The sequence below is a fragment of the Peromyscus maniculatus genome, chromosome 6 (genome assembly GCF_049852395.1).
Source record: "Peromyscus maniculatus bairdii isolate BWxNUB_F1_BW_parent chromosome 6, HU_Pman_BW_mat_3.1, whole genome shotgun sequence".
Lineage (NCBI taxonomy): Eukaryota > Metazoa > Chordata > Mammalia > Rodentia > Cricetidae > Peromyscus > Peromyscus maniculatus.
In genome coordinates this window covers 20,100,607-20,172,695 of record NC_134857.1, presented here as the reverse complement: position 1 = coordinate 20,172,695, position 72,089 = coordinate 20,100,607, and the positions used below count along the sequence as shown (strand labels likewise).

Below are 72,089 nucleotides of genomic sequence, written 5' to 3'. Positions count from 1 at the left end.
TCCAAAGCCAGCTTTAATTTTCAATTGAATTTGGAGTCCAAAAAAAAAAAACCCATTTGCATTATATGTCTGTAGAGAACAGCAGAAACAAACATTTGGAAAGATTTATAAAATTTTATCCTGTTGGAGATGTGATATACAAAAAGGCCAATTTACTCTTTTTCTTAGGACATTTTTTTTTTTTTGCATGATTTGTCCTTTTTCTTCATGTCTCATTTGTCAAGTGGTCTTCAGATTCCTTAGCTGTAAGTCTTCATTCTCTTGAAAAGAAAAAAATAAAACCCTTCCCCAACCCCAATTTTGAGGAGGTTCCCTTTTGGCAAGTTATATCTATTCAAATGAAAATTCCTTGAAAGTCTTATAAGTTAGTTTAGGCTGAATGGTAATGTTGTTTGATGAACTATAACTTCCTTTAATCAAGAGGTCTCTCTTATTCAAATCTAATCTTGATTAATTTTGTTTTATGATTTCTCCTAAAATTTTTGTTTTAGTTTAAAGCTGTTCTATTATCCAGAGCAGTATAGTTTTTTACAATATGCATTAGGTTCTTTAATTGCTTGGGGAAGGAGTTTCTTCCATGATGACAAGAAACAAGTGAACTGAATTTTACATGGGAGCTTGCAAAACGCCCCCCAAGGCATTTCCCAATGGCAAAGGGTACCTTGTCTGTCCCTTGTTGATCTACATTCATTAGTCCAATGCCTGCCTTTGCAACACCTTCTGCATAATACAGAAGGGAGGGGCGTTCTGTTGGGATTATTATTAGAAAAAAACATTGTTTCTAGGAATGCCCTGTTTACAATACCATTTTAGGTGATCTTGTTAATAGCAATTGAAACATTTGACATTTTGATTTTTCTTCAAATCTCTGGAAATTGCCTCTCCTATCCAAGCATCATCATGGTTATGAGATTCAATATTGATTCCATCTCAGATCCATTTTTCCAAGGTTGCTGATCTTGCCTTTAATGGCCTAATTACCCTTTTCCATTGTGGATTAGCATTTTCAAAAGCCAGAAATTCAATTATTATTTGTCTAGTTTCTGAATTTATTTATCATTCTATTTACTGCTCTAGTCAGTCTTTGTAAGAAATCAGTGAAGTTTTGTATTGGGCCCTGTATAACTTTTGTAAATAACTCAATTTTCTTTCCTTTTTCTTCAGTTCTGTCCCAAGCATTCAAGGCTGCTGTGTGGCATAAAGCTAGGGTGCGGTCATAATATAGAGATTACCATTCTACATTAGCATAACCTCCCTCTCTAACAACTTGATCTTGGAAGATTTCCATACCTCTAGGCCTACTTCATTGTTCAATGGTCTGAGCCTCATCTTTCCACCAGGTCCTCCATTGTAATTGAGGATCTGACTCCAAGACTGCTGTAACCAAGTCTCTCCAGTCTTGAGAGATAATTCTATTACAAGTTGACCATGAGTTTAACATCTGCTTCACAAAAGGTGAATGCATGCCATATTGCTTCCTTGAATCTCCTCAAATCTAACATTTGCAAAGGAGTTCATTCAGCTCTTACACAGCCGTGGGGATATATATCATTTGACAGTCAAGTTCCTATAAGATTACTGGATAAATTAAGCTTGGCTGTTTGAAAACCTTAAGCTGTTCCTCTCTAACCTTATAATGCAATGCTGAGATTGGTTCTCCTTTAAATTCTTCTCTCTAGGTCTGAATAGCTCTATATCTACTCTATATCTGTTTTAATAAGTTTTTCTAAAAAATTTATCTTTGCACTCATATTAACCAACTTTTGTAATGATAAAACAAAAATGATCAAACAGATAATATTTATAATTGACATTATGTAAATCTCATCTAAATTAATTATCATTTCAATTAATTGCTCCATTTTCAAACTGTCTGGTGTATTATCTGTTCGGACTGATTGTCATGTGCTGTTGTGGGTCATGACACAATTACAACTTTTAGCAATGGAGAATACAGATGCCAACCCAACAGATGAATGGTTCTCTGATGGAGTTACCTTGTCAGGCAGGGCCTGCAGGGCCTCAGGCTCTGAAAAACTGGTTGCTTTCATCTGTGATTTCACTTGTACAATAAGAGCTATGATGTCTCCCCATTATCATGCATTTTCATGTAATGTGTACATGTAATCCCATGATTACATCTCAGTCTTTTTTTTTTTTTTTTTTTTTTGATTTTTCGAGACAGGGTTTCTCTGTGTAGTTTTGCGCCTTTCCTGGGACTCACTTGGTAGCCCAGGCTGGCCTCGAACTCACAGAGATCCGCCTGCCTCTGCCTCCCGAGTGCTGGGATTAAAGGCGTGCACCACCACCGCCCGGCCACATCTCAGTCTTATAGGCACATGTATTTGTAGGTGGTCAGGAAGATCACTTCTCATTTGGCTATATAATTTTCATGTATGGACTATATGCCAGGATGTACTTCATAACTAGATCTATTGTCCCACATTGAAGCCTGCTTTGTTCCATTCCTCAGACTAACTGCACACATTTAGCTCATTTTCACCTCAGAGCAAGTTCAAACTAGACTAAAGGCCATTGTGAATGGATCATAAGTTTAAAACTACAATTATGCACAAGGTCAAAGTTGCAGGTATCCAACCAAGGATATCCACATAAAGCACTCTAAGAAAAGCATGCTAGTTCTTCACTTGCCAAGTCGGCTGATAAAGAGCTATGTCTCAAAGTTTGTCACACTGGGCACTGTGCCCCCTCCCTCTGGTCCTAAAACCTTGAAAACTTGTGTTGCCATGGTAAATGGCTGTGCTCTTTATGGCTTACCCTAGAAATGTGCTTTTGACCAATAAGAGGTAACTCTTGTAATTTTTTTATATTGCTTCAAGCCTCCCGTAAAAAGAGAATTTTTAGACTATATGAGGAAAAAACTGGAGAATGGCAATAGAGAATTAGAATTAAGAAATCATAGACAATTCAGACAGGAAAATTAGAAGAAAAGAAGAACAATAAAGAGACATGATTTGAAGAGCACATGTGTAAGCTAACTCATTCATCCTCAGACACCCTAAGTTCCTTTTGCTTCCTGTAGCCTTCGATCTGAATCCAGAAGGGCACTGGACCTCAAAGGCCCTCATTAATTATCATACAGAGACCTAACTCCCTCCATTGTAATAGTGCTTCTCATTTTTAAATGTGGGAAAAAAACTCTTTTTAACTAATTCCTCACTTTAAGAATTCCCAATTTTCTCACCAAATCTGCCAATAATGACTATTCAGATGATGGTAAAATATGGGGCTGACTGCTCTGCATAGAACAATAGAAGCCCAAGCAATTTTCAAAGCAGCCAAGTGTGGTAGCAGCCTGAGGAGGGGGATCCAGGGAAAGCCAACAACCCACTAGGAGAGAAGAAGCCAGCTGAATTCATGGGGGAATGTGCAAAAGTGGCTAACTCCTGTGGTTTTTGGAGCCCCAAAGCATATGGAGTTTGCTATAGATAGGCTGCAACAGAAAAATCTCAACTTACTCAGAGGCTTGAGGAAAAGAAAAAAACAAAACAAAACATTACCCAGTGGGGTAGTGACTCTGGCTGCATGCATCTCCAGCCTGCGCTGGTAGCTGCAAAGCCACAGGCAAGTGGTTTTTTTTTTTTTTTTTTTCATGAATTTGTGGCCCCAAAGTTGGACACCAGATGTAGCATGAATCCTAATTGTCTTAATAGTAAAAACCTGAAGCCAGATATCGGGCTAAATGCTAAAAGATCGAAGAGACAAAGGAACAAGCCACAGCCACCTCTTACCTTGCCAACTCCTCAGTCTGAAAGGGGGCCGAGCTCCTCTCTGAGTCAGCCTTATATTCCTCTTTCCACCCAGCCGTATCACTTTCTGTTTCCTTCTCTCAAGTACTGGGTGGGATCAAAGGCATGAGATCCCAAGTGATGGGATTAAAGGTGTGTGCCATCACTGCCTGGCCTCTATGGTTAACTAGTGTTTAGCTCTGCACTCTGGTCTCTAGGCAAGCTTTATTTGTTAGAGCACAAACAAAGTATCACCACATCAAGGCTGATTTTAGGTCAATTAATTTTGAGATGACCTTTATACTTCCAGATACCCAGCAGGAAGTAAGAAAATATGTTGAGATTTGAAAATATTGTTTAAATTTAACAAGGGGCTTGAAATATTAGAACCCATGAAAATGGATCCCAGAAATGTGTTAAATGAACTGTTCGTGCTCTCTTGGAATGTTTTTTTGTGTCCCCTCTAAGTTGTTTGACATATTGATAACTGTTCTTTTGAATTATAGTCTGAAATTTCTTAAAGGTCATTTTCATTGAGGGCCTTTAGTTAGGGATTGGACTGTCAGGGATAAGATAAACACTTTACTTCTTTAAAAATTATTTTATTATGTGTGTTTGTATGCATATAAATGCAGCTGACCCCAGATATCAAAGAGGTTGGAGTTATAGGAGGTTCTCTCCCTCCCTCTCTCTCTCACTCACACACACACACACACACACACACACACACACACACACACTAAATGAATAAATAAGTGTTTAAAAATTTTAAAGGAAAAAGCTAATTAAAGAACTGATATATGAGATGGAACCTAGCTCTGGTATGGTGTGCAATACTGGGGAGAAGTGTCCAGAAGGAAATAAAGCAGTTTTTGTATTAGGTGTTGTACGAACCTTACTGTAGAGTAGTGAACAAATGTGTGCTCACCCAGACAAGGCACCAATGACAAACGAAGCGACAATTTAATCCACATCTCGCTTGATGAACCACTGAGTTTATTTTGCTTAGGTGTAAGGACTGAAAAGTCTCCCCTATATAATGCATGAGAACTTTCCTATAGATGAATGGATGGAGTGCCCTCCCATTAAGCACCCATACTCCATCACCCACAAAGACCACATGGAGCTGAAGCAGAATTACATTCAGCTGGTGGCATGGAGATGCTGGAGACACAGGCTTCTCTTTCTATGAGGGAACTAATCTTGATGATAATAATAAGTACCATTATGGTCAGAGGACAGAATTTGATGAGAGTATTTCTCAAGTACAGTTTATGTTAATGTATGTGTCTCCTGTGTTTTTATGTTTCTCTTTGTTTCTCAATCTCCTCCTTTCCTCCCCCATCTCCTGATTAGAGCCTATATCAAGTAATGAAACAGCTTAGAGCCTGTTTGGAACATTACATAGATTGCTGAACTGAACTATGAGAGGTAGATGGTTAAGAACTAGAAGAAACCATGGAAACAAATATTTAGCCCTCAGCAGACATTTCTGGAGAGGTTGGACTTCCTCAGGGAGTCTGAAGCCACTTTTGTCTGAATCTCAAATAAACTCAGAGATTTAAATAACATCCCCATGTCATTATTACTCCTGTCAAAGGTTATTTTACTGACTCAGAAATCATCATGCTGGATAATTTTCCATCACTAACTTTCATTGAATTGGTGTCATGTTCTTGGCTTATATAGAACATTGTAAATAAAACCCACATCTGAATGAGGTCCAAGTGAACTGCTTTGAAAAGCATTTCGTGGTGTGACCTTCTCAGTACCAACATCCTCTGTGAATAATAGCCTTAGGAATTTAATGTCATGGAAATTGCTACATTTGGGGACCTTGTCTTCTCTTGATTTAATTAAAGAAAAAAACTAGAGATTTGCTGATTTTTTTCCCATTCCACAGGAAGCTCAGAATATATTTTTCTTACTCTTCACTGTTTTATCTATGATCAGTAGTTTTACTTCTGCCTTTGTGTGGTTCTTCTATGTAGTTTTTGCATTTATTTATTTATTTATTTATTTAGTGTGTGTGTGTGTGTGTGTGTGTGTGTGTGTGTGTGTGTGTGTGTGTATGAATATGCCAGCATGTGTGCCTCTTCATGGATGTGGAGATCAGAGCACAATATGTGGGAGATGGTTCTTTCTTTTTACATGTGGGTTTCAATAACTGAACTCAGGTTGTCAGGCACTGAGCCAGCTCATCAGGCCCAATTTTTTTTTTTTTTTTTTTTTTTTTTTTTTTTTTTTGGTTTTTCGAGACAGGGTTTCTGTGTGTAGCTTTGCGCCTTTCCTGGAACTCGCTTGGTAGCCCAGGCTGGCCTCGAACTCACAGAGATCCGCCTGCCTCTGCCTCCCGAGTGCTGGGATTAAAGGCGTGCGCCACCACCGCCCGGCTCAGGCCCAATTTTTAAAAATTACCTTGTAATTTTTTCAATGTAATGATTCAAATCCTCTATGGAAATATTTAGATATGTCTTTTACCTTGTTCATCAAAATCATGCTGAATGCTATGATGATATAGAATGTCCTAGAGAAGCTATCATCAGAACCACATGTTTATATTTCATTTCTGTGCATAGTGTCCTCTCTGGGGATTAGTGCTCAGTGGAAACCACACATTCTTTTTTTCTTTCAGGGAAGTATGGGTTTAATCATTTAGCCTGGAGTCATGCTACTAGCTGTCTTTGTTCCCAACATCTACCAGTGACTTCACAATGTATCATCTTTTGTAGGAATTTAATATATTTACTTACTTAACTCAAGAAGTAACAGTGCTCTTTTAACATAATTTTTCCATAGAACAGGTCTTTTGGATGAAATTTACATGCAATGTAAGGAGACTGTAAGTGAGAACACTGGAAAAAGAGAGAAAAGACACATTGTGGGTCATAAAAATATACTGTTACATCATCTCCCATAGTACATTGCATCTAATGCCCACAGCTTAGTGGCTACCCCTTCCACTTCTTCCCTAGCACTGTCAACACTGGCACTGTTGATATTTGTATTAGATGTTTCTCTTTGGTATAAGATAGATCTGTATACTGTATATTTAGCAATATCCCTGGCTTCTGTATCCTGCATGCAATATTCACCTCCAAGTTGTGACAAACTTGCTTCTAGATATATACATTTCTTCACTAAATCTGGTGATATTTTATTTGTGCTTAAATGTGGTGATGTTTTATTTGTATGTTACTAAATAAAGTTTGCCTGGAGGTCAGAGGACATAGATAGCCAGGCGGTAGTAGCACACACCCTTAATCCCGATCACATGGCGGGCAGAGTCTCTGTGTGTTCAAGGACACAGCCAAGTGTGGTGACACACACCTTTAATCCCAGTACCAACCATAGAGACCTCCAGGTCTGTATAGACAGGCAGTGATGAGGAAGTTAGGTGGGTGGGCTAAGAGCCAATAAGAAGGCAGAACAGCAAGGCAATAAAGACACAGGTTAGACAGGAAGAAGTTGGTTCTCTTGGGAAGCTATGGTGATGTGGTGAGCTAAGGTTAGTTGTTAGTTATCACTATTTCTCTGACCTCTATGGTTTTCACCCCTGCATTTGGCTCTGACTTTGCCTGGAGCTACCAAGCAGAATATTTACTCTTTCTCACTCTGATTAAATATATAGTTATTTGGCCACTTCAAATGGAGATCTGGAAATTTCTAAGAACTTTTCCAGCAAGAATGAGAATGCAATAATATATTGGAGAAGAATGGACAAAATCTTTGTACTCCAGGAACCAGTGCTTATCTAGACTTATTTGAGCCAAGCTTTCCCAAAAGCCAGTTGAAGATGGATTTCCTTTCAAATTATTTGCCATGTTGTATGAAACAGCCATAGCTTCCATGCATTAGATTCTTCTAGAGCACCAGCAAGAACTCTCTGCTTTCAGGAACTGTATTACTAGTCTTTACAACAACCAATCACTCAGTTCTGTTCTTATCCAATAGAAAAGCAGTTTGGAGATTTGCATATTAATTAGTCTAATGCAACTCAACTGTAGAGGATGAATTTAGAATCTGGATCTGTACCTTGTGACCTTGTGCTCCTTTTCACAAACTTGCCTCCCCGCTAAAAAATGGCTTCATAAATTCTGAACCTGAGGGCTATTCTCAAAAATGTTGTCTATATCTCATCATTCAGAGTTAACATATTTCTCTTTGTTCCACATTTACAGGATTTCAATTTATAATTTCAGTGATTTTTTTCCTTGAAAGTTGAACTCACTAAAATGTAAACTGCATTGATCTTGCACAGCATAGTGCTGGAAATTTGGATGAGGTTATAGAGAGTCTTGCAAACAAACAAACTGCAACTGTTAGCTGTGAGAAATTAGTAAAATGCTCTGGTCCCTTTTGTAGCCAACAATATTATAGTATTTGCTAAATGGGATGGGGAAGAAATTACTCAATTAATTTTCATGATGGTTTTACTTTCACATAGCTTAATAAAATTATATACTTTGGGTCATTTCTTCACTAAATCTGGTGATATTTTATTTGTGCTTAAATGTGGTGATGTTTTATTTGTATGTTACTAAATAAAGTTTGCCTGGAGGTCAGAGGACATAGATAGCCAGGCGGTAGTAGCACACACCCTTAATCCTGATCACGTGGCCGGCAGAGTCTCTGTGTGTTCAAGGACACAGCCAAGTGTGGTGTATGCCTTGTCATCATTCAGAAGTCACTTGGATTCAGGTAGCAATGTAATTGTTGAAGCAAAAAAACTTTTACTACTTTCAAAGTCTATGTTTTCCCATCAGATGCCTCATGTAATAATTTGGAAAATGTTTCTTCTGTTTTTATTTTGTGGACTGATTTGCAAAGCATTAACTTTAACTCTTTTTTTGAAGTATGGTAGAATTCTGTGTTAAAACTGCCAAGCCTGGGGCCGTTTTTTGTTAGGAGACTTTTAATGGAGGCTTCTGTATGAGGAGTTATATGTCTGTTTAAAATATTTATCTGATCTTGATTTAATTTTATTCAACAGTATGTATTGAGAAAAATATCTATTTCATTTAGATTTTCCAATTTAATGGAGTACAGGTTTTTAAAGTATGTCCTTATGATTCTCTTGGTTTTCTCAATATCTGTTGCTATGTCCCCCTTTTAATTTCTAATTTTGCTAATTGGATATTTTCCCTCTGCCTTTTAGATAACTTGCATAAGTATTTGTCAATCTGATTGTGTTTTTTTAATCAACTTTTTTTTCATTGATTCTTTGTATTATTTGTTGTTGTTTCTATTTTTTTCTATCATCTATCTATCTATCTATCTATCTATCTATCTATCTATCTATCTATCTATCTATCTATCTATCTATCATCTATCTAATCTATCTATCATCATCTATCTATGTTACATCCCAACTACAGTTTCCACTCCCTCCTATCCCCTTATTCCCTCTCCCCTCACCCTCCAATCCATTCCTCTTCTGTTTCTGTTCAGAAAGGGACAGGCCTCCAATGGGTATCAACAAAGCATGGACTAAGTACCTCCCCTTGTATTTAGGCTGGGCAAGGCAATCCAATATGAGGAATAGGATAGCAAGAGCCAGCCAGAGCATTAGGGACAGCTCCTGCTCCCATTGTTAGGAGTCCCACAAGTAGCCAGGCCCCAGGTGGAGCTCCAGGAGTCCAATTGGCGAGAAAGAGGAGGGTTTGTATGAGGGAGAATTGTTGAGACCAAGACTGGAAAAAGAACAAGGACAAATAGCCAAACGAATGAAAACACATGAACTATGAACCAATAGCTGAGGAGCCCCCAACTGGATCAGGCCCTCTGGATAAGTAAGACAGTTGAATGGCTTGAACTGTTTGGGAGGCATCCAATCAGTGGGACCAGGACCTGTCCTCAGTGCATGAGCTGGCTGTTTGGAACCTGGGGCTTATGCAAGGACACTTAGCTCAGCCTGGGAGGAGGGGACTAGACCTGCCTGAACTGAATCTACCAGGCTGAACTCAATCCCCAGGGGAGTCTTTGATCTGGAAGAGATGGGAATGGGGGATGGGGTGGTTGTTTCTATTTTATTTATATCAGCCCCGAGTTTTATTATTTCTTACTATCTACTCCTTTTGGGTATAATTTCTTCTTTTTGTTTTAGAGCTTTCAGATGCTAAATTGATAGTCTGAGATTGCTTCTTCTTCTTCTTCTTCTTCTTTTTTTTTTTCTTAATATGTAGGGCCACAGTGCCATGAACTAGCCTTCATTGTATACCATTAGTTTGAGTATGTTGTGTATTTATTTTCATTCTATTCCATAAAGACTTTTATTTCTTTCTTGACATAGTTTTCATTCAGTAGTTAGTTGTTCAGTTTCCACAAGTTTGTAGCTCTCCTTTTGTTCTGTTGTTGATGATATTTAGCTTTAATCTATGGTCATCAGATAGGATACAGGGTGTTATTTCAATTTTGTTGTATCTTGAGAGTTGCTTTGTGTCTGAGTATGTGGTCAGTTTTGGAGCAAGTTTCATGAGCTACTGAGAAGAAGCTACTGTATTCTTTTGTCTTTGGGTTAAATGTTCTGTAAATATATGTTAGGTCCATTTGGTTTATAATGTCAGCATTTCTCTATTTAGTTTTCATCTAGATGACTTGCCTATTGGTGAGAGTGGTATACTGAATTCTCCCACTATCAATGTGTGAGGGGAAATATGTGATTAAATCTGTAGTAGCATTTTTTTGTTTTATTTTTGTTTTTTTAAACTTTAGTGCCCTAGTGTTTGGCACATAGATGTTATAATTCTTACATTTTCTCAATGGATTTTTCTTTTAATGAGTATGTAGTGTCCTTTCCTATCTCTTCTGATTATTGTTGGAAGTCTATTTTGTCAGATATTGTAAAGGCTACACCAAGTTGCTTCTTAGATCCATTTTCTTGGAATATCTGTCTTATCCTTGATGATAAGGTGTGTTTTACATCCATTCTGTTAATTTGCATCTTTTTTATTGGGGGATTGAGACCACTGATGTTGACAGATATCAATGAGCATTGTTTATTGATTTCTAATATTTCTGCTGTTGTTATTGGTGGTGGTGATGTGTTAGTGTGCTTCTCCTCTTTTGATTTGCTGGTCTGGAATCATTTATTGCCTGTGATTTTTGGTTGTAGTTTACCTCTAGGTTGAATTTTTCCTTCTAGCACTTTCTGTAGGGGCTGGATTTGTAGATAAAAATTATTTAAATTTGGTTTTATCATGACATATCTTACTTTCTCCATCTATGTTGAATGTAAGTTTTGCTGGATATAGTAGTCTGGGCTGTCATACTTGTTTTCTTACAGTCTGTGGCACATCGGTTCAGGCCCTTTGGGAGTTTAGAGTCCCTATTGAGAAGTCAAGTATAATCTTAATAGGTTTACCTTTGTATGTTACTTGATCTTCTTCTCTTGTAGATTTTAATATTCTCCCTTCTGTACATTAAATGTTTTGATTATTATATGCTGAGGGGAACTTCTTTTCTAGTCCAGTCTATTTGGTGTTTTGTTTGCTTTTTATACCCTGATAGGCATCTTCTTCTTTAGGCTGGGGAATTTTTTTCCTAAGAGTCTGTTGAAAATATGTTCTGTGTTTTTGTCCTGTGTTTCTTCTCCTTCCTCTATTGCTATTATTCTTAGATTTTATTCTACTATTGGTCTTTTCATAGTGTCTCCTGGATCTCCAATTTCCTGGATCTCTTGTATTCTTGTTGGTAATGCTTGCCTCTGTTTAAGTTCCTGTATTTTCTGTTTCCAGATTTCCCTCAGTTTGAGGTTTTTTTAATTGGTTCTGTTTCCACTTTGATGTCTTTAACCATTTTATTAATTTCCTTCTACTGTTTGTTTGTGTTTTCATAGATGTATTTAAGGGATTTATCATTTGCTTTTTAAGTATCTCTATCACATTAATAAAAGGGCATTTAAGGATTTTATTTTATTTTTTGTGTCTCTATTGGAGAAATTATTTTGGCCACTCCACATAGTTAAAAGGACATTTATTTAATGGCATAACTCACAAATTGAGTGAAAGGTAGGTCGCAGGGTCTGGGGAAGGTATATTGCAGTCCAGCGGTGTTCTCCGGAGCTCTGCACAATTCAGCGTCCCAGCACAGAGAGAGCGCTGGCCCATCCAGCTTTCGGGTCTCCAGGCGCCACCCCTCGCCCCGCCTCGTAGGCGTGACAGTTGCCAGAGTCTCAATGGGGGTTGGAACTTCCAGATCCAAGCTGGAATGGCTACCCACTACATGTCTCAGCAGTGTTGGGTTACTCAGGGCCTCATGTGGCAGGGTTACTGGGCTTCAGTGGAGACATATTGTCCCAACAGTTATTGATTGTGCTTTAATGCTGTTGTCTGTTTATCTAGGATTGGGAAAATTGTAATTCTAGGTGAAGATAAGTGGTCTTGTCTTTGTTGGGTGGCTGTATTGTTTCTTTGTTTCTATTGCCCTCTGTGATTCTTAGAAAAGTGTGGTGGCTGTGTGTTTTCTGATAGGAAAATTTTTATGGAGTCCTGAGAGTTGTGGCCACTGGAGATTTCTGATAAAATGTGTTTCTGGGCCGGGCAGTGGTGGTGCACACCTTTAATCCTAGCACTCAGGGAGGCAGAGCCAGGTGGATCTCACAGAGTTCGATGCCAGCCTGGTCTACAAAGTGAGATCCAGGAAAGGCATCAAAACTACACAGAGAAACCCTGTCTCAAAACAACAACAACAACAAAAGAACAACAAAACTGTGTTTCTGGGTATTGGGTGCTAATATTTAGGAATGGGCATGGACTAGGAGTGGGGTGCTGAAGGGCTCCACAGAAGGGAGAAAGGAAGTGTGTTCCACCAAGGTCTGCTTAGTTCCCTAGGAATGAGGACAGAGAATGAGGAGAGGGCATAGCAGGTCTGCTATAGGGCTGAGAATGAGCCTGGCGATTGAACTTGGGGGGAATTGAGGGAGAGTGAAAATCTGCAGTCACCTTACTTGCTTGCTTTGTCAGACTGTCATGTTGTTCTCAGGGAGTGCTTACTGGAGTTGGGGACTTAGATAAAGTAATGTGTAGTGGCATTCCTGCTGAGCTCCTGGCTTGGCTCCAGAGAGCAGCACCTGGCCCTAATCCTTCCTTTGTTTAGCCACACCTTTTGTTTCTCTTACCTTTTGTCTCTTATCGCCCTATGTGAATCTTGTTTGAGAGTCAAGGATCAGAGAGTCCCCCAAGGATCAAAGGCCTATGCAAAACTTGGTCCAGGAAACCCAGAAAACCTAGGTACCTGAGAAATCAAGTAATTTGCACCTGGCATTTGTTCTCTGGGAGCTTCTTTTGGTTTGTTTTGAAGGTATGGAGATTAACTATCTAAACTGTAAAAAGGAGTAAATAAATATGCCCTAGGTGAAGGAAAGAGTGCTTCAGTCCTTTGAGGCTGGACCCCCCTGCAGCCATGATAGGCTAGATTCATTCTTAAGATGCCTCTGTGTCTTCATTTCATGGATCCTCATGAACCCACACACTCGTGTAGCGACCACACAGCTACATTAATGAGTGGGAAATGGAGTTTATGAGGTGGTGATCTGTTTGATCCACTAGAGATGGGTACAAGGGAAGGGGAGGCTGCAGTAAGTGTTCTGCTACAGAACTGGGGATGAGACTCAAGGATTGGATATGGAGAAGAGGAAGAGGTGAAGGTCTGAAATTAGCTTACCTTTTCCCCTGGGCAATTTGTTAAAAATGCTTGTTAATTCAGAAGATAAGAGATTATATAAATATAATTATCTTCCAGAAATTTTATCAAATATAATTATGCAGTGGGTTAGCAAGCATGAAATTGAGCTATAATAACAATCGAAAAAAGATAACATGGTATAAAACAGATCAGGAGGATATTTCAAATATAATTAGAGGGTGAGCAAGTATTTAAGTTTGGAGGTAATTCTTTGTGAAAATTAAAGAACATCAGTAGATGGCAGGCATTATATTAGCATAATTTAAAATAATTCAGAAAAGATAACAAGAGGTGTGTGTAACCACCCATTCAGAAAAGAACTCTTTATGTAATGAGAATGAATGCAAGAGGCTATTGGTAGACATTCTGCCTTGTGCACCAGAACCTCTCTAAAGGAATTCCTTCTTCACAGTCTTTATCAACTAGTTTATATCACTAAATCTTTTGGTGACAGTTTTTTTTGGGGGGTATGACAAGAGTTGGCATCTTAGCCTTCTGTGGTTGACCTCATGAGCAGTTGAAGTCTCTAGGTTGAAGAATGATACAATTGCCAGATAGGAACATTATGTTACAGCAGGTTCTTCAGATGTAGACAAGTTCTCACTCTTCCATGTAGCATGTGAATTTTTACAGTGTGGTGTATTGTGATCCCCAAAATAGTGTGTACCCTAATAAAATTATCTGGCATCAGAGAACAGAAAAGCCACTAGATACTTAGGATAGGCAGTGGTAGCACATGCCTTTAATCCTAGCATTCCAGAGGCAGAAATCCATCTGTTCAAGGATACAGCCAAGCATGGCGACTCACTCCTTTAATCCCAGAAAGCGAGCCTTTAATCCCAGGGAGTGATGGTAGAAAGCAGAAAGGTATATAAGGCATTAGGACCAGAAACTAGAAGCATTTGGCTGGTTAAGCTTTTAGGTTTTGAGCAGTACAGTTCAGCTGAGAGCCATTCAGATATGAGGACTCAGAGGCATCCAGTCTGAGGAAACAAGATCAGCTGAGAAGTTGGCCAGGTGAGGTTAGCTGTGGCTTGTTCTGTCTCTCTGATCTTCCAGTGTTCACCCCAATACTTGGCCTCAGGTTTGGTTTTATTAATAAGACTCTTTAAGATTCCTGCTACATTACAGTAAACTTTCTAATGAAATTTTGTAAATATCTCATGTTGCTGAGTCAAACAGTTGACAACATAACTTATTTTATATATTTTAGAAAACACTATGTAATGTTTACAACTGTATACTCTTTATGCTCATTTACACTACTTAGAGAATAAGACTTTTATTATTTTATCAGTTTTATGTATCTTATAATTTTTTACAGTGGTCACATAAATAATTAGACAAATCCCAATATTAAAAATTATGGATAAAATGTATTACTTTATGTTATAAAGAATGGATGTTTTTTGTTATACAGAATAACTTTGAAAATTTCAAAAGGATGTATTTATTCATTATAATGAAGTGTTTCCTTCTATATCTTTTCAAAAGTGAAATTTTAAAATGTATAGTGTCCATTGAAACGGCTCAGTGGTTAAAGGTTCTTGCCTCCAATTTTGATGACTTAAGTTGGATCCTGGGAACCTATATGGCAGACAGAGAGAACTGACTCCCACATGTGTGCTGTGGTGTGTGTATGCCCACAATAAATAAATGTAATAAAAAATGGGAAGTTTATAACTACCCATATTAAGTTATAGCTAAAACAAACAAAATTATCTTCATGTTTACTCTCAGTTTAATTAAAAAATAAATCAATGTATGTTTTAAGTAGTGAAGATTAAATACATTATGATAAATTTTATTTCAAGATAATATGTTTGCTAGATTTTAATCAAACAACAGCTTAGAGATATAGCTATACATATATACATAGAATATATATATATATATATATATATATATATATATATATATAACTGTAAGATATATTTTATGACAAATCTGCTTAACAAAGACTATATAATTCTCAGATAAGAAATAAAACTGGTTGGCCTAGGAAGACACAATTACTTGAGACAGAATCATAGCTTCACAAGTGGTTCAACTTTGGTGTGTGATTGTCTTAACACCATTATACAGGCAAGCTGTTTTGTGGGCACTGTTTTGGCAGTGTGGATTCTTAAGTTACTGGTAGAACTTCACAAATGTCTTGAAACTTGATGACTACTGTCTAGAAAACCATAGGGACAATGATACCATAGTCATTAGTAGCTAAACAGTTGGAAAAGCTTCTCTGCTCCTTGGAAACTGATGACCTCCCATCTCCTTATTGCTTGTCTACAGATTTAATATATTCTAAATACTTTCATTTGGAAATCAAAAGTAACAGAATGAAAAGGGACAGGAGACATTGTTTTTCTGCCAGTACATTTTTTCATAATCAATAGTCACTCAGTTTTTGACATTATCCTTAGAGCAGCTTTCCAGTCATTGAAAAAGGTGGTGAACAGTGTCTTTGCTCCTATTCATTCTAAAGAAAAAGAAAAGCTTTTGTTTATTGCTTTAGAAAGAATGCACAGTCCACCAAATCCATTCTCTGCTTCAACGCTGAAAGGGGTGGGGGTTGAACATTTCTTTAGTAGTGAGCTGTCTAGCCAAATGCTACTCTGGCTTCTTCTGTCAGGTGATCACTTCACCAGCAGGCTTTGAACCTCTCACTCCACCTCAAAACAAGACACAGGCTTCTTGGCCGATGAGCTCATGTCATCTGATGGGCGGTAGGAAAGAGTGCTCATCTTTGTTGACAGGCCTGAGTGGGACTTGGACTTTGGGGGAATATACTTCAGAAACTGGAGAAAATATTTTTTAAATTTTTTCCCCAGAAACCCGTAAAACAGAGGGTTCAGGCAATTATTAAAATAAGCTATGCAGATGGTGATAGGCATAGCAGTGTCCACGATGTCAGCGATTTTACAGTTTTGGATAATGCCCAGCTGAATGAGCACATCCAGAAAAGTGAATATTTGATGGGGAACCCAGGAAAAGAAAAAGAAAAGCACAATAGCCATAATTATCCTAAAGATATCATCATTTCTTGGCTTGTTCTTCTGAATGTCATAAGCTTTCTTCAGGGCTCTCCAAATTAGAGTATAGCTGGTGAGAATGATCAGAAAAGGGAATAGGAAGCCCAGAATGTTTTTGGTCAGGCCCAACCCAATGGGGAGTGTTGAGTTCTGAGATTCATAATGGAAAGCACAAACTGTGATATTGGTGTTCTCAATGAAAAATACATTTCGGTGGATGACGACTGGCAAACTGGCCAAGCCAGCCAGCAGCCAGATGATGATGCAAGTGACTTTGGCCACCAGCATTGTGCGGCGGAGGCGAGACTTCATTGGGTGGACAATGGCCAGGTAGCGATCGATGCTGAGACAGGTGAGCAGGAACACACTGGCATACAGGTTGAAACTGACACTGGCTGATGCGATCTTACAAAGGTGATTGCCAAAGGGCCATCGGTATTCCATAGCGGTATAGACAGCCCACAGTGGCAAAGTCAGCAAAAAGCATAAGTCAGCCAGGGCGAGATTCAGAAGGAAAACACTGGCCACAGTCTTCAGCTTCATGTAAAAGTAAATGACAATTACCACCAAGCTGTTTCCAAATATTCCCACCACAAAGATGATGCTGTAGAGTGTAGGGATCATGACAAAAATGTAATTGTGCCTGCCAGCCTTGGGGCAGTCATCTTGAATTCGTTTAATTCCATCTTCAATAGAGGAGTTAAGGATCATATTGCTCTTTTGGGGTGAGTTGTTCTCAGACACTATTCAAAACGCACCTGGAGAAAACAAAGATTTATTTTTAGAAAGTGTAAGTTCCTATTGTAAATGAGCAATTTTAATTCTCAATTACAACTCCAGTAATTCATCTTTAGTCTTTGGAAAAATATTAGATCATAAATTAGATCTCTGTAGTTGGTAAGTCCTAACTTCCAAGTTGATTGACAAAAATCTAAGCATTTAAAAATACTGCCAAACTAAATTAGCTATTGTGAATGACTTGAGAGCTATTCCTGGGCTGAGCAGGGCTGATTAACAGATTTTTAACCTTAAGAGTGTGGTGCATACATATCTTATTCTTTAACTTATTTAATCTCTCGATCTTTGCTTGGGTATTTAGCATTAATGTTTTCTCTTAAGCAGTCAGCTGCTATTGGTCACTGTGGGAATAGACTTAAGAGGGGTAGTATAAGGAGAGTTCAATGCTTTGGGGAATAAAATTCCTTCCATGGTTTTTCATGCTGCTTCAGGGTGAAACTTTTTGTTTTTTAAATTCCAAACTCAGTCTACCAAAATGCCTCTTTGAACTTGCATTCCTATTGGCTCTTTCTGGACTTAATGCTAAAGTTAACTATTTAATTTGCTGAGTAGCAAGGGTGTCAAATGAACAGATTAGGCTAGAATTATTTCCAAGACATATCTCTAGTAAGGACTGAAGTACAGGGACAGCTGTTTATGGTATTCAGATGTATATATGCTTAGAAAGGAGTTCCATAGAGACTTTTGTGGATATTTTCCCAACATTTCACATGATCAACACTTCAGCTGTTCACCTATGTTATTTTAAAATTCCATACATTCTGTCTTATGTAAATCCATCAGGAAGTCCTGGGAGGAAGTCCTGAGACTCTGTTAGAGTATTATGGTAGGGTGTTGAGCTGGAGTGCTCTGAGGTGAGGGTACCCTGGCAGGCCATGCTGTTCATTACACAGATTCTGTTATGATGTCATAATCAGATTGCTACAAGCATGTGGCAGAGCATTTTGCTTTGACAATGTGCCCTGGGGAAGAAAAGGAACAGGAATATAGTTCTATTGTTCTTCCCTGTGTGGCTGTGTTTGGCCTCTGTACTCTTGTCTATCAAAGTACAATGCAGGAGACTTCAGTTACTGGATTTGAGAGGATAACACTCTAGAAGAGAAGGGATCTTTTTATGTTTTCTGAGTAGTTAAAGCTATTGTCTCTCTTTAAGGGTCTAAGTTCCACCTTCATTATCTTTTCCTTTGCATACAGCTTTATATAATTTAAACCCCTTACTCCTTTCACTGATAGGAATATTAGCAACTACACATAGGCATTACTTACTCCATGTGCTGTATTTTTTGTGAAGTCTTCTCAACTTTTCCAAATAGTCTTGGAACTTTGGACATGTGTTTTGACCCTCTAAGGATTTTGACATATCCTCACCACTTGACTGATGAAGGTCCCGTGATTGGGAGTAGATAAGGCATCAGTGAATGGCAAGTGGTCTGATTGCTGTGAGTGTATAGGACTGAGATGACTTTCTATAGGATTTATTAGCCCCAATTTATGCTCTTGCTTGCTCATAGAGTCTCATATATATAGTCAACTTGACAATATTAATAAGAAAATGAAAACAATGGGCAGAAGAACCATACACATATGTGTGATACCTCAGTAAACCCCCCCACTCTATCCCCTACAGACAAAGAGAAGCTTAAACCAGGATTCGTAAGTGTAGATAAGAACTTAGACCCCCTTTTCCCCAGGTGGCTGTATCTGCTACAGGGACTTTGGAAAACACAGTCAGGATATTCGACCAAAAGACTAAAATGGGAGGCGGGTTAAAATAAATTATATGGTCTGTGCCTTTAAGAACTAGCCTCACAAAGAAAGGGGAGCGCTCCTTCCAACCTCCCTGCTGTGAGTGAGAGATTTGGAAGAGCCTCCCTGGAGGCTTGTAAACTTAGAAAACACCTTACTTTTGCATTCTGTACATAAAGTCTCCAGTGGCGGCTTTGGGGACATGATCTAGGCACAACAAGACTCTCACTCTATTGTCTCAAAAAGGGGGCCTTAGACAAAGATATCTCAATATAGATAGACCCAGGCCAGTTTCAAGTCCCCAGAAATGATGATGCCAGCCCCAGGAACAAAAGAACAGAGTCAGGATGTCTGATGGTAACCAATTAACCACGAGATGCAACTCTCTGGAGATAACATGACCAGACCCCGGAGAGGAGTTGTAAAACTCCTGACAGGGCAAACAGATAAGCTAGAATAAGATAAAGTCCAGGCCCGGGAAAAACTGGACCAATCAAGGATAGACCCATACTAACTCCCTCCCCTCTAAGAAATTTTATGGGTTTTGCCTATAAAAACTAACTTCCCCAAGAAAGAAGTGAGCCATCTGCCTCACTTGAGATGGCTTGAGTTGAGTTCCCTGTCATGACTTGAAACAGATAAACCTTGCTTTTGCATTCTGGTATGCTCGTCCTTGGTGGTCTCTCTGGGGGTTACGATCTGAGCACAACAATATGTGGTTTACAAAACAGTACAAATTGCAAGGAAAAAATAACTTGACAGAACCCACGGCTTTGAGAGAGATAAGCTTAGGTCTTTCTCAATCAGGAGGACTTCCCTTTGCTTTGGTTACCTTTTCATAGCTTTTGTTATAGTTATGGAACTTACACCAGTCTAACAATATAATTTCCTTAGATAAATATTGTTTATGAAAGTTGATTACTTCATAAAACTTTCATGAACTAGTAGTCATTCCTACCATAGTAAAGATTAATTTACCTCTTTGCTATTACTCTCATATGTAGTTGGAAGTAGCTAGATTTTGCTCAGGAAAATATTTAGAAATGTCAAGGTTAACAAATGTTTAAAAAAACGAAAGAGGCCAGATTGAACTCTGTACCAAGAGTAGGAATATTTGGCTTGGCTTAAGAATAAGGACAACAAAAAATAGAAAGAAATTCACTCTCATCTCTTGGGAGCCGTGAATTGCTAGAGCAAGGAAGAAACTCTCCCCTCCTCCCCTCCTCCCTCTTCCCCTCCTGACCCTACACAAATCAGTTGGTTCCATTAATTTTGTTTGGAGTCGGTAAAATTGTACTGACTAGTCTGAGACTACTCAGCTTAGAATAAACAGGGAAAAGATCTGCATTTGAAAGGACAAATTTGTAAATATGGATTTGGAATCCAATTTACAAGCTGAGGTCTGCTTCTGCATTTCAAATGATTTATATCAGCTAGTAGTTAAGGTGCCAAGGATTGTTTTGAATAGCTAGGGGAGTCTCCTGGATGATTTATTGTTGTTAATTCAACAAAAGCTTGGGTTATCTGAGAAGAGGGAAACATAACTGAGAAAGCCTTTTAGGGCATTTCTTAATTAGTGGTTGATTTGGCCCATTGTGGGTGGTACAGTCCCTGGGCAGGTGGCCTTGGGCTCTAAAAGAAAGCAGGATGAACAAGCTATGGGAGCAAGCCTGTAAGCATCACCCCTCTAATACCTCTGAATCAGTTCCTGCCTCCAGGTTCCCTGGAGGGGAACTCTTCTGCTCTGACTTCCCTTGGAGGATGGACTACAAACTGTAAGATGAAAGAAACTTTTTCTCCTCAAGTTGCTTTGACCAGGATGTTTCATCTCAGCATCCCTGACTAAGACAGGGAACATCCTTGGAAGTTTAAATGAGGTCTTGATTAATTAATGAGTGTATTACTTGAGAGACCTTTGACACAGGACTGAATATACTAATCAGAACAATTCCATGACTATTTGAATTAGGATCAAGACTTGTCACTGAAAGGGAAAAATCAGTAGCCATCTTGAGAGATGCTCTCCCCTCACCTCCTCTAAAGGTATTTGCTGACCAGTAGTTTTAGAACTGACAAGAAGTTGAACTCATGAGAAGATAAGGCTGGAACAATGAGTCTATATATCCTGGACTTGGTAAAACAGAATATGGGGAGTAATGGACTCAACTGACCAGAAATTGAACTTAAGGGAGAATAGGACTGGAACAATAAATCTGAATGTATGTATCCTGGGTTCAGCAAAAGCAGGACATAGGAAGTAAAAAATTTATGTCTCTGTAATACCCTGAATCCTGTTTGCCATCAGTAACCTCATGCTTATAGTTCAGCCAGTAACTTCAAAGAAGTGCCTCACCCCAGCCCCCTCGTCCAGTCCCAAGCTGCATGTAAACCTTTCCTATATAAACCCCTTCAAGTGAGTGCTGGGGTGTCCTACTCCTGCTGTGCTGTGTCGGATGTTGAATGTGGACCAAGCCCAGGGCTTGCTTGTTTTGTTATTAAAAAAAACTTCTGTGTGCTTGCATCGGATATTGGCTGTGTGGTGGTCTTGCTTGGGGGTCTTATGACCTGGGCACAACAGTCACCTAACAAGGAAATACATTTCTCATACTTGAGACTAGAATATAAGGAGGGGCTGTGCGGGTGGTGGTGGCACATGCCTTTAATCCCAGCACTCAGGAGGCAGAAGCAGGCAGATCTCTGTGAGTTCAAGGCCAGCCTGGTCTACAAAGTGTGATCCAGGACAGGCACCAAAGCTACACAGAGAAATCCTGTCTCAAAACACAAAAACAACAACAAAAAAAACCCCAAAAAACAAACAAACAAACAAACAAAAACAAACAAACAAACAACAAAAAAAGAGCATAAGGAGGGAAGAGGAATTTTCGGGGACAAGAACAAAGGAAAATAAATATGGATAGAATATGGATAGATATATTCTGTAGGCTCTCACTTATCTATCACAGTCCCCAACACCTGCTATGTTCATATCTTGTCAAATATGTAAATGAGCACAGGCCGAGTATTCTTCCTTTACATTATCACTTCTAGCAGGGGGACAGGAGCCTTAGAGATCCAGTCATCTCCACTATGTTCCAGAGCATGTGGGATGTTCTCTGTTTATAGTTTTCCCAGCTTGGTGATAAGTATAGGGCATGAAAAGGGGAGCAAAACTTAGAGAAAGCATTTAGATTATGGAAGGTGAGGGGGAAAGAGAACAGTAAGAACGTAAAGGCAGCAAACTGGCCAGCCAAGAAGTAGTCGAGATGAAGCTCTACTGTAGTGGGTAGCCATTCCAGCTTTGATCTGGAAGTTCCAACCCCCATTGAGGCTTCGGTAACTGTCACACCTACAAGGCAGGGCCAAGGGAGGGCCCTGAAGACCCGAGATCCGGATGTGCCACCTTCTCTTGGTTCCTGGAGCCTGGACGCTGTAGGTAGACCGAGCAGAGTTCTCTAGAGAACACCACCCTACATCTTTCCCAGACCCTGAAACCTACCTATCCCTTCATTTGTAAGTTATGCCACTAAATAAACTTCCTTTTTAACTACGTGGAGTGACCTTAATAATTTCACCAATACTCTACAGCTTGCATGTTTCGCTCTTTACATGTGCCTACAAGACATCTCTGGGATTTAGCTGTTATGAATTTACAGATGCTCAATAACCTCTTCAAAATGTTGGTCCAAATGTTCACTGCACCTTTCTGAATGGGAGAGTGCCACAACACTCTCCATTCTGTATTCACACTACTTTGTTTTTTTCCTTTTTTTTTTTAATTTAAGAATTTTTTTTAATTCATTTTACATACCAACCACAGATCCCCCTCAAATCCCTCCTCTCTCTGCCCCACCCAGTCTCCCCCCCCCAGCCTGTCCCCCACTCCCTCATTCAAAAAGGTAGGCCTCTCATGGGAAGTCAGCAAAGCCTGGTACATTCAGTTAAGGCAGGTCCAAGGCCCCAACCGTCACCCCCCAACCCCCAAATCAAGGCTGAGCAAGGGGTCCTACCATAGGTAATGGACTCCAAAAAGCCCGCTCATGCACCAGGGTTAGATCCTCATCCCACTGCTAAAGGTCCCTCAGATAGACCAAGCTTCACACTGTCTCCCATCATACTACTTTGATAAGCCTTCCTGAAACATGGGGCTTATAGAAGAATGAAAAGTTGAACTGTCAGGTCCAAAGGAAATTCTATTTCCCAAATTCCAAAAGACAGAAGAGACAAATGGCTATCTGTCATACCTATTAGCATAGCAAAGTGCATGCTGCTCTCCAGGCTCCTTTAGTAGCTCAAGTGCCTATTACACATTTCAAAGTCCATGCTGGGCTCCTAGCCCTTCTCTCCTACTTTAAACTCCTTCCACCTCACACATTTCCCTCCCCTCAGCTACTCATAACCCTTATAACACTGTTATTTTAGATAAGCTCTCTGTCTCTCTTCTCCTCTCTCTTCTTTGTCTACCCCTTCTCTTTCTTCCTTTCTCTACCTCTCCCCCCTTCTCTCACTCTTTCTGCTCTGCTCCTGCTTCTCTTATGGCCAGGTTAACCAGGTTAATCTACTTCTTTCTTCCTCTCTGCTTTGGACTCTCCTTGATGCCTATGGCTGTTATCTCTCTCCTGTCTGCAATAAAAACCTTCCCCTTAACCATATCATAGAACAATCATGTCATCAGTTTATACAGGAACTCCTGTAATTGGCACCTGCCTTTATTGAGGATAAAAGAAGAGTGTTAGTGGGGCTCTTTTTTTTTTTTAAGCTAAAAGGGAGCTATTTGGGTAAGAATCTTAAGGAGGATTATTAGAAAAATGAAAATTGTAAGACACAGAAAGTAGCTGCATTTCTACTTGCACCCTTTGAGCTGGATTCTGAAAAAAAAAAAGAATGCTGACAATAGTAACATCAAATAGGTATTAAGGAACAGTCAGGTAGCAGTAAGCAATTCTATTGTTCTATAACATAGTAGGGTGACGTAGATGATGATTGAGTACTGTACATCTCAAGAAGCTGAAAGAAAGCATTCTGAATGTTTTTCTCATACAGAAATGAGAATGAAAAATATTTGAGGAGATAGAAACATTTGGCCCCATCTAGTCATCACACAATGGGTATACATATTGGAATATCATCTATAGCCATATGGATGTGTTTGGATTTATGTAGCAGTTAAATTTTTCAATAAGGATTAAAGAGCCAAAGGGAAAGCCTTTCTAACTTTAGGTCTTGTTATTGTTTTTGTTCACGCTCTGTGGTATGCAGGAATTCTATGCGCCATTTTTCTGTAGGCTGGGGAGGAAGGGTTTGGAGCAGAAATACTTCACACTTTGTCATTTCTAGAACAGTGTAACTCTGGTTATGTCATACCATTTCTCTGGATGTTAGCCCTGGACTCATCATCTGTAAGATGGGGAGTGATTCTCTTTGAACATGAAACATACAATTACATGAGATTATGTGAAAGTACCAGTATTAATTTCAAATCATGTTTAACAAATATTCTTATTTGAAACTTTACTTTTTTTTTTTTAATGCAAGGCAAGCATTGACTCAGAACACCGATCGGTAAGGAAATCATGAGAGAATACAAAACAGGTTTATCAGTTGTAAATTTCTCATGTTGCCATTAAAAGGCTTAAAAACTCCGAACTGTTTTTCAAGGAGTATGGGTAAAATGTAATTAGAAGCAGCTGAACAAATTTGCCATGAGTCAGGTGAGACCTTCAGTCTGCTTGTTCTTGTAGGTATTTGTGTTTCTTCACATTTTCCTTGGTTCCCTGAAGAAAGCAGAAGACAAAAGATTGTTCTTCTTTCTTCCTTCATATAAAAGAGTCTCCAATACTTCTGATTGTGTGTTGCTTTATTTTTATTTATTTATTTATTTATTTATTTTGGTTTTTCGAGACAGGGTTTCTCTGTGTAGCTTTGCGCCTTTCCTGGAACTCACTTTGGAGACCAGGCTGGCCTCGAACTCACAGAGATCCGCCTGCCTCTGCCTCCCAAGTGCTGGGATTAAAGGCGTGCGCCACCATCGCCCGGCTAAGTGTGTTGCTTTATTTTTAATGAGTTTGCATTTTAAAGAAAACATACTCCATAGTTTCCTAAGCTAAGGATGATAGAGCTCCAAGGTCAAGCAGTAGTATTTCAATTCTTTTTCTTTGCAAGTAGCTCATATATAAAAGAAATAGACAGGTTTACAGTTTTGGACAGGTCAATAAACCCACTTTCTATCTTGTGTATGTTTTACAAATCAGACATTAGAAAACAGCCCCCCCCCCTTTTTTTTTTTTTTTTTGTATGTCCATCTTCCCCAGCAACATTTCAGGGAACAACTGACAGTAATTATTCACTGTGAATTCATTAACTCACAGAAGTTGGCTAAAATTTTAGTCTACTAGTTTCTTTAAAATATAAAACAAAACAAAACTATGTGCTCTTATTTCTTAACAATTTGTACCTATTTTATGGATGCTGTGTGTTCCTTTATTCCTCAAGCATTTTGGTTGCCTGTGTATTAAGAATTCCTGCTTGACTGTTTCAAGTCTTGCATTTGTGTGTGTGTGTGTGTGTGTGTGTGTGTGTGTGTGTGTGTGTGTGTACATGCCACAGCACACAAACGAAGGTCTGAGAACAACTTAAGAAAGTCCATTATCTTTTTCTACTGTGTAGATCCTGGTGATTTAACTTGGGTCATTGAGTTTGGTGCCCACATCCTTTACCCACTAAGCCATCTCACTAGCCCAGACTCTAGCTTTATGAAAAGAAATGCAGAAGTTCCTTTCAAACTAGGATATGCATGTTGATAAAAGTAAAATATTAATTCCATATCTCAGTTTCCAAGAAATAAGATAAATCCCTTTATCTAAAAAAACCTACTTACTCTGAATTACATTCAAAATAACACATGTCCCAGGTACCTCCTCCTAATTATCCCGAACTCTTGGTTGCATTTTGTTTGTTTTTTATTTCAAAAAGAAAAAAGAAATCAATAGAGATCAAAGATATATGAACAAGTCTAATTATTGTGCTTAAAAATATTCTCCCTTTGCCACTCTGGTGTCAGCCGAAAATATTCTCTGTTTGTTAAGGAGTAAGAAGAGGTGAGAGTTCCGGATGTTAGAAAAGGAAGAAAAAAAAAGAAAAAAAAAAAACTAGATGAAAGCCTGTCAGTAAGCTGATTCCTATCTTTTTCACAGTTGAATTCTTCAGGCTTATGAGTTCACAGAGTTTTTCCACTATGATCACCACACTTCATTAGATAAGCAGCCTTGCTGTGGGGAACGAAATAGTTCTGATGTGGTCCTGAAACCTGATTAGGGCAGTCCTAGTCAATGGATGGATGACAAGGCAATAACCACCATCGGCCTCTCAGTAATATCTTTGTCCTTCGATGTGTGAATGCAGTTTCATTTTATTTTTAATCATTTGTGCATCTCTGTGGGTACATGCATGTGAATACAGGAGGTGTTCAAGGGTCGGAAGCAGGGTGATCTGCTCTTCTGGACCCTGATCAAGGGCAGTTGTCTGATGTATGTGCTGGGAATGGAATCTTTCCTCTGCAAGAACCTTTGATGCTCTCTAGCCCCAATGCCCCAGATTTTTTTGTGAAACCTGATTCAATTAATGAAACTGTTTTATTTCATTTTAAAACCTCACTTTAAAGGGAAGAGGAAGTGACTAGTCAGGCAAGACAGTGCTAATTTAGACCCTTCTGAAACTGTAGAATGTATACATATCACAAGTTTTCTTCTAGGCATTATTGTCTGCATGACATAATTTTAGATTAAGGTTTCAAATACATAAACTTCATAGCTACAACATTTAAATATAAAAGCAGAAAATATACAAAATACTGCATACATTTGTCCAAATGTTTTATTATTATTGTTATTATTATTATTATTATTATTATTATTATTATTATTACAGTAGGAATACTCTTGAAACTACAGTCTGCAATCCAGCCATGGACAAAGAGGAAGAGGAAGTTCTGATTGTGGCTTTTCCTTTTGCTTGCTGGGTGAACTTGATCCAAGCCCTCAACTTCTTTAGGCTTTAGACTTCTGCAACCTCAAGGGAGATCATATACTTAAGAGAATTCTCAGATTTTTTTTGAAAGGATATGCATCTTTTGAAGATAAAGGCAACTTGGCATTGCAAGCAGAATATGTTATTAAGTCAGCTCATTATTTTGGCAAGCAAAATATGTTTTAAGTCAGCTCATTATTTATAAATTTAGATTATAGCCTATATTAATAAAATCCTGTATTAAAGGATTAGTTATAATTAAGTCTTTTATACTAAATTTTAATTAAGAACAACAAAATCAAAAGACTTTCAGGATAAATTAAGAAATTCCACATACAATCTATATAGTAACAATTTCATTCTTTCTTTATAAAGTTACCACTCAATGAAATGCTCTTTCCATGTTGAAGCCTTAGGATAATAAAGTAGAGGTGACAAGTCTAGATCCTACCTGGATTCACATCATGTAGCATTTGAAGGATTCAATCAATAGCATTTTGAGAACTTCAGGACCTGCTGTCCTAAAAGAATGGATGTCATAAAGGACATTCAGGTTATCTGATTTTTGTCCTAGATACAGTTTTTGGGACCATGTTCTTTTATACATTATTCTTTTCATAAGCTTTTAAAATTTTGAGATTTCCTTTATTTCATTGTATAAGTGTTTTACCTACATTACTATATTTGCATTGCATGTGTGCAGTGCCTTTGTAGTCAGATGAGGATGTTAGATCTCCTGGGACTGGAGTTATAGATGTTTGTGAGCTGCTATATGGGTGCTGGAAACTGGATCAGGTCCTCTGCAAGAGCAACAAGTACTCTTAACTACTGAGCCTTCTCTCTAGTTCAAAGTTTTGTTTTTGCTTTTAAATATTAAAACGCTACAGAAGTTGTAGGACCCAAGTAAAGTTGGATAAGACTGGAGTTCCAGAAAAGTCTGTTCTTTTACTCATCAATCACCTCTAAGCAGCAATTCAATCTCGTGTTTTGTCATTCCTTAAACATTACAAGGTGCTAAAACTGGGAATGTCACCACCTGTTCTTACTTCTTTTTCATATTTGCTACAGGTGAAAAGTGAGAGGGTTGGAAGACAAATACACATTGAAAATATAACCTTTTATAAGGTTATTCAAGGGCAAGTCATGTCAATCGAAGAAAAGACAGCTTTGAGCTTTAAAGATTGGGGAAAATTTTTAATTTTTAAACTCAGTAGAAACATTTGCTATTTAATCTTAAGTCTATTTTTAAGAATTACTATATCTTATTATTAATTGATTGATTTAGTGTTTATGTTGTGCATATATGGGTTTTTGCACATGTGTGTAAAGCTCAGAGGACAACTTTCAGGAGTCAGTGTCAGTTCTCTCCTTCCACCATGTGGTCTCTGAGGACTGAGCTCAATTCACAGTAGGACAAGGGCCTTTACTAGCTAAGCCATCTCACCAGGCTGGTTTTAAGAATTAAAGATGAGCCAGGCGGCGGTGGCGCACGCCTTTAATCCCAGCACTTGGGAGGCAGAGCCAGGCGGATCTCTGTGAGTTCGAGGCCAGCCTGGGCTACCAAGTGAGTTCCAGGAAAGGCGCAAAGCTACACAGAGAAACCCTGTCTCGAAAAACCAAAAAAAAAAAAAAAAAAAAAAAAAAAAGAATTAAAGATGAATGACATACATGTGGCTGGTAGATGTTGTGTAATTTGTATATTAAAACTAGTGACAAGTGCTGAGGTGCAAACTGGGACCTTCAGGTAGAATCTTAACCCACAGACAGCATTTCTTTGCTTTTCTGACCCCACTGCAAAGTGTTTCTTTTGTGGGGGCGGGGTGAATCTTCTGTTGTTAACTAATCTCTATTTTATTTTTAGTCTTTTATATTGAAGTGAAATACGAACCACATATGTAAGCACAACCTTTGTAGTAGCCACATTAAGAAATAAATTAAAGCCGGGCGGTGGTGGCGCACGCCTTTAATCCCAGCACTCGGGAGGCAGAGCCAGGTGGATCTCTGTGAGTTCGAGGCCAGCCTGGACTACCAAGTGAGTCCCAGGAAAGGCGCAAAGCTACACAGAGAAACCCTGTCTCGAAAAACCAAAAAAAAAAAAAAAAAAAAAAAAGAAATAAATTAAAATCAAATCAAACTGATAATGAGTGAAATTAATTTTAATAATATAATTAATTAACTCTAAGCTATGAACTTTTCTAGTTCCATCCATTTGCCTGCAAATTTCTTGATGTCCCTGTTTTTAACAGCTGAGTAATACTCCATTGTGTAAATGTATCACATGTTCTTTATTCATTCTTCAGTTGAGTGACATCTAGATTGTTTCCAGTTTCTGGCTATTATGAATAAAGCTTCTATGAATATAGTTGTGCAAGTGTCCTTGTGATATGGTGGGGTGTCCTCTGGGTATATGCTCAGAAATGGTATATATGGGTCTTGAGGTCATCCTCAGTGAGGTAACTCAAATCCAGAAGACAAACATGGTGTGTACTCAGTTATAATTGAATATTAGATATAAAGTAAAGGAAAATAATGCAGGCCCAGAGAAGCTAAGTAACAAAGAGGGCTCAAGGCGGGAGGTGTGTATGTGTGTGGGGGGGAAATGAGGGAAGTGATGTATGAATTGCACTGTGAAGGGGAAATAGAATGGACCTTGCTAGTGGATGGGGGTAGGAACCTGGAAGGGGGAATAGGGATGGGAACAGGAAGGATCAGGTAGGGGGAAGGGGAGGAGGGAGGGAGAGATGTAAGAGAGAAAGCTGGGATCTAGGGGCATCTCTGGGATGAGCTAGAAACCTAGAGCAATGGAAACTCCCAGGAATCTATGAGGGTGACTCCTAGCAATAGGAGGTAGGGAGCCTGAATCAGCCATCTCCTGTAACCAGGCAAAACTTCCAGTGGAGGGACTGGGACACCAACTCAGCCACAAACCCATAGACCTATAATTTGTCCTGCCTACATGATGTGCTGGGGTACAGATGGTGCAGAAATGGTGAGAGTGACCAACCGATGACTGGCATAGTGTGAGACCTCTACAGTGAGAGGGAGTCTCCCCCTGAGGGCCAAGACATGGAGGATGGATAGCCTAGAGACCTAGGACAGAACCAAACACAAATGGTTAAAAAAAAGTTAATGAAATGTTTCCTAATGATATTCTGTCATCAGAGAGGCTTCACCCAGCTACTGATGGAAACAGCTAACCATTTGGCAGAACTCTGGGAATCCTGTGGAAGAAGAGTGGAAAGGTTGTAGGGTTAAGTGGTAGAAGGACACCATAAGAAAAACACAAAACAAAACTTGAGTTCATAGGGGCTCACAGAGACTGAACCAACAACCAAGGAGTCTGCATGAGACTGACCTAGGCTCTTTGCATATGTGTTGCAGTGTGTAACTTGGTCTAACTTGTAACTTGCTCCTAACAATGAGAGCAGGGGATGTCTCTGACTCTGTTGTTGGCTTTTGGGACCCATTCTTCCTACTGGATTGCCTCATTCAGCCTTAATAGAAGAGGAGGTGCCTAGTCTCACTGTAACTTGATATACCATGGCTGGCGGATATCCATGGGATGTTCACCTCTATCTGAAGAGAAGCAGAGAAGGAGGAATGGATGAGGTGGAGGAGAGGTGGGGAGCAGAGGAGAGGGACATGAACTGGCAAGAGGGGAGGGAGGGGAAACTGGTTGGGATGTAAAAATAAATAAATAAACAAAACAATCTACTCTCAATACAAAGGAAAAAAAAAACCAAAAAATCTAAGCTATTACTAGATAGTTTGCATCTAATTGCATCATTTTGTGATATATAACTTATATTTCCAGCACATCTCACTTGAGTCTAGCCATGATCAAATGCTCCCCATACTTGAGATAGCTGCTGCTGTAAACAACAGCAGAGCTTGGCTCACAGACATCCATGCAGGCTCCATGACTGCTTGAGCAAAGTCCCTGCTTCAGTATCATTCAGGGCTTATTCACAATGCAAGCAAGACTCAGGCACCACCTAGACCCACTGAATCAGAAACAGTGGGTGGGGCAAAAAGGTGATTTTGATGCACACTAATAATTGAAAAACACTATAGTATAGACATCTAAGTTTCCAAATATGGCATAGCTGCCAATAATAATGATTAATAGGCAAACTCAAGTCCAATGAGTAACAAAATTACCACAGGTAGAATGTTTTCATCTGACCTCTGGATGGGTTAAAAAATGACAGCAGGAGAAGCTGCTATGTACAGCTTAAGAATTACTCATTACATTCTGTATATCTTTCATACATTCAGGAATTGTGGAATCCACGTATGCCCAGCAGAATGTTATCTGATAAAGTATCTTTTTCACGTATTCCCATCTACAATGCCGTTACCTTGAGCGAGATTGTGTACCACTTCCACAACACACTTAGAACTGCCCTAAAACTCCTCAATCTACCTGAGGACACAATGACTCCAATGAGCCCAAGTTGGTAAGGCCACAGGGGTGCACAGAGATGGCATCCACAACATCTAGATACAGGTTATGTTTATTTCTTATGGCATGGAGCTGGGATTTCAGTCACCTGTGACTCATTGTCTTTATCTGGAAAGTAATGGATGAGGATGAAGCTGTAAGTATATGTTTGCTCTGGCTTGGAAGACTGGTGGAAACACTAAATATGACGGCATGTGGGGAGATCCTATGAGATCATAGAGCTTTTGGACTTTGGTTGATGCTGTTAGATTCACGCTAATGTAAATGATTAATTGCCTCTACTGCAAGCAAATTTGGTAAAGACAGATTAGGATACATCATGCACTAGAAGTGAAAGAAACTAAAGTATAAACAAGGGGTAAAACAGTGGGTGGGGAACTGAAAGGCATCAATAAAACACTGCCTAATTGGACAGATTTTCCAGCTTCACTAAGTCCTTTTGAATTCTATGTAAATTAAAATGAAACAATGCCACTAACTGTAATAAACCTTATTCCTTACTGTGATGTGTCCTTCCTTCTCTTTTCTATGTTCGGCTTCTTTCACTTTCTAACTAAACAGCCTGTGATAAGAGCTAAGAATGCTGAGCTGATAAAAAGTAAAGAACCCATTGCCAACAGAAAAATAAGAATTACTGGTAAGTGCTGCTTCCTACGAAAATTTCACTAGTAATAAACAATTTACAACATGTCACTCATCAGGTCTGAAATTAAAATATATTTCCAGGATTTGCATATAGTCCCATATTTGCATATATTCCCAGGATTTGCATATAGAGTTAAAATTGTGTTTATCAAAAGAGATTTGCAATAATGTACCATTTTTGTCTTCTGGATAGTTTTTCTTCTACACAATGTAAAATAAGATAAAAATAAAATGCATTGCTTGGTTTATCAATTGGAAAGAGCATTTCTGCCTAAAAGAACTTCATAGTGTGGTGGTATATAGTTCATAAAGCACTAAATACTTAAGGATCAAGAGAAGATGTTTTATGTCCTATGTACACCAAGACTACCATCTCCTCTTGTTTTAAACTTTGTCATAGAAAATTCTCATTTTATAACTGCTAATTCACCAATGGGTTTCTACTTTTATTGCCAGCAACAAACCTGCTCAGATCAGTTCCTGAACTTGACTCTGACAGTAAGCTTATTTGTGCTTTCCTTTATTCCTGAAATATTAACACTCTCTTGTTTTTCCAACTAGCTCAACCAACACTCCTCAAAGATACAGCTTTCAATAAAAAGCAATTATGCTTGGTTAGGGGCCCTCCAATAGGAAATAGAATACCATTTTCCTTGAGTCAATAGACATTTCAAACAATAAAGTGGTAGGCTAGAAATATCTAACACTCTAGTTTTTACAAACATTTATTCAGCTCAGTTTCTTTGCAATCTGCAATTGCTCACTTACAGCTAAATACCATGGCAGTTTAAAATCATCTATTTGTTTTTCTCCCCAGTTAATTTTGATTTTTATTGCCTGTAAGATGGGTAAAATTACAAATCAAATTAAGAGGGTGAGAGGAAATGATCATTTCAGACCTTCCTTTAGGGAAATGTTTACAAAGATTTATCTATATGTAGAAAGCTTCCAAAGCACTTAGAAGTTTATATCCAGATCATTAGCTATTCTTCAGACTTCCTAGTGGAAGAGCTCCTAATCTTTGACCTTCACATAAAAGAAGACAGATCATCCTTGAGATGACTAGCTATGGTATTTGTGGAATGGTCAATTTTATTCTGCCAGCTACATGACTTCAGCATAAAGTGATGTACAGGGCTCCAATCAAGCTTATTTACCGTGTAATACTTTATTCTTCTGTGAACTTCTGCAAGAATCAGATTCAGATAAAAATCTCCAAGGAATAGTTAATAGGAATAGTGGACTCCTATTAGTAGTAACATATATTATTTATTATTGAATGAAATGAGTATTTACTATATCCCAAGTACTGTGAGCCCTATGAGGAAGACATGGTAACCTCCATACTTCAGGTGAATAAATAAGCTCTTGAGCAGGTGTTTTATTTTGCTATTTTAGGGCATTTGGTAACATTGACACATATTACATTTTTACAACAGAATAAGTTGAAGGAGGAAGGGTGTTAACATTTAGTACTTAGAGGCTAGTAGTAATGTCAATTATTTTATGATAAAGGGGACACCCATGATAAATATGTGTCAAATTGAGAAGCATTGCTCTGGTCCTTATTCTTTCTTTTTCTTTTATTGAATAAGTTATCTACTAAGTATTTTATTAGAATCTTTTACTTCAGTATTGTATCTTCCCAGGAATATTACAAATTCCCCCAAGGGATCAGATCCTTTGGGATAACTCCTCAAAAGTCCAAGATAAAGTTAGGTACTTACAGTAGGAGCTCTGACTCCAGGAACTGACTAAACATCTTTTTATGAAATAATACTAGAAACTACACTCTCAGGGATTCTCTATTCAAACACAGGCAGAGGGACTTGAGTGACTTGTTTGCAGGTGCTTCAAGGAGCTTGATTACTCTTGTCCTAGCCCAAGTTCTCTACAAGAATGGAGTGATACAAGGTCAAATCCTGCCCTCTGCTGGCATCATGTCCACAGACACCTGATGATGTCAGACTCAGGGTCACAGAGTATTGTTCTAATTGTAATGAAACTAATTAGAGAAAAATGAGGATGAGAAAAGTTAAGCATAACAAGGAACAAATTGCCTAACAATTGGTCAAGCAGAGTTTAATGGGTTGGCTTGATTTTCCTTACTTGCCTCTACTACAGAAAGCTGCTTTTTGAATGTGGTAATGATTTTTTTCCCAAAGAACATTACTGAAGAAAACCTTCCAAATAGCAGTATCATTAGATAGACATGTATAGTCGTAGTTATAATGGTTTATTCCTTTTAAATCAGCTGAATTTGGAGGGAATTATACACTCCCATCTTTAGTATTAAGAGTTCTGTTCTCGCCGGGTGGTGGTGGCACATGCCTTTAATTCCAGCACTCAGGAGGCAGAGGCAGGTGGATCTCTGTGATTTTGAGGCCATCCTGATCTACAGAGCAAGTTCCAGGACAGGCTCCAAAGCTACACAGAAAACCTTGTCTTGAAAAAACAAAAAAGAGTTTTGTTTTCTCAGGGTTGGGCCTGTAGCTCAGTGATAAAGCAGTTGCCCAGCATGACTGAAGCCTGGGTAGTGGTGAGGAAACCTCCATTCTCTTACTATGGAAAATTCACTGAATTCTTACTAGAAGGCAGCTTCTTGTGTATGCTAGAGGCAAATGGGTAACATTTTGGTGAGGTTGAAATCAGTCAGTACAACATTTTGTCAAGCATTTCAGGCAAGAACAGTTTCTTGCCCAAATGGCTATTTTTGCCAAGAAGAAGAAAAAGTCCATATAGAGTGTCTTTGATGCCCATCTTTCTCTTTGAAGTAAATCAGTGCTGCCAGGAGTAGATGTGTCTCATTGCCCAGAAAGTCTAAGTTTTTAAAACATTTAAAATGCCATATTTTGTAGGTCTTTGAAGTATTTGAAGATTATCTACCTAGTTAAATTATGTCTATGTATACCTAGAAAACTTAACATGACTATTAAGTTTGGCTATCATAGAAGACTAATTATTAATCTGTATTTTTAAATTATTCATTTTAATTTAAATGAGCTGCACAAATATAATACCTTAAACAAGTGTAGAAATATACATATAGCATAACAAAATTAACTTTAAATTTATATCAATAAACTAAAATCTATTCCAATGTAAAAAACATTTTAAACAAGTTGCTCTTTAAAAGTAGGTTCAACAATCTACCCTTTTAACCTATCATATTTATAGCCTATATTTCCATATCATATCCCCTTTCTTCTTTTAGAAAGACATTGACTATGACCAATAATAATTTGTAACCAACAACCTAAACAAAGACAAATATCCATAATCCATTTTTTGGGAATGTAGGCATAGTTTTATAGGCTACTTCCTTCTGATAAAGGGTGTTGTATTCTTATGGGGATCCTGATAAATTTAAGAATTATGGTCAAGTTCTGACTGAAATAGTCTGCAAAGCTGCAATGTCTGAGCCAGTTGCCTTGAAACCATTCTGGATGTTGGATTATTTAGGCCATGGTGTCATCAGAGACCTTTCAGGAGGTCTTGGCTGGTCAAACCTGATGTATCTTAATCTGGAACAAATCCATAGCCTCTTGCTTTCTGTGGAAACAAAAGCAGAGCCTCCTTTCCAAAGCAACATATCCTTAGATCCAAAATTTGAAGTCAAGATACCTTTAAAATACATATATTGGTTTAACTTAACAGCCTTTTCAATCAAATGTCTTTCTGCAGTTAAAAATATCAAGGACAACACAATCCAGATTCTCTGTGTAATATCCATCTTTTTGTGGCTTATTTTTATATTACCTTTACTGTCTCTTTAAAGACTTTATTTTTAAAACTTTCTATTTCTTTATATAACTGTCTATATTTCTTTTCCTCTCTCTTTTAAGCCTACATACATTTTTACACACATTGTAAACTGTTTAGGGTTTATCTCATCTGCATATGTTTTATTCTGAATCTATAATCCTTTTCTGTCCAGGAGAGACTTTAAACTGCTAAGCTTCATATTTAGGACTGAAGTGGCAGCCTTGGCTGTTGACTCTGCCCAAGCTTTTCAACATGGTGGAGGTAATTCACCGCCAGCTCTGGGAGCCATGCTATCTGCCAACTCTGGAAGGCAGTGGGTCTATGCTTCTATCAAAGCAGCCTGTTGCCCAGAAACCTCTTTTTATTTCTGTACTAGCAAAAGCTAAATCTGCCAAGCAATGGTCTGTGCAACTTGGAGACGCCACTGTATACAGCAGTGGGAATCTGCCATGTTGGGCTCAAGCCCGAATGCTGCAGCGTCTCACCACCCTCGTGAGACATGAAGCAGCAAATGTTCTTAATTTTTGAGTCAAAATTGGGTAATGTATTTCAAATAATTTCTTCAAGATATAGGATGTTATATACATTCAGTATGGATAGACTAGACAAGAATAAAAGCAAGTTTAGTAAAAGGCTGGCATGGAAAGCCAATATATACATTAAAATATATAGTAATAGCTATTAAGCATTTAGAATCTTTTTGTTTTAAAGCAGGGTATCATGTAGCACAGACTAGCTTTGAACTTGTTATGTAGCTGAGGACAACTTTGACTTTTTGATCCTTCTGCCTTTATCTCCTGAGTGATGGGATTACAAGTATGTACAGCACACATGGGTTGGGTGATGCTGGGATGGGGAGCTCAGAGCTCAGAGCTCAGAGCTCTGTTCACTCAAGCACACTACCACTGAATCGAATCCCTAGCATCAGCATTAAGAACATTAAAAGAGAACATTGATTTAGCTGATGTAGGCTATTGGTTGCCATATCATAGGAAGCAAAACAGCCATAATAAGCATGACAGTCATCCTGCTACAATCTTTCATTAATCATCTGATTGACCAAGAATTTACTCATTCTTTCTAGCCTTAGTTTCTTCTGTTTGAAGTGGGATAAAAACCGTGTATTGTGAGCATGAGAGTTAAATAAAATGTGGGGAGAAAGGTTGCTGCACACTAAATATACACAAATATTATTGATTGTAACTGCCATTATATTTACATTCTCAATGTATTTTCATATGTTCTCATACATATACTAAGTTATCCAATATAATTTTACCTTTTATGTGCAATTTACAGTACTACATATGGCCAATATATTGATTGAAATTATGTTAGAAGCTTTTAATCAGATTATGTTCTTGTATAATCTGCTATTAATTACTTAAAGCAAATTATAAAACTAATTTTTAAGAAATTAAAGAAGAAACATTTTAAGTATAGATGTTTGTAAGATCAAGTTGAAGGAACAAAAGCAAATCATTACTCACCTTTGGTGGGTGAATCAACTTAAACTAATTAAATTTCTTCCCTTAGAAGTACAATATGCAGAGTACAAAACTTCCCTTGCCTACACCTGCAGGATATTTGTTTACACTGTACGGATATGTCATTATGATTGGTTTAATAAAAAACTGAATGGCTAATAGCTACACAGGAGAGAATAAGCTGGACTTCCAGGGAGAGAGAGGAAGTCTGGGAAGAAGAGAGGAGGAGAGACCACAGGGAGACACTGAAGAAGTCCAACGTATGGTACAGAGGAGAGGTAACCAAGCCATGTGGCAGAATGTAGATTAAAATAAAAAAAGGTTAATTTAAGTTATAAGAACTACTTGGTAAAAAGCCTAAGCTAAGGCCAAGCTTTCATAGTTAATAATAAGTCTCCATGTCATTATTTGTGAGCTGATGGCCCAAAGAAAAGTCTTGCTTTCTATCTCTTTGTTTAATTTCTCACTTAACATGTAGAAATTGCTATTTTTTATAAATAGTTTATTTAACTTTATTTTGTGTGCATTGTTGTTGAGGAGTTAAATCTCCTGGAACTAGAGTTACAGACAGTTATGAGCTGCCATGTGGGTGTTGGGAATTGAACCCAGGTCCTCTGGAAGAGTAGCCAGTGCTCCTAGCCCCTGATCCATCTCTCCAGCCCCCAAGATTGCTATTTAATATTTCAGAGGTTGCACTTTATAATAATTATATAATACTATATTTTCCTGCTAGTATTATTTTGATATTACCTTATTACTACATAAAATAATGCAAAAAGAAATTAAGCTGAATATCTTTATACCAGGGCAGGCAGATATGTGAGGTTCAATAGAATTTTGTGAGAATAATACAATATGTAGATCATTTTGGACATCTTGGTATGACAAACTTCAATTTACACACACAAAATATGTTTTGGAAACCAGTCTGTCTCAGTAGCCATAGTTGTGCATAAAAAGCATGTTCAGCTTTAATTATGCCCTAGATATGTAATGCTTGCTTTATGTTATACCCAATGCAAAAATGCTTATAAAAAAACTAATATGCAGCTTATGCCATGTTGACTTGGGTTTCAATAGTAGGTTTATTTTGATACAGAGCATAAAGTCAAACTTATTGCTTTCAACTTTAGAGAAGTATGGGGATCAATGTATGCCCTTTATTGGTAAAAACAGATATAGTATTATTGATGCTGTTTTGGCTATCCAAACAAAGACTCCTTTAGTATTTAAAGTATGTAGTTGAACTGCTATTCTTTAAGTCTTTTGCTTCTCTTGAAAAAACTTAAATCAGAGATTCTTGGCATTTAATTTTGTAATGAATCATAGAAATTTGGAGCTCCAGAAGTCTTATATTCAAATACTTACAGTATCTGGAAATAACGGAAATATAAAAGTGTGCATGGTGGTGAAGGGAAGGCCAGGCTCATTTTTGAAGGGAGCCAAAGAATTCATGTGTCAGCTATTGCCAACCTGATTTTTAAAAACAAGATGGAATTACATGTTTTATGTGAAATATCTTTTCTAGAAATATTTTCACTAGTGCAAATGATAGCAAACAAACATTGTAGAACTAAACAGAACTCTTCTGTAATAGGATTTGGCTCTAGGGCTGCCAACTTGCTATTTCTGGCCAAATTCAACCATATAATTTTACATCTGAGAAAACAAATTTGAAGCTTTAGAAAGATGCTACATACACCTTTCAAACATTTTCACATGATAACAAATACTTGTGGTAAATACTATATAGCCTTGTTTTAATTTCTACATTCAACATTAATCCTTGGCCCATGGTTTGGAGTTTATGGGAAAAGCACATGCATGGGACAGAGCTGGGGAGTGCTCTGAGAAAGCCAGACCACTCTGCTTGTGCCTGAGATGAGCTTAGCCCTGTAAGAAACCACTTCAGATGGCAGCCTGGGCTTCACTCCACCACCATTTCTTCTGTTGTCCCTGTCAGCCATTTATTTTTCATTTCTACTTTTCCTATACTGTCAAAGATACTGTGTGTGTCTTCAAGAGAAGATACACTAAAGTGAAATCATCTAGGGGGCAGGTGCAGGAAAGAAGTCTGATAGTTGGGCATGTGCATTTGTTATTTTATTTGTTCAATTAATGTCATTTGTTGTTCATAGGTCATTAGTAGTGAAGGAAACTATTGCTATATACTGATGAGAATGGATAAGTTTAAAATATTTTAATACCTTTGAAAATCTTACTTTTGAGTGTATTATTGTCACATATCCTAAGATGAACTTCATGATCCTGCTATGGAATTATCTGCAATTTACTCCACAAGGGTACATTTGTAGTTTTGGTAAAAGTATATTCCTTCAGGTTTTGGAACACAGATGAACAAAAAAATACATAAGGAGAACTTACCGGCTTTTAATTAAGTAGATTCATTGAACAAGGACTTACATGAGATTAATAATCAATGAATAAGCTATGTTTTTGATTACTAGTGTCAGTTGGCTAGCATATACATTATTTGTATATCTAGTCCTAATAAAACATTCTGAACAAGTCACTTGACTTTTAGGCTTTGTTGGAGAAAAAGTAGCCTAATTTTCATAAGCACATTCCAAGTTTTATAAAATGATAACATTATTTTTTTGCTTAATTAGCTGGAATAACATAGTTCCTAATCTTTTGACTTATACCTTAGATAAGAATTGTAGGGAGCTGTAAATGTGCTAATTTTATGAGATGTCCAACCCCAGTTGATACATCTATAATGCAACACTTACAACCTAAAGCTAAGGGACCATAGAATAAAGGATAGAAAGACTGTAAAGAGGCAAAGGACAAGGATGCCTGATGTCAGTATCTTCTATATGCAACAGGAAGGCTACACCCATGAGCTCTCAACAATATGGTCACTTAAATAAGACCTACATAATGACATAGGTTGACATGTCAAAGTGGCTAGAGGAAATCTCACAAGGTTCTACCCATAGATGAAAAGCTATAGGCAATCAATGATTCCAGAGGGAGAGAGATCAGTTTTCTCCAATACTAAGTGGTTAGTCAAGTGGTAGAGCCTGTCCCATGAGACCCAAGTGATCAGCTCTAAATACATTGTCTGAGTTTGCCTTCTGTTATAAATACCATGAGGAAAATCAACTTGAGATGGAGTGGGTTTATTACATCTTACAAGTTACAGTTCATGAAGGGAAGCTATGGCATGCACTTGGAGCAGGAACTCAGAATCAGGAAAGAACTATGGAAAAAGACCACTTATTGGTTTGGTCCTCATGTCATGTTCAATCTGCTTTCTTATGTAAAGTAGAACCACCTACTCAGGGGTGATACCACCCACAATAGCCTGAGCCCTCCCACGTAATCACTAGTGAAGAAGATGCTCCACTGTCTTTCCTATAGGCCAATCTGATGGAGACAATTTCTCAGTTGATATTTCCTGTTCCTTCATGGCTCTAGCTTGTGTCAAGCTGACAAAGAGTCAGTCATTACACACGTGTACACATAAGAAACAGTAAAAGGACTCACACACACACACATGCATTTATATGTGTGTGCATGTGTGTATGTATATTTTTCAGTAATAAAGACAAAAAGGCCATGAATTCAAGAGGGAGTGGAGACACAGAAGGAGTCAGAGGGGACAATGGAGGGTAAAATGAAATAACCATTGTGCTCGTGTATGAAATTCTCAAAATCTTTAAATAAAAAAGAAACATAAAAAGGTGCTAATTTCCATGCTATTATATTTCACATGAAAAGATAACACTTCAGGCTTTATCAAACTAGAGTTTTCAGAGTGAAACAGAGAACATGGTAGGAAGAGTGTGGCCTCATAATATCAAATTTATTGTAACAACAGTTGCCACATTGAGGACTATTGGTGGCTACTTTTCCAAGGAAAGCCAATTAGGAGTGAAGGAATTCTAGACACAGAAGGGAGTAGAATCTGAGAGGACAAGGCAGGAGATTCCATGTAAGATGGAGTTAGATTGTGGTTAACCCTCCTCTAAAAGCAGCTTTTAAAAAGAGTCCTAGTATTAAATTAATGTGTCTGGGCTGCAGCTAAGGACCCTCTGAAGAAAGTATAGCAGCTATGATCAAAGCATATGGCCCCATTTGTGTCTTTGCTCTAGAAGCATAATGTCAATACTCTTACATTTTCTGTCTCTACTTACCATGTCCATGCTTTCATCCAGCTTCCTAAATACAAAGAATACAGTTATGAAGACATTTAATGTCTTCGTGTGATAATTTTGTTATTTATGCCATTATGACATTTCTTCTGCTATTTTTCATTTTAACAAACTGAGATTTCTTCTTTGTACACATGGTAGTCTTATGATGAATATTAAATATCATGACATTTACTTTGTTGGATATTTTATTTCTTTTAATTAAAATTTTCTAGGTTTCTTTTGTGAAGTGGTTGAGCTATATCCAAATTTTGACTACTTGAGTCAAGCTTTTAGACTTTTGTGAGGTGGGATGAGAGCAATTATTTTCTGGGGGCAGGTTTCATAATACATAGCACCCATGTATTATGAACCCCCAGGGCCCTTGATAGATATCCAGGCATTTTCTCAGTGCAACTGTCCATTCTCTGCTCTTCTATTTTGTAGACCCAAGCCTTGTTGACATCTTTGGGCTTCACTCCCCCCCCACCCCCACCCAGCTTAGGTATACTTCAAGATTTGCTTAGGCCTGTCTTCTTTGCATTATGACTTGAAACTCCTTCCCCGAACTGGAACAATTACTGACTCATCATTTGTTACTCAGGGAACCCTGAGGAACATGGATCAATGTTCTTCATTACCATATGGCCATTGTATTGAAAACTATTGATTTGCAAAGTATTCAACTATTTCTTGTTTCCTTTGGAGCAGTTAAATCTAGTTCCTGTCACTCTACCTTGCATGGGTGCAGATGTCTCTGGGGTAGTCTTGGCATATTAAAATTGCTATCTGATCTTGGAAAAACACTAAATTTAATATTATCCTTTACCATTGGTAAAATGGGGATAATATCTCAATTATTTGTCCACAAAATTTTATATGGAAAATATGTTATAATCTATAAGATCAAGTCAAAGTAACATCCATATACAATAGCAGGTTTTAATAAAAGAACCTGCCTCATTGGTTGTCTTCTGTTCTTGGCACCAGAACCCTTTTCCATTTTCCAGAGAAGCTTGCCATATTTATTGACCTCTGAAGGCCTTATTCTTTATCTTTAGTCCTGCTGTTAAAAGGACCATCCACTAAGCCAGCAACCTTCCTCCATCCAGAAACCCCAGAGCACTATATTCATCTGAAATATTTTGCTGATGACCAGAAGATTTTATGTGATTTTGCAGTCCTAAAAATCTCTCTAATCTTATAACCTTATTTAACATAAGTAATTATTTTCACTGAAGTGTGAGGTTAAAAGTGCATAAATATTGATTAAGAACATGTCCACATTTTAACATATGTAACTTAAAATCCACATGGAATATATGTAACATAAAGTCTAAATATAACACATGTAACTTAAAGTCCATGTGTAAACATACGAAACTTAAAACACAAGGAGTAAAAAGAAAATGATTTTTTGGTTGTTAAATGAAAAGTATCTTCAGACATGTAGAATGTGTGAAGAAAAAAACTGTAGTATTTTCTATTGAATATTGAGTAAGGCCAAACCAGGATGAGGCAGCTAAATTAATGACTTCCTTGCTGGTAAGTACTATACTTGATTATTTTATTGAAGCCATGTCTGAGCCAAACCTGCTGTATTTGTTGCTTTTCTTGTTTGGTGACAAAAGAAAATTAAGGAAAGAAAGGTTCATTTTGGCTCACAGTTCAAGGATGTGGCCCATCATGGTGGAAAGTCATGGTGTCGGGGGCTGCCAACTCCTGATATCCCTCTCACAGACCAGTTCAGGCCTCGATAACAATTTCCAAAGATACTTTCCTACCTGCTATGTTAAAATGCTTAACAAAAGCAAATGAGGAAAGGAAGGGTTATTTTGAATTAAGTATGGTGAGAGAATTGTGATGGTAGGAATATAAGAGAGCTGGCGATATTACATCTACTGGAAGGAAGCAGAAAGAAAAATGATGCTGGTGTCCTGTCCACAGGAAGATCTGCTTCAGAATCTCCTGAGTAGTGTCTGTGTGCCCCAGCCTCAGTGTCGCTTTCTGAGACCCTGACTGTTCTGTTATTCAAATAATGTTGGTCATTGCTTGAACTCAGCATCAACATAAAGCAAGTTTAGACACTAGCACAGTATTTGTTTGTTTGAAACAAATGCTGCTGATAGTAGCTGCTGAAGTAATACCAAGATCTTAGACACTGCAGATTTTGGTGGGTATCTGCTAGGAGAAAAGCAATTAGAAATAAGTTGCTGAGGTCAGTCAAAGTTCAGATCCCAGGTCTAGTGCTGCTTAACAATAGGTACAACTTAGCTGCAGTTTCTATCCAAAGTGGAGACGATGAGAGAATGTAGCCTGTATATTTAATGTTGAATTAAAAATAAAATTGCAGTGACAGATACAATGCTCATTACCAGCAGGTGTCCAATTTGTGATGCTCATAATTATTTTTTGATTCTTTCTGTTTTCCTTTATAAAGATTTCTTTTGGGGTACAGTGGGAACAACTGTGAACATATACTAGTATAACGAGGAACAAATAAGACAATGGACACGAGACAGCCCCTGGTTTTAGTGGCTTTCCTAACTTGTCTCCCAAAGCATTTACTATGAAAACTAGATTGCAAGTTGGGAGAATTTCAAAGTCAATTCGTTCCTGGATTGGAGATTTTAATCTTATTTATTTTTGGTGAGAAGACTGCACCATTTAGACTCTTTTAAATTTTACTTATTTGTCTCTGATGTGATAATAACTTACATTTTTTATTGTAAAGAAATAACGATTAAAATAAGGGTTAAACCGGAAATGAGACATTTTCAGAGCAGGTTTTTAAAAGTTCATTTTTTAAAAATCAACTCAGATTCAAGAAACTGAAAGAAAACACTGTGACCATGCATAAGATGCGATTTGAAACCCTATCATTATTCTACTCCTCATAATTTATAGAATTTTGTTTTCTTTAAAATGCTGTGTAGTAATTTTTTTCAGAAGTAAAATCTATGAGAAGCTTTTATCCAAGGTGTGATATGGATTAAATTACAGCTCTTTTTGGTATGTTTGTTTACTTATTGTGTATATGTGTGTGGTGTGTGCATGTGTGGAAGTAAACATGCAGGAGTCAGTTCTCTTTCCACACATGGGTTCCTGTGATTGAACTCTTGTCACCAGGCTTGGTGGCATGTTCCTTTACTGGCTGAACCATGTCCAGCCCTAAATTACAGGCATTTCTTGAAGTCCCCTTCCCGTTCCATACTGTTGGGGTTTAGAATCAGAATTGCCTTATGTTTTCAATGAGCGCTGAAGAGAGCAGTCACAAGATAGTGACATTCAGTGTACAAGGACTAGATGTTGGCAATTTGGCTCTTATACAACGATTTTCAAAAATGCATTGCATTTACATAAGAGATAGGAGTCTCCTGAAACCAGAAATGCTCACACTCTCAGTATGTTCAAGTCAACTGGAGTCAGTTTTTCTGTCTGTGTGAGAAGGAGAAAGCCCATCATGTAAAGTCACATATTCTATATTCTCAAAGCGTCCTACCTCCTTAAAAGGCTGCTTTTGTTTGATGTCAGTATTAGGAATGGTACTGGGAAATAAATTCCAGAATATTTATAAATAAATGACTGCATTTGTATAATTAACTGGTCCAGGACTGGGAATTCTGCCAGAAATGTTTTTTGAGTCAGATTTCAGTTTAGCGAGCCAGCCACATTCTAGTAGTTGTCTTAGATTTCTATTGCTGTGAAAAACACCATGACCAAAAGCAACTTGGGAGGAAAAGATTTATTTCAGGTTACAACTTTTAGGTAACAATCCATCACTGAAGGAAGTCGGGACAGGAACTCAAGGCAGGAACCTGGAGGTAGGAGATGATGTAGAAGCCATAGGAGAATGCTGCTTATCAGCTTGTTCCCCATGGTTTGCTCAGCCTGCTTTCTTATAGCTCCCAGGATGACCAGCCCAGGGGAAGTACCATTCACAGTGAGTTAAGCCCTTCTATATCAACCATCAATTAAGAAAATGCAGCACAGGCATGTCCATAGGTCAGTCTGGTAGGGACATTTTCTCAATTGAGGTTCCCTCTTCCAAAATGACTCTCTAGCTTGTGTCAAGTTGACATAAAACAAATCAGCACAAAGCAATTCAGAACTAAACCTCCTACATTTCTGTCAGATTAACCCAACTCCATGTCCAGAGCTTCTTTTAGTTCTGTGAGAACAGGTAAGTGTGACTGTAAGAATAATGGAATTTTCCCAAGTTCCTGCCCTGAGAAAATTCCTCCCAGAGTCCTGGGAAAGATGCTATGTACAGCGTGGGGTATCTGAGGGAAAGGAATATCCATACACTATGCTCTTTTGTCTGTTAACCTTTATTCCTCTGTGACAATATTCTATCAATACAGCTTCAGCCCTGTCCTCACATTCAGCTCCTGTCTGTGCCTAGTTTTCCTGTCCTCGTAGTTTTGGTGAGCTCCTATGCTTTTGACCTCATCTTCGTCCTCTGTTCCTTCATCCTCCATCTATCCTTCCTGGCTCCTTAACCCTGGCCCTGATAAACTCTACAAGAGATCTGCTTTACCCTCTACAGGATCTCTGTCTGCCTCTCCTCTCTCTGGCCATGCAGTTGTGTGTCTGCCTCTGGAATTCTGCTCCAGTCCTTATTGCACCTGGTTATGCAAAAGGCTCTATTGTCCTCAGTCAGTCTCTCTGCCATGCCCCTACACCTGAAGGAAGGGCATGGTCAGAGCTTCATTTGCACAAGAAGCAAAGCTATGCACCTACAGCCTGCTTGTCTCCTAGGCTCAGTGTGGGGTGGGTTGGTTCAGCAGGTCTGAGGAGCTGAACAGTTTGCCAAGTGGTCTAGTAATATATGGGCCCACAAGAAATTCATAGCAAGGCACAGCTAAATATTAAGGTGGTATAACACCAATTATTCCTTGATAAATGGCTTCCCATTTGACGGACCCTTGGTTGGTCAAAGCATAGCTTTAATACACAGCTGAATCTCTATAATATATTTTTGTGGCCTACAAGATGACTGCATTGTGGTATAAGGTCAGAGGAGAGCAAGTAGCAAATGGTGTGTGTAAAAGATCCAAGTCCAGGGGCAGAAAGCCCTGTAAAGGGACATGGGCTCCCCAGAAGGCTCCTTCTCTTACTTCACTTATACCTGATAGATCTCTGAACACATTTAGGTTCAATTTTATTAAACATATTCAATATAATAGTTTGGGGTTAAGAACTGTTGTTGAATATTGGTTAGGTTTACAGTGGCGACTGGATTTTAAAAGCTCTGGAATCAGGTAGGCATTGTGATGCACATCTACCATCCCAGCACCTGGGGGGTTAAGTCAGGGGGATAGAGAGTTCCAGGTCTGTCCAGGGTACATAAAAAGATATCATTTCAAAAAAAATCTGGATTAAAATATTGAATCTAGTTGGTTCTAAATCACCCAAATTATATACTTTCTAAGACTCAGAAATGAGTGAATATTAAATATAAGTAAGTTCTATACTAATAGTTACCTTTTTGTGGGAAGGATACATATATGTAGAAAACAAAACAGTAAAGTGGGTTTTAAGTGGCCTAATTTTTCTGATATAAAATACTTCCTAATAATAGTGCTAAGTTCTTAATTTACCCAAGTTTAGAACTATTTGAAATGTACGTACTTGACAAAAACACAGGAAGGGAGAATTTCTTGCAACAAGGAATAACTATCACATGATCATTTAAAATTGGGAGTGATATTTTTCACAGAGTTTCCCAGCCCTTGAGCTATCATTATTTTCTCCCAGTGATAGACGTTGCACTTCTTCTCATTCTGTTTGAGATGGTGTGATGGCTCTTCTTGGTTGTCAACTTGATGACATCTGGAAGTAACTAAAGCCCAAGCAGCTTGACACATCTGAGAGGATGTTGATTTTAAAAAAGTTGATTAAATAAGAGGGAGCTCTGTGAGCAAAGTTCTTGCTGTGCAGGCATGAGGACCAAGTCAGGTTCCTAGCAGTGGTGTAAAAAGACCAGTGGCAGGCATGTGTATCGTTAGCACTTTAGGAGAGAGAAGAAACTGGTAGACTCTGGAGGCTTTCTGGGCAGCAGATTAGCTGAAATGGCAAGCTTCCAGTTGAATGAGATCAAAATGAAGGTTAACATTCATTTATGGCTAGGAATTGAACAAAAATTGACCCATTACTGTTATACAATAATTTTATGTACCACCTAAAGCACCTTTCTTATTCATCAGGAAAGGCTTCATTTTCATTGTTTTCCCATTTACTCATCAGATGTCTTATTTACATCATTAAAGAAGACAGTTGTCACATCTTTTACCTTCTGCCACCTTCTGTACATTGATCCCATTAGAAGATCCAAGAGGCAGTGAACTGTCCAACTTGCTTTTTCTTTATGACTTGGGAGTATCACTGAGAAGCCAAAATGTAGTTTTTTCATCAAAAGACAGTTTGGGCCTTTTTTTTTTTTTATTTTATTGAGCTCCTTTTTCTCCTATTTCAGCCTCCCCTGTGCTGGAAGTAGAGGCAGGTGGCGCCTTACCCCACCATATTTGTTGTTTATGTCTTTATGGTGTCTATTTATGGATAATAGTAAAAACAAGATTGTCCCTGATTGAATTTTGACCTCACAGTACCACACTGTTCCTGTTCCTGTAATGAACAATGCATTGGCGAGTCTGACCTGTTTTAGATGCTGGAAAGACAACAAGCTTAGGGACCTGTGCTGGTACCTTCCATTGGATCTGTACTGTGATTTCATGTTTCTGAAAGTCCCAGCTCTTTCTGGAGTTAAAAGTAGAAAGACTCCTTTCTGTCCATGGCCTGCATCATCCTAAGTCTTAAAAGAAATGGCCAAGTTAAAGGAAAAGATCACAACATGAGGTTCTCACTAAAGTTCTTCCCTGCTAACAAAACCCAGCCTTTAATCTCAGAGGCTAATTGTTGAGACTTTTTAACTGCTAAAGTATTAATAGTTATCTACTGTAAACTAATTATCTCCTTCCCAGCCCTGGTCATATCTTTCCAGGTTATAGAACTAAAGGAATCATGTTACAATAGATGGACAGTTCGGATACTAGATTACTTAGAATGATTCCATTTACCATATGAATCAAATTATGTTTTTTGTTTATTAAAAATAAGTCCACATACAGCTAAAATATAGTTTTTCCCCAATGATAAGGTTAAGATTCTTAGCAAGATCTAAACTTCTATTACTTACTGTTTCACTGAAAATGTATAACTAAATATTAAAGGGGAATTTAGACAGATATTATGTCTCCCTCTCACAGCCAGCTTTATAACAATCTCAGATCCTACACTTCCATCACTTAAGACAAATTTGTTGTTAATATTTTTCCATGTATCTATCAGTCTCAGAAACAAATATAAGTGAACCACTGGATATGAATGACTTGAACATAATGGAGGTTAACATTTCCTAATAGTCCTTTAGTAGAAAATGACCAAGAACTTTAAGAGCTGACTATAATAGGAATTGATTTTTAAAGTAAAAACAAACTATTAATTGTGTTAAATATATATACATATATATCACAATTTTATGTGTGTATATGGGTATGTGTGTGCATCACCTACAGACTCATAAAAGAGAAAAGTATTCTACAATTTACTTTGTTTGTATCCTTAAATTATTTCTGAAACACAAATCAACTTTAAGTTGATACAATTGGTGAGTATCTATTGTTGTCAGATTTTAACCTTACAAAAGCCCTATTTATTTTGAAATGACATGGATGTAAGCAAATCAACCAACAGCCATATAACATAGTCCTCCATTCAGTAAAATTTTAGGTATCTCTTTTCATAATGTTTAAAGAAATCAAGAATTCCAAACAAAAATTCTGATTAGTTAATGGGAGAAATATGAAAATTTCAGTCATTAATATAAGACAAAAGATACACAAAATCTTCAAAATTTTATATTAAAATATGTGAGTCATAAAAGAATAAAGAGGATTGTGTCACTGGATGACCAGGATCTAGATGCAAGGGAGACCAGAGACCCAGCATAGAACCAAATGCGACAGGCCAAAAAAAAAAAAAAAAAAAGTTAATGAAATGATTCCTAAGTTATTCTGCTATACTCATAGATCAGTGCCTAGCCCAATGGTCATCAGATGGGTGTCATACAGTAACCAATGGGAACAGATGCAGAAACTCATAGCCAAATACTAGGTGGAGTCAGGGGAACCCAGTGGAAGAGGGGGGAGGAAGGATGGCAGGAGTCAGAGAGCACCTTCCACAGAATCAACTAACCAGAGATTATAGGGGCTCACCGAAACAGAAGCGACAAATATGGTCCCTGTATGGTCTGAGCTAGGTCCTCTGCATATACCTTATTGTGTTGTGTTGTGTAGTTTGGTGTTATTGTGGGATTCGTAACAATGGGAGTAAGGGTGTCTCTGACTCTTTTGCCTATCTTGAGATCCCTTTCCTCCTACTGGCTTGCCAAATTCAGCTGTGATATAAGGGTTTATGCCTAGTCTTACTGTATCATGTTAGGTCATGTTTAATGGTATACCTGGGAGGCTTGTTTGTGGTGATAATTTATTTGTGCTCTAACAAATAAAGCTTGCCTGGGGATCAGAGGACAAAACCAGCCAGTATATTAAACACAGAGATCAGGCAGTGATAGCACATGCCTTTAATACTAGCATTCAGGAGGCAGAGATTTATCCAGATCTCTGTTAGTTTAAGGCCACACTGGGAACAGAGCCAAGTATGGTGGCACAAGTCTTTAATCTGAGCACTAGCTGGCCATAGAGGTCTGGAGGTGTGTACAATCAGACAGGAAGTGACAGAGCTGGGCAGAAGGAGGAAGTAAGATGGCAGGGCACAGAAAGGTATATTGGCGTGAGTATACAGGAAGTAGCTCTCTCTTGGGCTGAAGATTTCCTGGTGGTTAGAACTTGTGGCTGGCTTCTTCCATTCTTCTGATCTTTCAGCTTTCACCCCAATATCCGGCTCTGGGTTGTTGTTTTTTATTAATAAGACCATTTAGTAATTCGTGTTACACCTGTTCTCTCTCTCTCTCTCTCTCTCTCTCTCTCTCTCTCTCTCTCTCTCTCTCTTAAAGAGAAACATAGGAGAGGGAGAGGAGAAGCAGGGGGAGGGACTAGGAGGAGTGAAGGGAGGGGAAACTGTGGTCAGAATGCAATGTATGAGGGAAGAATGAAAGTTAAAAAGTGTGTGGGGGGGGTGTCAGCAATACTCCAGATAATGAAAGGAATAAAAATTGGGATTTTAAAACGTCTGTGTAAGTTAAGTAGAGCGTCAAAGTTTCTGCCAACTGGCAATGGATATCTAGTGCATTACAAACAAATTTGTTTATACAGCTCTGTGTAATAGAACTTTCCATGAGTATAGATACGTCCTGCACTTACATTGTCACTAACTGCATGTGTGTAGTGAGCACCAAGGAACTGAACCTTCCATACTTAATTGTAACTGACATATCTATACATTTCAATACCCACATGTGCCCAATGTCTTCTATCTATATGGTATAAGTCTATAGATTTTATATCTATATGGTATAAGTCTATAGATTTTAAGACAATAAATGTGATTCTTCGTTCCTCCCTATTAATTAGGCTTTCCCTGGTTATTGTTAGTCATAAATTGGTAAGAGTTTTAAAGAGATGTGAGTTTTGCAGATTTATGCAAATTCTTTCTATACATTGGCATTATGCCTACAGCATAGGATGGAACTTTGGGGATTACAGGAAACTAAGGCCCTGGTTGTTAGTGCTAGGAGTAGAAGAGCACCATGTGAAGTAAGTTTGATTTATTAACCTAATACTTAAATGTTTAAAAAGCTAAAATGATTGAAGTATGACATCTATTTTTGGTTATTCTATATCAAAATGCCATTTTGGAAGTTTTGCCCCCAATATAAAAATGGTAGATACTGAATACTTTTGAAACAAACAAGATAGGCAGGTTCTGTTAGTTATTTAGCTGCGTTGTGTTCTTACCCTACAAGGAAATGTCACGAAACACAACAGAATCTGCTTATAAGAGTTTTATTAGAGATAAAGGGATAGAGAGTGTTCAGGCCTGTGGGAGAGACAAGTGCATGGAGAAGAAGGAACCAGGAACATGGTGCTCTGCTTTAAAAAAGGCTGGGGGCTTGGCCAGGTCACGTCACTACTCCACGCGTGTGTGTAGATCACATGGTCATGTTGCACGCTTACGTGGCCATGAAACAGCACGGATCCTGGTTACGTGAGACGCCTTGACCTGTAAATGGCTATCTTGACCTGGAACTGGTTAGGTGGAGGTGTCCAGGTCCGAAGGGTATCCTGGTTACGAGAGACACCCTGACCCGGAAATGCCTATCCTGACCTTGAATTGGCTAGGCGGAAGTGTCCGCCTGGTATATGCGACCGTGGGGGCATGTTGTGAACCCTTCAGGTTCTAATATCACTTTCAGCAGGATTTCCCCTAGAGTAGCCATCTGCTTACTGCCATTGAGAGGCTATGGGCTACAGAGCAGGAAGTACTCCTGTGCAGTGCATCTTGCCTCTCAAGCCTGGTGGTGCAGCCTGTCATCCCAGCTGTACAGGGGAGGCCAGAAAAGAGGATCCTATGTTGAAGGGGTACCTAAATAAATTCATGTGACTGTGTCTGTTTCAAAATAAAAAACAAAAGGAAGAGTTAGAGGTTTGGCAATTGCCTAGCTTATTCAAGGCCCTGGGTTCAAGATCCAGAATTTAAAAAAAAAAAAAAATGGATCTAGTCTTACCATTTTCCTAACTGATGTTTGAAGTATTTTATTACAACTGTTTCTAAAGCTGATTTTTTTTTAAATTTAAAATATGCAAAGCCCAGACCTCCAAGCTTTTCTACACTTTAAAACACACAAACAAGCGCACACATCAAAATAAAAAAACAAAAACAAACCCTAAAAATACCCAGTGACAGAACCCTGTAAAATGTAACTATTTTTTTTAAATCACCAAAATTAAAGCAATTTTATATAGCTTCCTCACACCACTACTCTGGAGTGCCCTAGAAAAAGTGTCCGACTTGCCTGTCAGGCTGAAACAGAGTTACCTGTAGTATTTATCTGCTCACCTAGCACCTACCTAGTCTCAACTTCAGTAGAAGAGAATTACAACACCCAGAGTCACTTTTTCTTTTCCTGAAGAGAATGAAGAGCTGAGGGCTTGCTCAATGAAGGTTTCTTACCCCTGCTAGTCAGGAACATCAAAAATTCCTGTCATGAAAATTATCACAGAAGCTCATGAGGGATGGGTTGAAACTTTGAAAAAGCCCCAGGCCCCTTTGTTGCTCTCTGGAGATGGACACCGAGTGTGAGTTTGTGGCCCTCACATCTATTACAGGGTTAAACTGCACCAGGCTCCAGGGACCCCTCTGACTGGATGTTACTTTTTCACTTATGTTGTCACTGGAGTAAAGGAGAAGTTTTCAGGAATGAGACAAACAGGTTTTCTGAAGGGAAGCAGGTCAAATGTAAAGGTCTATAATCTAGTGGAAAGTGGCAACATACATTGCTGAAGAGAAGTCACTGGTTGATCTTGACAAACTTTACAAGAATGCAGCTCAGAGAAATCACTTGTGGACAGAAAGGGTCTTTGCTAGGGAGTTGTGTATGTCTCACATGATTTGTCATCAGTATAAGTGAATATAGCTCAGCAATTCTCACACTATATACATTTAACATTACATAAATGCATATATTCTTTTTTTGAGATTATAATTACAACATTTTTCTTTTCCCTTTCTCCCTCCAAACCCTATCATATTCCCTTCCCACTCTCCTCCAAATTCATGGCCTCTTTTCAGTTATATTCCTAAATATAACCTGCTCAGTCTACATAATGTTATTTGTATGTATGTTTTCAGGACTATTTAGCACTGGACAACCAATTGGTGTGCTCTTCCACAGGGAAGACCACCTTTCCCACTCCCAGCTTTTCTCATTTGCCTATAGTTCTTTCTGTAGAGTGGTGGTATGATAGGCTTCCCCCACTCCAGTCTGACATGTTCATTGGTGTCATCTTTGTACAGGTCATGGTTGGGCAATCACGTCGGTGAAACTTCATGGGTATAGCTTCCGATGTTACTCTGGCTCTTACAGTGTTTCTTCCCCATCTTCTGCAATGTTACCTGAGCTTTAGGTATGGGGGTGTTTTGTAGATGTATTCATTGGGACTGGGCTCACAGCTCTGAAATGCATATTTTCTTAATCTGCATATTCAAGAGAAAGGAGTGAGACTGGCATTTTAGTTTTTTATTTCTCTGTTTCTTTCACAGAGCAAGTGTATGTGTGGTGTGTGTGTGTATGTGTATACATGTGTGTGAGTGTGACTGTGTGTGCGTGTCTTCTTATGCTACTCTTACTATTAAAGATTAGGGCAAAAGACTGACAGATACAATGTTGAAGCTGTAAGACCTTTTCCTGGCCTCTGGGATGGTTGCAATGACTTACTCAGATTAAATCATAAGCTATTTTATGTCGATCTATCCTATATTCAATCAGGAAGAAAAAACTTAAAATGATTCATAAATGTGGTCAGGTTTCTATTAATTTACATAATAATTATTAACATTACATAATAAGAATGTTTTTTGGAAGAATAAAACCACCATTGAGACTTTGAGGACATACTTTTCCTTATGTAGAGGTAGGAAGCTCTAAGTGACTGTCACGGGACTCTCATATTCTTTTTGCTTTATGTTCAGCATCCTTCCAAATATCCAAACACTGCAGAAGGAGAAAAAAATGTTTCATGGTAAAACAATGTAATCTTATTCTAAATGCTCTCTGGAGACACAGACTCTAAGTTAAAAAAACATGGTAAAAGATGGAGTTTTACTTTTAAATCCATAGTTAAATTTGGCTAAATGATTTCTTTTTTTATTTTTAGCTCAAAGTTTTTACCAGTGGTATCAAAACATAATTTTAAAATAGCCCTGTAATAATTGAAGAGATGGCTCAGTGGTTAATGGCACTGGCTGCTCTTGTACAGGACCCAGGTTCATTTCCCAGCCCACATGATGGCTCACAACCATCTGTAACTCCAGTTCCAGGGGATCCGATGCCCTCTCTGGGTGCTGTGAACACTGCATGCACATGGTATACAGACATGTATGCTGGCAAAACACCCATAGATAGAAAATAATAAATTAAAAAATTATTTTAAAAAATAGCCCTGTAAAAAATATTTTTCTGTTTTACTTCATGCAAGTTGTAACTTCAGGTAGTATAAATGTTGTTATAGAGAAATTTAAAATAAAAATTAATGTCTCCTTACTCTATCTCATTTTGTCTCTGGATTTACCTTCTTTAGGTCATTAAACTTGCAATCTCTTGCTTATTCTTCTAGTACTTTAAAAAGTATAGTAATCTAAATCAGGATAAATCTAAAACAGCCTCACTGGGCAAACTGTATATTCTTAGTTTCTTTATAAGTATTTACAAGTTCACCTCTATAAAGTTTCCAACAAAAGTTTGATGTTGAAAATTTAGATTTCATGAAATCTTTTTTTCTGAGTCCATTGTTTGACTGGATTGGCATTTTTTTAACTTGGAAATAACTGGAGGTTGCTTTCACTTTCTTGATATTTTCAGATAGTTTTCTTCTACTGGTTTGCTCTGCTATCACCTTTGCTTAGTTTTAATTGAGCTGTGCCCAGTTTCTTGTATTAGAAAGCTCATGCCACACCACAGAAACTAATATTTTGTATGTTAAATAGCTTCCTTGGGTTTTTCAGGAACTTGCTTATACTACTTTTCACTATATAACCATCTATTTTGATTGCTCTTGAATGCCATTGCATACGTGTGGAGGTCACATGATAACTTTTAGGTTCTACCACGTGAGTCTAGGTTGTCAAACTCAAGTGATCAGGCTTGGTGGCAAGTGCTTTTTATTAGCTTTTTAGAGCTATCTAGCCAGTCCACAAATGTTAATTAATTAATACTAATTAATTAATATTTTTTACTGTTGAAACATTTTAAAAATAGGATTATTTGAACTTTAAGAGTTCTTAAGGGGATAACTCACAGTCAAGTTAAATATTACATACATATATTGTGTCACTCTTAACACAGTGTTGTAATATGAAAGAATCTTGGCATTTACAAATATTATCAAATGATATTTCCCATAAGGTGGGTTCTCCTATAAAATACTAAGATAATAAAGGCTGTGGACTCTACCAAACTTCCAAAAAACAAAGTATATTTTCCATAAAGTGGGTTCTCTTATAAAATACTAAGATAATAAAGGCTGTGGACACTACCAAACTTCCAGAAAAGAAAGTATATTTCCCATAAGGTGGGTTCTCCTACAAAATACTGATTGTGGAATGTCTTTCATGCTGCGAATATGTGTTACAAGGCAGCTTAAAGGCAGCCGGGAAATTCAAAGAGAGAGACAGGAAGAAGGAAAGAGGAGACACCAGCAAGCCACCCAAGGAGCAACAGGTAATGGGACTCAGGTAAAGCCACGGAACATGTGGTGATACATAGATTAATCGTTATGGGCTAATTTAAGATATAAGAACTAGCTGGCAAGAAACTTGAGCCATAGGCCATGGTTATGTGCTGTGGGATGGTCTGTATGTCAAATTACTCTGATTGGTCAATAAATTAAACACCGATTGGCCAGTGGCTAGGCAGGAAGTATAGGCGGGACTAACAGAGAGGAGAAAAAAAAGAACAGGAAGGCGGAAGGAGTCACTACCAGCTGCCACCAGGACAAGCAGCATGTGAAGATGCCGGGAAGCCACGAGCCATGTGGCAAGGTATAGATTTATGGAAATGGATTAATTTAAGATATAAGAACAGTTAGCAAGAAGCCTGCCACAGCCATACACTTTGTAAGCCATATAAGTCTCTGTGTTTACTTGGTTGGGTCTGAGCGGCTGTGGGACTGGCGAGTGACAGAGATTTGTCCTGACTGTGGGCAAGGCAGGAAAACTCTAGCTACAGTTATGCAGTTATAATTAATATAAGCCTCTGTGTGTTTACTTGGGGGATGTAAATGGGAGAGATTTGTTGAGACTCAGGAAATCTTCCGACTACAAAATACTAAGGCTGTGGGCTCTACCAAACTTAAAGAAAACAAAGTATAGAAGGTTCAGCAGTAGTACTATTCTTCAGGTGGTGGTTGCCTAAAACTAAAATTCTGGTGATTTCTGCTGAGGGAACACAGTCACTTCCTGGCAGGTCTTTCCAAAGTTTACATAGCAACAGGAATGAAGAATTTTTGTCAAAGAGCTGTAGACTCTCACACGGTTTGTCATCAGTACACAGATGGACATACTTTAGTAACTCAGGGTAAATGGCAAGTGAGAAAGATAAAAACAAAATGAGGAATTACTAAAGGCACATAGAGAAGACAGACAAAATTCAGATCTGAAATTAATAATATTCAAAAGCTTCACAGGTTTTTTTTTGTATTTTTCTTAGTCTTTCTTTTATTCAGACATTTAAAAATAAAATCAGTGATTTTGGTCATAAGCCATTAAAAACATGACTCAGTTCCTTCCACTAGAACACCAAGAACCCAACTCAGAGCCTAATAGGCCTTGGATAAGAATCAATAAGACATATAGAAACAGAATGGTGCTTGTGATTTATATTTTGTATACTGCTTTATTCACTTATGATTATCTTCTCATTAAATATTATAGTGGTTTGAATGAGAATGGCCTCTGTAGGCTCACACATTGCTTGGTCCCTAATTGGTAGAACTGTTTGGAGAAGGATTAAGAGGTGTGGCCTTGTTGGAGGAGATGTGCCACTGGGTGTGGGCTCTGACATTTCAAAAGTTCGTGCCAGACCTAGTCAATCTCTCTGCTTCCAACTTGGGTATACAACATAGGCTCTCAACAACTGCTCCTGAGCCGTGTCTCCCTGTGGGCTGCTGTGCTCCCCACCATGATGGCCTTTGACTCACTTAAAACTGTAACCAAGCCCCCATTTAAATGCTTTCTAAGTTGCCTTGGTTATGTTGTCTCTTCCCAGCAACCGAAAAGTAACTAAGACATTAAATCATATGCGATATATATTTATATAAAATATATTATAACTACTTCCATTTCCATTATATGGCTCATTATTGAGGCTGCTCAGTACAGTTGACAGGACTTTTCTTTGCAGACCAAAGGCAGGGACCCATTCAAGCAGTCATGATGGAAACACATGGAAGTTTTTTCCACTCCAGATAAAGAGACAGTAATTAGTTTTGAGCAGGTAAAGGGCCAGGGGACATCATGGCATGATATGTCTCATGTACAGTGACATCACTTGAATGGAGAGACAGTTATTGACTCTAGGTTAATGGAATGCTCCTGTCCTAGAGAAACACCACATTGGTTTAGAAGCATGTAATAACACATTCGAGTTTAATAATAAAAAGAATTTGAGTCAAAAATAAAGAAAAGTAAGATGAAATTATTTTGAGTGTATGACACTTGCTGGAAGAATCACTTCTTCATAAATTTATTTTCAACCTGTTTGGGGTAAAGAAACTTGCTATAGGTTGTGTTCACCAATGTTCACAAATTGGGCTTAGTGAGTCCAGTAGGACTCTAAATGGCCAAAGGGGATGGTCCTTGGTACTTTCTCATTTTGTTAACACTATAGAAACTTTGTTTGTTGTCCACAGACTCTCCTTGGTGCTATTTCCCTTCCCGGTCATCCTACAGAGCACAATGGTGCTCTAACCTTTAACTTGACTGTTACATACCTCTGAGGGATTCCAGAATGCTAAAGTCCCAGATCCAAGTGGCTGCTAATGTTTATCTTTGAGAAAATTGTGACTGATTAAGGTGGAGGGCACACCTCTCCTCAGTAATGACCTCAAAAAACCTAGGTTCAGTTTAGTCTTTTGACAATCACCAGGGAGCCGATTTCCAAATGAGAAACTTTTGGGCAAGTCCATCTGAAAGTTTCCAAAAAATCTGCATGTACTGAGATGAAGAATTCAGAGACTGAATCACTGTAGAAGTCATGAGCTTAAAATAATGCATCTTTTGCTTGAGGGTCTGTAGTCAACTATGGCTTATTTATTTATTACAAAACCATGCTTAAGGTAAATGAGCATTTATAGGAAGAGTTAAAATAAGCAATTGCTAATTTAAGTTGGCATAGTGAACAATTTATGCTACTTGCCCAAGAGGCTACTTTGTAACATTAGCATCCTAAAAGTTAAATAAAAAATTTTAGTTGAGATAACAAAAAGTGTCTAAACTATGCCATCATTTATTTTCCTTTTATAGTTTTAGAACATTTTCTTAGTTGCCCAGGGTGATCTTCAATTATCAGATGGAAGGAATCTTCCTGTCTCTATTTTCCATGTAGCTAAGCTAGACATGTGGTAGAGGGAACACCTACCATTTCTTTGCAAAAAGCCAGACTAAGGTAAACTGGTGTACACACATTCCCCCACCTGACCCATATATTCAAACCAATGAGTTTGAATGAGCTGTCCTAATTTTAGTATTTTTTCCAGATAAAACTAGAATTCTTCATCAGTGTATTTACAGTCACATGTTTTAAATAAAATAAAGCAGATCTTGTAGTTTTCTTTTTCTAAATAAGTAAAATAGCATGTGATTTTAAATTTTAACTTTCAATTTTCAAATATTTAGCTTTCATTAAAACATAAGTAGCCTAGAGTAGAGAATTGACTGTGGGTTGAAGCTAAGAGCAAGGTTTGGGATTAGAAACATTCTGTTTAAATTTTGACTTTATCAGTTATTACACTTAGGAGAGCTATTTATCTTATTTTCAGTATTCCAGATAGTAAAATGAGAACAAATTAGAGATTATCTCATAGAGTTTTTGTGAAGATTAAGTAAAGGTCAACACCAGCTCAGTTAATTTTAGTTTTATCAAAATATGAATTTACTTCTGTGAAAAATGATGTCAGGATTTTGTTGAGGAGTCCATTAAATTCATAGATAATTTTATCCTTATTTGCTATTGGTGGGAGTATGAACTGATACAGACATTATATAAACCAGTGTGGTAGTTTCTCAAAACACCAAAATTAGAAATGTCATATGACCCAACCATTCTACTCCTGAGCATATAATCCAAAAGACCAAAATCCCACTACAGAGACATTTGCTCATCCATGCTTGTTGCTGCCTTATTTGCAATATCCAGGAAATGGAATCAGTCTAGATATGCATCAAAAGACAAATGAATAATAAAATACAATTCATAGACACAACGAGATTGCAGTTTCTCTCCTCTTTCCTGGGCCAAGGGTCTCTCCAGATATGCCAGCCCCTGCATCAGCTGGCACCAGCTCTAAGGATGCCAACCTCCAACTGAGGATGCCAACTGGGATGGATGTACCCCTACCTCCAGAGAAATGACAGATATGATGGCTCCTACACTCCTGAAGCACACATCCTTCAATTCACTGCCAGTACCATCTCTCCAGGCTCAAGTGGGCACTTGACCAGCAACTGGAACCTGTTCACCCTTGCCTCTTCTGTATAACCAGAGCATTTCCCTGTTCCATTTTTAATTCTGGCAATTATCACTCTACCCATGGCTAGCACAGCTCTTAGGACCAATGACAACTATCTATTTTTACTCCTAGCAACCTCAAGGACCAGATGCCTGACATCTTCATGCCAGAAAGTTCCACGATGACAGCTAACAATACTTCTTCACTCATGCCTCCCACCATATGTAACTCCTGGGTCACCCCCTCCCCACTTTACCCCTTTCCAACTTGAAGTAGCCTCAAGAATTCAGCATCTTTGTTCCCCTACTTGCTCTCATAACTCACCTCTTTTTATAATAATCAAAATGGAGAAATGTTAATATTCTGATTCCACCCCTTGGTGCCACCCTGTGTACTGATGTAAAAATCTCTTCTTAAAGAAAAAAACTCTGTCCCTTTTCTCTCTCTCTCTCCTTTCCCTCCACTCCCATGAGGTGTGCACCCCTCAATCTCCTCTCTCTCTTTTTCTCTCTCTCTTTCTTTCTTCCTATCTTCTCTCCATCTCTCTATTATAATAAACTATTTCCTCATGGATGTAGCATCTGGGTTGTGAATGTCCACAACCCAGTGGAGTGGGTCGCCTGCCAGCTCACTGTTACAACTGCCCAGCATGCCAGCATGTTTCCCTGCATGCTTGGGATAACATTGGGAGCACCCACATAATAAATCATAACAGCGTTAATAATACATTGCTCTGGTTCCTGTTACTGAAGGAGTGGATGTCTTAGGAGATGTGGAAAGAAGCAGTGGTTATGACAAAAGTGGTGAGAACTGCACAACACAGTCACAGTGCACATTCAGTCTGGCCTGAAAGATAGAACAAAAGAAGTGGTGGTTTTCAAAAACTTTCCTTCCTAAATATATTCTTCATTTGCCTGACAACTGTATTGGGCAATAATCACTCTTCCTTAATGTGTCATCTTGTCATCTGATCTATATATTCTCTTTGCAAGAATCTGGTACCACTGATAGATAGATCTCACATGCATAACTCTTCATTTGTATAAAGCAGAGAAGAGGAATTTTGATTAGTACAAAATGAGGAAACATAAATCAGCATGCAAGGCCCATTAGCAGTCACGAACTGTTTAAGAGCACACAACCATATTCATCTTCTAGCTAGTCACTGATACGTAAACAAATTGATCTAAAGAAGATTTTCAACAGTAAAGATCAAGATATATTTTATGTACACAAAATGGATGACAAATCATAAAGAAGTTGACCCAAACTGAAGAATTATTAATTCTGTAATTTAAAATTTGAATACATTGCCAGTAGAACCTTGAGCTAAAAAGAAACACTGCAGCTGGAGCAGCCTTGCACTCACTGCTTCTCTTCTTCACAACCTCAGTGCTTTAAAAGTCAGACTGGGCAAGGAACTGAACATTTTCTTGCATATGGGAAGAATGCTTCAATAGTACCAGCAGATTCTAGATATCTACTTTGACTCAAGGTGCTGCCCTCAAGACAGCTATTTTATTTTTGAAGTATTTAGATGTAAGCTTCTAAAAAAAATTCTTAATTTACTAGTTTGCCTTAGAAACTCTTTGGCCTACTGAGGAACTGAGCAAACCAAACCAAAGCAAAAGTAAAAACTTCTAAATTTACCTACAAAAATAATCTAAAATAAGGCAATCACACAACATTTTTATTTAGTTTTCATATAAAAAGGAACTTTCCCCACTTATGAACATCTGCTATGAAAAGAAAAAGTGAAAGATCAGACAACATTTAATTTTAATACAACAATATCCACTTGGCATACCCACAAACCACAAGTGTTCTAAACTCACTTTGTTTTCTTTTTTCCAACTGTCAAACATGACATTAACGAAATAACGCTTCAATGAAATATCTGGAATGTTTATGGTTCTTTATGTTTTCCCCATAACAGAATTATGTATTTTAGAACAATAGTAAGCTAGTTGTAGTCATTTGTCAAATTGAATACTACTTTAAATTTCTGTAGACACTAATGTGTTAAAGTGGTGTTAGATAGTAATTCATTAAAAAGTTGTTTTTAAGGAGCTGAAATTCAGACCATAAATGTAATGGAAACTCTACATATAGGTAAATCTAGGATAGAAATCAAACACAGCTTACTTTTGTTTATAAAAGCTTTAGTGTGAAAAACAGGCCATCTCACCCAATGACTTCAGTTAATTTTTAAAGAATACTCTTCAAACTATTTTGAAGAAAAATGATAATGCTTTCCAGCAGTGAGGAATTGAAAAGCCAATGTATCCAGTTTGCAAAATAACATGGGATTAAAACATTCCTAAAGGGCTAGCGGAGGGACACTTGGATCTCCCTTGGAAGGGGAAATAGAATAGATTTCATGGGTGAACTGGAGACCCGGTGGGGATAGTAACAGGAGGGATCATGTGGGGTGGTTATAAGAAGAGACAAATAGAAAAGGAGGGCATTTTGGGGTGAGGTAGAAACCTCATGCAATGTGTATTCCCAGGAATCTACAAGGGTGACCCTAGGTAAGACTCCTAGCAATAGGAGATATACAATCTGAACTGGCCACCTCCTGTGACCAGGCAAGACTTCCAGTGAAAGGATTGGGACTCCAACCCAGCCACAAAACCTTCAACCTACAATTTGTTCTGCTTACAAGATGTGCTGGCTAAAGGTGGAGCAGAAATTGTGGGAGGGGTCAAACAATGACTGGTGCAGCCTGAGACCCATGCCATGAGAGGGAGCCCACCCCTGACACTGCCTGCATGGCCAGGACCCAGTGGCTGGATAGCCCAGAGACCTAGGATAGAACCAAACACTACTGGAAAAAAAAAAGTCAGTGTAATGATGCCTAATGAGATTCTACTACATTCATAGATTGTACCTTGCCCAACTGTCATCAGAGAAGTTTCATCCAGCAACTGATGGAAGCAGATGCAGAGAACCACAGCCAAACATTAGGCAGAGCTTGGGGGAATCCTGAGAAGGAGCCAGAGGGGTCAAGGACACAGTAAGAAAACCCACAGAATTAACTAACCTGGGTTCACAGAGGCTCAAAGAGACTGATCCAAGAACCAGGAAGCCTGCAAGACTGACCTAGGCCCTCTGCATATATGTGACAATTGTGTAGCTTAACAGTGGGAGGAGGGGCTGTCTCTGACTCTGTTGCCTGCTTCTGGGACCCTTTCCTCCTACCAAGTTGCCTAGTTTAGCCTTAGTAGGAGAGATGGTACCTATTTTCATTGCAATTTGTTATACCATGTTGGGTTGATGCCTGCCCTTTTCTGAATAGAAACAAAGGAGTGGATGGGGATGGGGGGATGGGAGGCAGGCAGAGGGAATGTGGGGGAGAGTGGCTGGGAGGAGAGGAGGGAGGGGAAACTGTGGTTGGGAATGTAAATAATAATAATAATGATAATAATAATAACAATAAATCATTAAAAATAATAAAACACTTCTAAACTGATCTTCAATATTTTCATTGTGTTTATTGTTTTGCCTCATTGTATGCCTTAAAGTCAGCTTTTTAATTTTGGCAATATTTAGACTTAAAATTTTAAGTTACTAGTTTGCTTGGGAAATTCTTTGATATTCAGCAGGAAAAGGACTAGATTCAGTGGTAAATATGAGGCCTAGAAACAGGAGTCTGTACCCGGCAGCCAAAACATGTAAATGAAGGAGGAATTACATCTCTGTTCATAGTATAGGCTTGGAAGTAAAATATAACCCCTCTAGGCTGTTTTCTTGAAAAGTACACGGTGAGAGGGCAGAGGAGACTCCTGGGTGGCAGTTAAACAGTGCTTCAGATTCCTGGCAAGTAGCAGATTAACCATCCCTTTTTCTATTGTCCCTCAAACTCAACACAGATAATCGTTACTGCTATTCACTGTTCATAGCAGCAACAGGGTGGTGATCCCCGGCTGCACAATGCACATGAGCACAGAAATATAGCTTGACTCCAAACTAGAAAGGCAAAGTGAGAAAGCTGCATGATTCATAAATAAGCATATTCTTTAAACATTGATCCAGAGTAAGACAGAGGAAAGTCTAATAACTGCCAGAGCAACAGTGACAGAATGGCACTCTAGAATCTGGAGTTTAGATAGTAAAATAGCAAATCTTCCCCAGAGCAGACAATCCCCGAGTTGGGAGTTCTTGAGGAACTTACTCACTTTTAAGTGAGCAGAACTAGAAATCAAGACACCATGAGAGGATCAAAGAATGATGCAGTCAGGGAAAAAATGAGTCCACAGGTTGCAGATTTGAAACTTACAGTCATGAAACTTTAGCCAATGTTGACACTTCCACATTTGGGTGACTACCTGGACTATAAACTGCATTATAGGAACTGCCATTCATAAATTAGGGACGGACCATTTATAACCATCACCAGAAAACTGAGTCTTTATCCAGAACAGGTAACATAGCAACAGAACTAGACAGTTTTGAAGACTCCAAATATGGGCTGCCTACCAGGGTAATTATTTCACACTTTAATTTTTTTAAACAAAAATTAAAAATAAAAAGCATCAAGGCTTTGAGCTTATTTTCTTGCCTTTTTTTTTTTTTTTTTTTTTTTTTTTGGTTTTTCGAGACAGGGGTTCTCTGTGTAGCTTTGTGCCTTTCCTGGAACTCACTTGGTAGCCCAGGCTGGCCTCGAACTCACAGAGATCTGCTTGGCTCTGCCTCCTGAGTGCTGGGATTAAAGGCGTGCGCCACCACTGCCCGGCGCCTATTTGTTTTTTTAAGACAGAGCAGGAAGACTTGGCATTTGCTGTGTAGTCAAGTTCGGTCTTCAACTCCTAATCCTCTGCCTGCATCATCTGAGTGTTGGGATGAGAGGTAGCGACACTAAGCCTTGCTAAGAGAATTTATAACAAAAGAGACCCTAAGAGCAGAGAAATGGGTCAGTTGCTGAAAAGCACCTTTCATGCCACACAGCTAGTTCAGAGGAAGTCTCCATTCTCTACTCCCTTTGCTTCCCTGCTGAGACAGGGCATTTATAGCTAGGGAAACACTATGGCATGTATGGCAAGTTTTTTTTTTTTTTTTTGATGTTGTTTTATTTGCTTGTTTGTTTGTTTGTTTTAACCCCAGGAAATGGGAGGAAAATTAACACCTTCATTTAGGAGCCTCCAGAGGCAACTACTAGGAGAATCATTTGGGGGCTGAAGTATCTTCTAAAGGTAACACAAGTGGCTCAAGGTTGTAATGTGGGGGTGGAGAGGCTTCTTGCCTCCCTCACAGTTACTTTGTCTTCCTGAAATTAAACTAAACATGATCAACTATGATTACAGGGCACAGTAGGGATGTGTGGCTTATGGGATGTTGACACTCAATGAGGGGATAGTAAACAAGGAGTCAGTATTCAGCTCTCTGATGCTTGTCCAAAAACAGTAAGACAAGAAAGGCTTTGGGGAAGATTGGCAGGAGTCTAGAGACAAAGAAGTAAAAAACGGGATGCTAGATGAAGAGGAATGGAGGGCCCAGAAACAGGGACCTTGGCTAAAATCCAACCTCAATTGCAGATGTGCAAAGGTCAAGGCTGCAGCAGTTGGAGTTAGTGCCTGTGCTTCTGCACCTCTGTTACATCAGTGAATCAAAGGACTTCCCGAAACACTTCAAAGTGACTAATTTTGTACCAAGTACCTCCAGGGTCTGATACCAAGGACCCAATTGTAGTGTTTACAGAGAGCTAGGAAAGAGGAGAAGCATATCCGGGAAGTAGGGGACTAGGACGAAGCTCCCCTTAACTTTACCTAAAAGTGGCATAACTTTCACATGACACCCCAGTGTCCACACAAGCTTCAGGTTACAGTTTAGACTCACTAGGGTGGAGGAGAAATTTGCTGGTTTGCTTTTTGAACATTAAAATTTGGAGTAAGCTTCAGAGTAACCCACACCGATCCCTGAAGCCTCTCATCTGTTCTGGGGACGTGACCAGTTCTGGGAAGGGCGCTTTCAGGACCCTTGCAATCAAGTCGCCTCCCACCCGCTATCTTCCCGAGTTGGCAAGGACATCTGCGGTACTCACCTGCTCTGTGTCCAGCTCCCGGCTTTTCTCACGCCTCCTAGCTCCTCCCCATCCACCTTCAGCGATGGCTGCGAGCTGTGTGCAGTCCTGTCCGGTCTCTGTCACTGCTGCTGCCTGGGATCCAGGTTGCCTGCAGCTGGAATCCAAGCTGAGACAAATATAGCAAAGGGGCGTTGCCGCTGAGTTCCAGGGCTGCCTTCCCTCCTAGCCCGCCCTTAGTAAAGACCCTTCCGGCCCCTCCCTTGGTAGATTCTGACCAAGGGAAGGATGACGCCACTGTCCCTCAGAGTCACCCACCAGATGCAGACTCACCTGGGCTGAAACCCAGCATCCCCTAGAGAGGGTCTTGAAGAGGAAGGAAGTTGGGTGGGCTCAAACAACATTATTAACGGCAGAGATAAACATCCTTTCTTTTCTTTTGTTTCCTTGTTTCTTTTGTTCTCCACACCTGCTCCCTTCTTTCTAAGTTGAAAAAAAAAAAACTTTCAAGGAAGAATCAGGGCACTTCCTTGTCTTTTATGGTACTAAATCAAATTTTGACAATGCCGCTGTGGGTCATAGATGGCATGGATTAATTCCAAGGTTGCACAAAATAAAAGGGCAGATTTTCATCTATTTATGAAACTCGTTGAGTTTTATTCATTAAAATTATTGTTATGAAAGTACTGAAAAGTCAATAATGTCATACTTAATATTTGAATGACCATTGATTTTGTGCCTAAGATTAGGAACAACACAAGGACCCTTGGTCTCTCAACTTGTACCCAATCTTGTACTCAGGTAAAAGAAATTATAAATGTCCACAAACAAAAAAGAAACTCAAGACTTTACTATTTGTAGTTGACACGATTTTGTGTTTAAAAAAACCTAAGGTAACAAACAAACTATCAAAGCTAATAAAGAGTTGAACAAAGTGTCTTAATATGCAACCAATATAGAAAAACCTTTTCTATTTTAAACACTAACAATGAACAATCAAAAAATAAAATTGGGTGTGGTAAACTCGGGTTTGTAATTTTAGCATTCAGAATGCTGACTCCAAGCATATGCAAGTACAAGCTTGAGGCCAGCCTGTACTGCATCATGAGTTCCAGACCAGCCTAGTCTACAGAGTGTAACTCTGTCTCAACCCCACTTCCCCCAAAATGAAATTAAGGCAACAATTTCATTTACCATTAGTCAAGAGAATAAGAATATTTAGGAATAAACTTTTTCTTTTTCTAGTGAGAATGAGCCTAATGTGTAGAGTGGACTTGAATGTATGGGCATTTGTAAGCAGAAATAAGAAGAGAAATACATTGCACTAGGCTAGAAGTGAAACACAAGGGATACATAAAAATGACATCAATTGGTGCTAGAAACAGTGTCAAAAGAGAGTAAAAGTAAAGAATTTCAGAAGGGATCAGGCAGCAGTGGCGCACGCCTTTAATCCCAGCACTTGGGAGGCAGATCCAGGTGGATCTCTGCGAATTTGAAACCAGTCTGGTCTACAGAGAGAGATCCAGGACAGGCACCAAAGCTACACAGAAAAGCCCTGTCTCAAAAAACAAACAAACAAAACAAACAAAAACAAACAACCAAACAGCCAAACAAAAAAACAAAAAAGAATTACAGAAGGCACTCAAAGGCTGGAAGAAGGGTGTATTAAGCTAATTAGGAGAGGCAGCTGCTGGAGTTTATATATTTAAGGCTTGCACCAATATCTCCATGACTAACTTTGTGTGTGTGTAAGAATTGTTGTTGGTGATGTGTGTGTGTGTGTGGTGTAGTGTGATAGGTGAGTTAGTGTGTATGTGATATAGTAGGTGATGTGTATGTTATATGATGTTGTAGGTTGACATGCTGTGATATGTGTGTATGATGTGAGCATTGTGCATGGTGTGTGTGTGTGTGTGTGTGTGTGTGTGTGTGAGAGAGAGAGAGAGAGAGAGAGAGAGAGAGAGAGAGAGAGAAAGAGAGAGAGAGAGAGAGAGAGAGAGAGAGAGAGAGAGAGAGAGAGAGGGATGTGGTAGGTAGTGGGGAGGTATGGTAGGTGCTAAAACTTTCTTTCTTTTTTTTTTTTTTTCTAGACAGGAGTTCTCTGTGTAACAGCCCTGGCTGTCTTGGAACTGGATTTGTATACCAGGTTGGCTTCAGTTTCACAGAGATCTGCCTGCTTCTGCCTCCCAAATGCTGAGATTAAAGATGTGTGCCACCATGCCCAGTGGTGGTGAAGGTAGTAAGACTTTTCCCTCTGGGAGGGACTGTTGAGTTTTACCTCATATTGTTGGGGGGTTGTTAATGGGTTTCAGTAACTTTTAAAGACTTGCCACTTTCTCATGATTAATGTGAACAGAAATGAGATCCAAAGCTGTGAGAGCACTGGAATCAGAGAAATGTGATGAAGCTGCAAAAACCCACATTCTAAGAAGCTGGGCTGTACAAAGACAGTGTGATGCAATCAGGGGACACATTGTCCTGGATATAAAATGCAGAGAAGCATAAACAGAGAGGGGAGAGACAACAAGCAACAGGTAGTAAGAACACAGCAAGCAAAGGAGTTGTGAAATAGTGGAGGAGGTCAAGAGGAGAGGGTAAATGATCCAGGGTAAAGAGCACAGTTGGAGGGTGTTGCCCAGGGCATGAGGGTATGAGGGTATGAGGGAGGGTACCTGTGGGGATGGTAGTTTGAGGAAAACTAGAAAGTAATGATATGCTTGATGTAAGGTATTCACCTTTATTAACTGGCCAGTGACTGCTTTGGATGATTAGGAGTCCAATGTAGCATTGAGTCTTTCTTAGGGTGAGCTTTTAAACACAAAACCCATATTCTGTGTTGACATACTGGATTGACATACTTCAGTTAACAAGAACAGTTAGCCAGAATCAGAACTAAAGAGGGCAAAAGCAAGGTTTAGAAACTTTTCCAGACTATGTACTTTGATGGATTAATCCTTTGTTTTAGCTTTGGGAGGTGGTACTGTCTACATGCTGAGTTCTATGGACTGAATGGTACTTCCATCATGGAGTCAGTTGTGCTAAGGTATGGGGGTCCTTGGGGAAAGGTTTTTGTTTTTTGTCTTTTAGGAGAATGAAGGTTAAGGAATCTGAAGAACAAAAGACAAATGAGACAACTGAAGAAAAGGGACAAATCATCTATCCCAGGAAACAGAGTGAAACGGCGTATGGGTATATATTATCTAAAAAATTTTATGTCTTCTTAAATGTTTGTTTCCGCTTTTCTCTAAAGATTTAACACTATTGGTCTTCTAATAGTCCCAGTTCAATTAAAATTTAAAGCTGACTTTGGAGTTGGAGAATGGCTCTCTCCTTCTTTAAACTCAAGCATGTTGTTAAAAGGAAATTACTAACTACCTGTATCATGCCAGAATAAAAGAGCCATTCTGCTGTGGGACAGGACAAAAGCCAAATTAATTAAGGGACTATTCTATTACTAATCTCAACTCTTTTGATTCTATTCTGATTCTTTAAACTTTTCTTAAAGTATAAATTTTATATCAAAATTTACAAGATTAATATATATATATATATATATATATATATATATATATATATATATATACATTTTAACCTTTGTTAAGATATGAATGGTCATATAGAGTACTAACTAATTCTAGAAAAAAGGCTTCAATTAGCTGCATATATATGTCTTTGTGTTCGAGTCTCTTATCAGTTTTCTGCAGGAAATCACGGCCAGGCCTAACATCAACTGAAGTCTCCAGGAAGAAGATGGGGCCCCACAACAACAACAATTCCACGTGGACAATAATAATATCACTAAGCTGACAAACATCATCTATAGATCAGCTTTGAACTACAAGGTGCTCAGAGCAATTTTGAGATGACTTGCTGAGATGATCCAGTCTCAAAGACTACTTGAATAAGGACTTGAGATAAACCCTGAACTTTGGCATTATACACAGATTGGATAATAATGAAGGATATAGTTACCTTTCCTAGAATTTGACAATTAACCTAAATTTCTCTTTCAGGATAAAGATAACTTCGCCCATACCCAGCAGGAAGCAATTTTAAGAATAAAACGCCCACATTCCCAAGAGGTGGTGTGGGGTGGGTGGTTTTTTTTTTTTTTTTTTTTTTTTTTTTTTGGTCTTTTTAATGGGTTTTGGGTCTGGGATAATTTTCATTATTTAGGGGGGTAGGTTACAAGTTGTTGTCAAGGGTTAGGAAAAAGGCTAAGCAAAGGAGATTAGATTTAAGGTTCTTGTTTTAAAAAAAAAGAAAGAAAGAAAAGAAAAGAAAAAGACAATTACTAGTTTTAAATACTTTACATTATTACCAACTATTAGGATATAAAGAAATGAAAGTTAGTAGTTAGACATTACAATAGAAATTGTAGTCATATTAGATATGTTTTAAAAATTGAGCAGATATATTTTAGACAGGTCATCTTCAAACCCTTCAGAGATCTGCCGAATATGGCATTTAAAATGTTTTAATAACTTAGAAATTTTTCTTTTTTGAGACATGTTGGCTCCTGGCAGTACCAATCTACTTCAGAGAAAATATGGGCATTGAAGAAACTGCATATGGAGTTAATTTTCATTGTGGCAAAAGTTAGCCACTGGACAACAAAGTATCCTCGAATCAACAGGAAAAAATGGACAGACAGAACACGCAACAAAGGACTATTGATTCCTGCCAAAACAAGTATGGTTATGGCTTTATCAAAAGGCATCTTCTGAGGCCAGGACAATATGGCACCATCCCTGAAATGGCCTTCACAATCCGGAAAAGGTACAGTGCCCTTTTCTTCGAAGGCAGCTGAATAGGCAGTGGGCCGATGGCTTCTGTTGTGCAATGGAACAGCAACTGAAATTTCATGCCTTTCAATAGTAGACTGGCATTTAATAGAGTGATGTGGAGAAGAAGGGGATGCTGAGATGAAGCCATATATACACAGCCAAGAATAATGGACAGCTGAATTCAAAAACCATCAACAATTTCCAGAATTTAAAATCCTGAATCATGACAGGACACTAGTGGAATTCAGGTGTTTCTGGTACATGGACTGTGCTCACCCAATGTGAGGTTGAACTGTTGACCTTGTGTACAACCTACTTCACAAATGAGTCTGTCAGATACGATAAGCCTATAGGCTGAAGATGATGCCCCAACACTGCGAAGAAACCTCAGGTGACTGTCCAGGCAGCTGGCTGTTTCTGTCAACTCACAAAATTTTTGGAAGTTGCTTGCGTGCACTTCCTGTTTTTATTTTTGTTAGCTAATATTATTTCCTTCTTGGGTCTCTGAGGGAGTTGAAGATTAGTTAGTTATAGTTTAAGATTAATTAGGATAGAAAGTGAATTAGATACATTTTGGACTTACTAAAATAGGATAGATAAGGGAATTATTTTCTTTGATTTGTCAAATACAAATGGACTAGACATTGTTTAGGTATTTGTTACTTGTATATATTGTATATAGTTATTGTACTTTTGTATATAGTTTTTCTTTTGTTAGTTATAACCTTTTTTCTTTTTATTAAAATAGAAAAGGGGAAATATGGTGATATTTTATTTGTACTGAAATGTGATTTTAATTTTATGTTAATAAATAAAGTTGCCCTGGGGTCAGAGCTATTAGAGCCATAGCAAGAGGGTGGTGGTTAGAAGAGCTAGGTAGATTTCTGTGTGTTCAGGGATACAGCCAGTATTGGAGACATACACCTTTAAGACCTGGAGGGCGGTACTTACAGGCAGTGATGAGGCAGTCATGTGGTTGTGTTTACAACCAATGAGAAGGCAGAACAGAAAGACTATTTAAACACAGACAAACAGGAAGTAGCTCTCTCTCGGGGAAGCTAGGAGCACTGCAGGAGGTAAGATTTTATCTCTGAACTCTGACCTCTCGGCTTTCTCTTTTACACTGGCTCTGTGTTTCTTATTTTAAAAAGATGATTGTTTACATCTACATCTGGCGCCCAACGTGACAAGAATCCATTAAAAACTGCTTGGGGCCGGTTCCCTAGCCCCGGCCCAGGTCTGCTTGGCCTCAGGCCGGACTAACTGTGA

The 72,089-nt window shown here is 38.4% G+C and overlaps 1 protein-coding gene across 1 annotated transcript; it reads right to left on the bottom strand.

The window, feature by feature from the left end:
* Positions 1-15,348: 15,348 nt before the first annotated feature.
* On the bottom strand, positions 15,349-66,186 carry Agtr1 (angiotensin II receptor type 1). The gene is made up of 2 exons (XM_006993810.4): positions 66,055-66,186; positions 15,349-17,220 (listed from the first exon to the last, which is right to left on the bottom strand). Exon 2 carries the CDS (start codon positions 17,171-17,173, stop codon positions 16,094-16,096), a length of 1,080 nt encoding a protein of 359 aa, XP_006993872.1. The 5' UTR covers positions 17,174-17,220; positions 66,055-66,186; the 3' UTR covers positions 15,349-16,093.
* Positions 66,187-72,089: the final 5,903 nt, after the last annotated feature.

What these genes read in the sequence shown, in the direction of transcription:
- Agtr1 (XM_006993810.4), bottom strand. Translation starts at nt 17,173, where the DNA reads ATGATCCTTAACTCCTCTATTGAAGATGGAATTAAACGAATTCAAGAT.